General features: G+C 34.6%; 1 protein-coding gene across 1 annotated transcript; it reads right to left on the bottom strand.

Moving 5' to 3' along the window:
• Positions 1–22106: 22106 nt before the first annotated feature.
• On the bottom strand, positions 22107–69112 carry LOC123545198 (cadherin-23-like). Its single transcript, XM_045331541.2, has 19 exons — positions 68739–69112; positions 55416–55496; positions 49589–49762; positions 49146–49221; positions 45681–45847; positions 43213–43383; positions 42816–42934; positions 35351–35510; positions 33932–34090; positions 32976–33104; positions 31922–32041; positions 30255–30437; positions 29696–29892; positions 28855–29104; positions 27150–27470; positions 26627–26807; positions 24868–24992; positions 23314–23343; positions 22107–22488 (listed from the first exon to the last, which is right to left on the bottom strand). Exons 1-19 carry the CDS (start codon positions 68791–68793, stop codon positions 22457–22459), a joined length of 2730 nt encoding a protein of 909 aa, XP_045187476.2. The 5' UTR covers positions 68794–69112; the 3' UTR covers positions 22107–22456.
• Between the last annotated feature and the right edge of the window lie 2977 nt (positions 69113–72089).

Below are 72089 nucleotides of genomic sequence, written 5' to 3'. Positions count from 1 at the left end.
TTTATGCAAGTACGGGACGGTACGGGTTTTAATATTATTCAATTGCGGAGCACGAAAAGCTTACGCGCAAATTATCAAGAACTTCAAAATTGTCAATAGAAGAGGTTCTAGCACGTACAGTTCTGATGTTTTACTACAATTTGATGTCCAACACAATGTAATGTTATGCTACAGACATCGCCGCAGTGTACAACACTGGACAATCGTATTTGTATGGTTTTAATTTTCTTTATTCGTACTCGGTCATTTTCGACCCAGTAATATAGTTTACTTGGTGCTAGAGATGTCTTTGCTGTTCATGGAAGATTTTCATAGAGCTCAATTTGTGGTGTATATTGATAAACTGCAAAGATATGATTTGCTTAATGTTGATTTGGCAATTGACGTGAAGTTCTGTGGAATAAGTGGCGGTTGTTTAACAAACTCGAACCATGCCCTGTTCTTTCAAGTAAAGCATGTTTATTTGCCAATTTATTCTAAGGCAACCAGCCGCCACATCCCAGCGTACATATACAATGATTTTATTATTACTAAGAAAAGCAAACAGGGTGTTTAAGCAAGAACTTGGAATACTTAACGTACTGGAATTTGAAAGGAATGAAACATTCTATTTTTAAATGCTAACATTTTACAGATAGATGGTGTTCATTTCAACAACCTGGGATTTGAAAATTTTCCATAATGTGAGAGAAATGATTTTGAAGTGCATTGCAGATATGTAATTCACACATGTACTGGAAGATACTGTATTCTAATTGGTGGCACATTTGTATCTATATTATCATATAACAGTAAGTATAGACATACATGTAGTAAGTATATTAGCCGTCATATATGATAGAACCAAACCCATATGGGGTTCATTTCAGTTAGATAAACAAGACTTCCTGCAGGCTTATGAACATGGCAGATCTTGTATATCGCAAATTTTCTGTCCATTTGTGGTAAAAGACTTAAATGTAGTTAAATGAACTAATAGAATTATGAAGTCTAAACACATTGTATTTGTTTATATAGTTTAAATGTAGTTAAATGGTCTACTAGAATTATAAAATCTAGACACATTGTCTGTATTTGTTTATATTCTGTTCTATTATATAAATAATGGTTACAGACAAGTAATCTGCAGTCAAATACACCACAAGTTGTCAAATGGGCAACAAAATATGATCGTTTTTGACAGCTGTCTACATTTATGTAATCAAATGGGCTGCATGGAGTCAAATGGGTTACTAAGTCTATGTTTCTCAGATATTTTGTCCGTATTGATGTAGTCAAATGGACTACAGTGTAGTCAGATGGACTGGACTTCTTTGTATAGTCAAATTGACTATATGTAGTCATATGGACTACATTATTTAGTCGATGGATTATTTTTACTGTATGGTTACACACAGGATGACTGCCATACACTTGTAAAATGTTACAAGAAGAGATTGTTGTAAATACAGTATTTTTTGTGGAAGTTGATCTTTACATGCTCTCGTATATGGTTTTCTATTTCATATGCCACCAAGACAGCGAAGGCTGCTGCAGCTGGGGAAGCTGCTAAAACCGAACGAAGAACAAACCAAATTGAGCAGGTTTCAGAAGCTAACACATCCAATTTATCAGAAAAAGACTTGAACACAATTATATCAAATGTTGTTCCTGCTGTCACGCAAGGTATGTCGTAGGTTTTAAAAGACTTGAAGGTACTACCGCCTGACTATTCAGAACCGAAACTTCGGAAAAGAACAGATACCTTTGGAATCCACACAAAGCACTTCAACATCTGCTCCAACACCGACTTTGCCAGCTTCAGTTTTTAATCAAAATTCTGCCACATTTTTGCATCTACTTTTTCTTGGTATTGATGAAAAAATCAAAGCTAGGGTTGTATCAGATCAGTTTGTGGAGTTAGATTCCATATAAAATAAAGGCGATTATCAATACCATTTAGTCGAAAATGGCAGTGGGGAACTCTCGTTCAAAAAAGTTTTAAATCGTCGACCAGTATAAAAACGCTGGATCAAAGGTTTAATACATTTCATATTTTTACAAGTGTTTACACAGACAGACACCCAACATCTGCTGCTACTTTAATGAAACATTGCGACACAGTTCGTAAACTTGCAAAGCAATCGGGGGATTCCGCTGCCATTTTTACGACTGACAATTTAGTGTCTTAAAAGAAGCAAGATTGGCTTCGATTTCATATGGGGAAATCAATACCCAGTTATACACGCAGGCAGTGGTCATGGGGTTAATTAAACCAAAACAAAAACAGTCCTTTCTTGGCGCAAGATCCCACCAAAACAAACCGTGCTTTGATTTTAACTACGGGTCTAGTGCAAGAAAATCGTGCATCTTCAGCACAGATGTCAGAAGTGCCCCGGTCCTCATGGACGAATTGTGTGTTTTTAAAAAGCTGCAATCAAATTTCAAGTCAAAGAACTGATAACGAAACCGTATGCAAGGTGCCTGCAGTCTTAAATAAGGCTACTTTTCATATTGTTACACCAATTAATTCTGATAACCTACGATACTGGCTCCAAGGTACGACTTGAAATTAACTGAATATTTGATGAATGGCTTCACAAAGGGCTTTAAAATACCTTTTACAGGTATTCATTCTTATAAATTTCCTGGGAATTTCAAATCTGCGACTGAAAATTTAGAGGGCATAAAATCACTGTTGAAATTGATGCGGGTCGTGTTCCGGGTCCTTTGAATGAACCACCTTTTAGCAGCTTTATGACCTCAACTCTGCGTTTAGTACCAAATCAGGAACCCAGTGAATTTCGTGGAATACATTATTTATCATTTTCAGAAGGTCAACTGTTAAGGCTGGAATCCCATCAGACTTGTGTTTTGTTCAATATCAAAATATTGATGATGCAGTAGAACTTGTGAAAACTATTGGACCTGGCACGCTTCTGTCAAAATTTATGTCCAAAATGCATTTAAAATCATTCCAATTCAGTTGAAGGCTTTGTAAACATCTCAGGACCTAAGTATTATATGCCTAGTCAAAAGATTAGTTCTACAATGTTTGAAATATATCTTTTGTTTTAAGACACGCATTTTAAAAGCATTGCAAGGTTATCATAATTTAGTTCCTAAAACAGACATACGTTTGCCAGTTGCATAACTTAATACGGTCAATAGACGTAGTTTGCAATTCGCAATTTCTGCGTATATTGCTAACAGCCATTTATTTATTGACCTTTCATGTTTTCCTTCGAGTTGGAGAATTTACTTCTTCCTCTCCTGACTCGTATATTATAGTAGTAGAACATGTATATATACATTCAATCGAACTAAATAGCTTTGACTTGGTCCTGAAAAGCTATAAATATAGTCGAGGCAAGACCCATAAACTGCATATTTCATGTTGTCACTATGAATTAGGTATGTGCCCTTTGCATGCATTGTACTCGTATTGTACCTTAAGTAGCGCTCCACCTGGCCCACTATTTTCGTTTTTGATAATCATCCAGTGACAAGATATTTCTTTTGTACCAAGCTTCAAATGTCACTCACTCGGTTAGGTTATAGTAATGACTTTTACAAAGGTCATGGTTTCCACATTGGTGCGGCATTGCAAAGAGGTTTATGGGGAATTTCAGAAAATCGACCTTTTGGCAGGTGGTTTTCAAACGCTTATAAAAAAGTATATTCGCATTCCTATGGGAGAAAAATTAGATGGGGTCAAAGCTCCAATAATATAGGTACATCATGGTCACAAATTTGATGGGGTCAAGGGTCTCTCACCTTGTGATTATCATGTTAACAAGTATTCTTCAGTTATCCTCTTAACACAAATATCAGTATTGGATTTTAGAAGTCATACACCTTTGTTTGGGGTGGATTATTTTTATCAAGTTAACATCTAGTTTTCTAATATTTGTAATTCTTATTGCTAATGGTGCGATGGGGTCATGGGTCTCTCGCACTAATGTTATCATGTTACATGTACACAAAGTTTATTAGTAGGCAGTTTGCATGTTTTCATGAGTTACTGATATTTTGCTTGTGTGATGGTGCCAAGGGACGCTCACCTTTATTTTGTCATGTTAAATATACTTGTACCATTTATATTTTCTGCATGTTAGAGGATGTAACACTTCAAAAGGTATTCTTCAGTTATCCTCTTAATACAAATATCAGTATTGGATTTTAGAAATCATACACCTTTGTTTGGGGTGGATTATTTTTATCAAGTTAATATCTAGTTTTCTTATGTTTTTAATTCTTATTGCTAATGGTGCGATGGGGTAATGGGCCTCTCGCACTAATGTTATCATTTTACATGTACATAAAGTTTATTAGTAGGCAATTTTGCATGTTTTTTTTTTTATGAGTTTCTAATATTTTGCTTGTGTGATGGTGCCAAGTGATGCTTACCTCTATTTTGTCATGTCAAATATACATGTACCATTTTCTACAATTTCTGCATGTTAGAGAGTGTTATACTTTAACAAGTATTCTTCTGTTATCCTCTTAAGACAAATATCAGTATTGGATTTTAGAAATCATACACCTTTGTTTGGGATGGATGATTTTTATCAAGTAGATATTTAGTTTTCTTATGATTATAATTCTCATTGCTAATGGTGCGATGGGGTCATGGGTCTCTCGCACTTATTTTATCATGTTACATAAAGTTTAATAGTAGGCAATTGTGCATGTTTTTATGAGATACTGATACTTTGCTTGAGTGATGATGCCAAGGGTTGCTCACCTCTATTTTGTCATGTTAAATATACCATTTTCTACAATTTCTGCAAGTTAGAGGGTGTAACACAACACATGACTAAGCTGTTGATAAATAAATGATACACTCACTTTCTTCGGATGGGGTTATTGCTAATAACTTAATAAATGAAATCCATTTATTATGTTTTTGCAATATGTGGCATAAAGGTTAGATCCCCACCTTTGATGATGCATATCAACTGTTAATATTTGTCTTTTCTTGATAAAATTAGTCACCTATCACATATTATGTATGATGCTGTAACAGAACCATTTATTGTTAATTGTGTTTTCAAATTCGTCATTTAGATATTAAATGACAGATTTCAATCAAAGATACGTGTTGGGTTTTGTTTTGATTTACTACATCATCAAACAGAGCTCATAAAGTGAGTGTAAGATATATACCTTGGTTATATTGAGCTAATGCTACGGAGCTTGCATAAATATAGATTTATTGAAAAATAAATATATTTATGCAAGTACGGGACGGTACGGGTTTTAATATTATTCAATTGCGGAGCACGAAAAGCTTACGCGCAAATTATCAAGAACTTCAAACCCTCCCTCCCATCCCTGGTATGCTCAGTATACCTATAGTTGTAGATAGTTCAACATGTGCCAGTCATTTTTGTTGTCTTGATAGATATGTCATTACAGTTTCATTGTAAAAATGATGTTCAACATATGGTAGTCATTGTTATAATAGATATTTCTCATACTTCTTTATTGTTAGCATGACATTCAACATACATTTATAAATGCTGTATTGATACTTCACATGTAAATATAAATATATTGATATCATTACTTTTAACTAAAAGGCTGACATTCAGGGTGCTATTATTATTATGCTGGTTATTGTGCCATTACTTTTTGACTATAAGACTGACATTCAACATAATATTATACTGATCATTGTTAATTAATGGATATGTATTTCAGTTTTTTCCTAGATATAAGACTATCATTCATTGCTTATTGGCATAAAGGTTAGATCCCCACCTTTGATGATGCATATCAACTGTTAATATGTGTCTTTTCTTGATAAAATTAGTCACCTATCACATATTATGTATGATGCTGTAACAGAACCATTTATTGTTAATTGTGTTTTCAAATTCGTCATTTAGATATTAAATGACAGATTTCAATCAAAGATACGTGTTGGGTTTTGTTTTGATTTACTACATCATCAAACAGAGCTCATAAAGTGAGTGTAAGATATATACCTTGGTTATATGGAGCTAATGCTACGGAGCTTGCATAAAATATAATTACTGACAACAATATTGAAACCATCAAATTAAAGAATAACATAATTAAGAAACAGATATTAGTATAAATAAACTGTTACATGCATAAATTCAACATGAAAAAGGAACATTGAATGTGTAATGAATGTTTCAGATGATTTCTAGGTTGACAAAAGTAAAGAAAGAATGTTAGAATTAATACTTTAAAGTTTTACCAAATCAGTGATATCATAATATTGATAACAATGGTTCAAGTTTCTAAATACAGCAGAATACAGTGGTAACGTAATTTATAGTGCCATTATGGAAAAAATCGCATTGCTTGCTTTTTAGGAGTATTTAATAACTTGATAACTAAATATTCCTCTACTATTTTCTGAGAAAATAACGATACTATAAACAAGATTACTGGAATGGTAACGTAACATGTGTTATGTATGTTACAAACAGATCCCTCCTTCGATTAAGTATAAACACTATATTATACGCCCGTTTGAAAAACGGGACGTATTATGGGAACGCCCCTGGCGGGCCGGCGGGCGGGCGTCGTCCACAGACTTTGTCCGGACCATATCTTCTACATGCATGAAGGGATTTTGATGAAACTTGGCACAGTTGTTCACCATCATGAGACGGAGTGTCATGCGCAAAAACCAGGTCCCTAGGTTTAAGGTCAAGGTCACACTTAGAGGTCAAAGGTTAAATTCAAGAATGACTTTGTCCGGAGCATATCTTCTTCATGCATGGAGGGATTTTGATGAAAGTTGGCACAGTTGTTCATCATCATGAGACGGAGTGTCATGCGCAAGAACCAGGTCCCTAGCTCTAAGGTCAAGGTCACACTTAGAGGTCAAAGGATACAAGAAAGAAAACTTTGTCCGGAGCATATCTTCTTCATGCATGGAGGGATTTTGATATAACTTGGCACAAATGTTCATCACCACGAGGCGGAGTGTCATGCGCAAGAACCAGGTCCCTAGGTCTAAGGTCAAGGTCACACTTAGAGGTCAAAGGATACAAGAATGAAAACCTTGTCCGGAGCATTTCTTCTTCATGCATGGAGGGATTTTGATATAACTTGGCACAAATGTTCATCACCACGAGGCGGAGTGTCATGCGCAAGAACCAGGTCCCTAGGTCTAAGGTCAAGGTCACACTTAGAGGTCAAAGGGTACAAGAATGAAAACCTTGTCCGGAGCATTTCTTCTTCATGCATAGAGGGATTTTGATGTAACTTTGCACATATGTTCACCACCACAAGGCGGAGTGTCGGGCGCAAGAACCAGTTCCCTAGGTCAAAGGTCAAGGTCACAGAGGCCAAAGGTCAGATACAATAATGACTTTGTCCGAAGCATTTCTTCTTCATGCATGGAGGGATTTTGATGTAACTTGGCACAATTATACACCATCATGAGACGAAGTGTCATGCGCAATTCCCTTCTTTAGAATTACTTCCCTTTGTTGTTACTATAAATAGCTTATATTGTAACTTTTTCATTACTAGTCTGAGGGAAAAAATCGAGACCACTTTTCTGTAGTACAACATGCATGCTACATCCAATTATGAGGTGTATTTTGACCAATCTCTACCTGGTAAAGATTTTTATGTGGACTTACAATTTTTTTTTGGATTTTTTTTGTTTTTTTTTTGTTTTTTTGATTATCTTCCCTTAGTTGTTACTATAAATAACTTATATTGTATATTGTTACTTTTTTATAACTGACCGTAGGGAAAAAACAAGACCACTTTTATGTGGTACAACATAGATGTTACTTTCAAATTTTAGGTGTATTTTAAGGTATCTCTACCTGGTAAGGAGTTTTTTTTGGACTTAGAAAAACAAATGACTTACAATGATTACTAAACAACCACAAAATTAAATTTCCATTTGCAAATACAGGTGCTAGAGTAAAGAAATTTGCTGTGACGGGCGAATATTGTGACATTCTGGCACTCTTGTTTTCATATGATATAGCTTAAATAACACAGGTTTATTGATTACAGTTTATTTCATCATGTTGTTCAATTTTAGTTATATCTTGTTTCTAGAAATGTCTGTTTAGTATAGATTAATTTTATTCAAATTAGCTGAAATACCAAATGTAGAAAAAATGTTTACCTTCAGAGTAACAAAATACCATTCTGAAAAACGCTGAGAGACATTAAGACCAGATCAGAGTAACAAAATACTATTCTAGAAAACGCTGAGAGACATTAAGACCAGACCAAAACTGTCTGATATATATTTTCTAAATAATTGATGTGATAAAACAAGATTATTGAAATGGTAACGTAAATTATGTAAAGTATGTTACATACCGATTCCTCCTTCAAAAAGGTGTTTAAACTAAATTTGCAAACAATATAGCTCAAATAATTGTTATTTTTAATGGATAACAATTAATTAATGTGGTGAACTACACATTTGTTTTTATATCAGACTGAAATTGTCGTTACCACACCGAAATAAAATGAACACTTTTTTCTTTATTTTTTTTATTTTAATAGATCAGCAATTTTTTAGCACGTAATACTTTACAAATTCTAAATTATCCATCTTAAATTTTTATTTCTTAATACCTCACAATATACCTTTTAAATAATCCATTTTTGTCTGTCCCTAGTCTATCTTTTTATCAGACTGTAGCCTTATATATACAACAAATTCCCGCCAAAATTACTAGCACGAGAAAAACATGATTTTTTAAATAAGGAGCATACTAATAATGATTAATTTTCCCGCCAAAATTACTAGCATGAAAAAAAGATTATTTTGTTATGAGGAGCATATATATACAACAATCGTGAAATTCACAAAAATATAGTTTTATTAATTGTTGGTGGTATCTTGTTTCCTGAGACTTTAGTTGTGGTTATGGTTAATATTATGCAAATTAGCTAAACATACACCTATTTTGGATTAAAACAATTACCACCAGTGTTACAAAAAGTATTCAAGAAAACACTGAGAGACTTTTAGAACTGATCAAATCTGTTTGGTACATTTAAATTGATTAAAAAGTTAGAAAATATTATTTTCTTATAAAATGTCGTCATTTTGTAACATTCTCATAAATATTCATGAATATGCAAATTACTTAATAAAATAAAAATGCTGCTATTTAAAGTCCAATGTCTTAGCTCCATTTTAATACCATTTTTATTGATTTATCACCAAAACTGACTTGGTACTACCAAACAGTTTGGTACATACGAAAAAAAGTCTAGGGATGGGTGTGCATGGTAGACCTTACTGGTCCCCGCCTATAAAAACAGACATGTTCAATGCGAAATGGAAGGATTGGAAAGATATATAGAGGATATTACATGAGTGTCTTTTCATATTGAATTTATTAAACGAGTTGAATAAAATGATAAAGTGCGAGGCTCCGCCGAGTTTAATAAATTCAATGTGGAAAGTCACAAATGTAATATTCTTTTTATCACATGTTATCTTTTCCCGTTGAAACATAAAACAATCTACTTTCTTTTACTATATAAACAAGTCAGTTTGACCAACGTCTCCTACACTATAAATGACGTCGACGTCAAATCTTTATTACACTAGTGTATTTTCATTTTTATGTAATGGCTTTATTACACTCCCGCGACGTCAAATATGTGATAAATATATGAAAACTAACACTTGACAATGAAAAGAATCGGCACACGATGGAAGTCTTTAAATTAAATAAATAAAATGACTTCACATGCCTTTCCAACATTTTTTAATTATAAAAATACAAACTTGTTTCACCAATCGGCTCATCAGTGTACAAACAAATGTAACGTGACGTTACTATGGTAATGACGCGACGTCAATATAATAGGACGTAATTTTGACGTTATTTGTCTCAAAGGGGCGTAATAAATATTGTTATTTGATTATTTAAAATTTAACTGTCACTGTAGTCTGTTAAGTTTTGGTTTAAAGCATTTTATAAAATAATTTTCTTTCGCAAACCTAGCTGAAGTACCATCTACATTCATTTTAAAAATGGGAACATTTGAAACATTGGATCTTTGTTACTGCAAACATTTATATGAGTATGCCCACTTCTTAACAAACAGCATATTAAAATAACATATATCTATTGTATTTTTGGCATTATATATGGCTTGGAATTACCCAAAGAGGAAATGAGAAAGTGCCAACGAAGTAAAATTAGACCAGCCTATTTTATTTTCTGTTTTACGGGAGATTATCTTTTAAAAGTAGAGTCGGATCGATGGCGGGGACAAACAATACAAATGAAAACGACAATTTCAGCAGTCGGTCAAATTAATAGATTGCATGTATATTTTTTGTTTATATTTTTTTACAGCACAGAAAACAAAAACGGCAAAGCTTAAACTGCATTCACACTAACAAATAAACTTTTCTGAACTGTGTATGCATGACACCATTTTGTTTGATTGAATAAGAGACTAAACGTGCAAGGAAGTGTAATATAAACATATATATAACACCTAATCAGGCTCAAAACATAATAAGTAAGGATAGGTTTCTCAAAAGCACAGGGTAACAAAAACACAGCCTCAGAGCCACGCGTTTGCAAAGTAGGCCCTAAACAAAAAGAAGCTGTAATGGAAAAATATTATAGACGGGTTGCTTCAAACATCTATCAAGTACACAATTAATTTACATCAAATACAAATTGAGGAAGAGGAAGCGGTAAATGGTGAGGGTGTGAGGGGGTTGGGGTAGGGGGGGGGGGGGGGGGGGGGAGGGGAGGGGAGGGGAGGAATTTGAAGGGGAAAGAAAAACAAGGATGAATAATCAAAGGGAATGCTACGTTCTTTAATAACAGTCGCACTACAACGTAAACCATAAAAGCGCAGACACTCATGCACCAAAGTCAAACACACAACCACACCCAACTAAACATCCAGTAAGACACATGAAAACAGCAGGGCACCGCTTTAGACCCACAATCACACAAACGCACCCATATAAGCAGGAAAAATACAACTGTGTACCGCCCTAGGACTTCGGTAGCCAGAATAAAGGGGAGCCACGGAAATTAACTCAACGTAAAGGGGAAGTGTATGCAAAAAGTGGCACAATTTTCAAGGGGGAAAGGAGGGGGCAATAGAGGGGGTATGGAAGAGGAAACAACGCTTACAAAAACAAAAAATACGCAACAGACAATACAAGACAGACAGAAAACCAGTTGAAAATAGGGGCACCGCCTTGGAACGGTCAGTAACCTATATAAAGGAAACTGGGGGTTTAAACGCATTTAGGGCATGCCTACCTCGCACTTATCCTATTTTGAACAAGTTAAACAACACAAATTTAAATAAAATCCCCGCATAGAAAGGCTCTAACATTTGCGCAAAAATACCAGATTAATTAAGTGAAACATAAAGTTAAGGTAAATCTAAGGTATAATTACACCTATGTACTTCTTTCCCCTTCAATGACACCTTTCACGCTCCTAGCAACGGCTTAGTGAGTGAGTTGGGTTTTACGGCGAATCGACACAAACTGGTCATATATCGCCAAGTAGCAACGGCTTAAGCGGAACTCTATTGCACATATTTTGGATGGACACCATGATCCCAAAAGACCAGAAAATATAACAACACTGAATCCAAGTACGCGGAGACTTTTTTCAGCCTTGTTAAGCTGTAACTCTGTTGGGTAAATATGTTTTACCATTTCTGAAAAATATTAGTTGTCTATATTTACAATATCATCAAGATACCTTGAGGTTCCATTAAAAGCTTAAATAATTTCAAATCGTGATTCAGTGGATAAACTAAACATGAAATCTCGTTCATAACAGTATAACAAAACATGCGACAGAATAATAAAGAAGACTGTGTACAGCTAATAGTAGTAAGGCAAAACTAAAATAATTAGTGTTGCGTACATACGCTACCATGAAGGAAAAGATATTTAAAGGACACTACTACAAAGTTATATTAGTACATTTAATCCGGGGGACAGTGCGCCGGGTTCATTTCTACAACGCTGCTAGCCTAGAAATAATCTTTCAACATTCCTGCGACTTCCTGAAGCAGACAACACTTTCGCATGTGTAAAATTACGAAAATCAAACCGAATATATCATCTGACATCTCTGTTAGACACATCGGCCTGTACAGTACATAGGAAATGACTTACCGGTGCTAAATGTGAAGTGGTTACATTTGTTTGCTTAAATTTGTTTTGATGATTACAATAAGAAAATTGATTTGATGACTTTCAGTTCAGCGCAGTTCAAAGTGTTATCGTGTTGTTGGTAAACAGCAGTTTTATAGCAGCATTTTGAGAGGGTGTTGGGTAGAAAACATGTTATAATAATTGACATGAGATAGTGTTCATATATAAAAAGTATACAGTACTGCAATGATATCGTGTATATATTGAAGGAGAAATCAAATCAGTATAATGTAAACTATTGTTAATTTAAAAGGTAAAGTTTCTTGTTTAACGTGGGTAGTCGACGAAAGTCCCCACCTGGAATGGATGGAACAACTTATTTCAAGCCGAGCCCACGGCAGGTGTCATATTTACCTCCCCAGCATCCAGTCTAGGCCGATACTGCTGGAAACAGTACCAATTTAAGCATATCACCCAGCACTGAACACTAGTCGGGATACCAGCCGCGAAATCGGACCCGGACCGTTGGTGTTGTAGTCCAACCTGCTAACCACTGCGCCACTGACTCCCTATAATTATTTTTGATTTAACAGCAATATGAATGACGAGAAGGGACCTACTTATAGACCTTTATAACTTAAACTGAAACATAAACGTAAACAGAAACTTACTTCGTAATTGCTTTGAAAATCAGGGACTTTCCCAACAGTATCTAGAATACGAAAAACAGAGTAATAATCACAAGTGCTTGCGAATTTATGTATAAGCTATTCATGCGCTGAGCGCGAAACCAATGTAACTGTATATGAATAAAGAACAAGATACAATATTTTCACGCTCAGACCTCGTATTGTATTTTTGCCGTATCACCAAACAATATCGATATTTGATTTTAGTGCAAAAATTCTATTTTATTTTCGACTTTCTCTGGAGTCGCGTTTTTCTGTCATAAAAAAAATCAAAAGTTTAAGGTAGATTTCTCGGAAGCAGAAACTGCAATGGAAAGATATAGCAAAATTTTAGCGCATTACTTTGTGCTGGCAGGGTTATTTCAATTTGACATGACAAACAAAACGATCAGTATTAGTTACAATTTGAAATAAATGATAACTGAAAATTATATGTATTCTTTTCTATATTCATTTTCTTTATTTTCACACAATTATCATTTTGTTTAAACGTGTCAACAAATATTGCAGAAATCACATTTTCATAGAAATTGTGAATGACTTTAGCAGAGAGGACAGTTTCACAGATTTTTAGATTTTTTTAGATTTTTTTTGGGGGGGGGGGGCGGGGATTAGAAGTTCGGGGTCACTTCGTTCGATTTGCACTTGCCCGCATTTCAATTTGTGCGTCCTACTTTGTGGTTTGTGGGTTTATGTGAGATTTACCCTAGTTCGTTTTATTTTACCTTTTGTTTCTTAATGATGTTTGTAGCATCAATACCTCCCTGATTACTAACACCCTCAACACAAGGTAACATAAAACGTTTACTTAGTCGTGCATTGTCAACAATTAAAATATGACCGTACAGTCTCATGTTGTTGGGGCAACAGTATGCTTTGGACCTATATCTAGAATCTGGTTGTGACCGAAAACAGTGTATATATTGAAAATAACAGATTTGTTAAAATATCGGTTAAACATTAAAGGTTTCTCATGTCCGTAAGTTAAAAGTGTTTATTTGTGCCAAATGATAAATTAATTGCAAAATATTTCATGCAGGGACTAAGTCTTTGTGCAACTTTCGGTCAAAAATGTATGTTCTCCAAAGTTGTTATATATCAGCACTGTGTTTGTCTAATTATGTGTGTTACAATGTTTACAATAGAGCAAAGATCAAAAGAAAAATTGCTGTAGTGTGTGATAATATCGGACAAATTTTTATTAGATTTTAGAAGTGAAGGAAAAAACGTATGTACCTGTACATATGATTATACTTTGTCATTACGTATCGTGTTTGATAAATCTATGCAAGTAGAACTGTTTCCAAAGTAGGTTATGTTGTTCTGAAATATGGTTAAGCTTAAACAGTTGTTATCTCTAATCCTACTAAGGATGTTCGTTCCTGCTGTGTCGCATTTCAAGTTAGAAAATGGGACGCTAATAGAGGAATAAATGCAAATGGATATTTTCGTAATTCGCAATGCTCAAGTAACCTACGTTACCTCTTTGCCATTGTGATGTGGCGGAGATATTGTCATTTTAATCTTAAATTGTAAGTATTAGCCCATAGCTTTAAAGAACCTGACACAAAGTGTCAACATGTTTTTCTTATATTCAAACAAAGAGCTGCAGGTGTCTGACATTGACTCTATCGCTATTTGTTTTAGTTAGAATGTCCGTAAAACTTTTAAAGCTTTCTGGTCAATCTCATAGCACCGGATAGTGAAATTTCCGCCACATCACTTCTACAAAAAGTCAAACTGAGCCTGCTCTTGTAGATTCCAAATCATAATCTGGGGACTTAGTGTCACAAACTGACATACGGGCCTCATTGTATCTGTAGTGTAAATGCAGGTATTGCATCATCTTTTTGTAAATTTTTGAGTTACTGAGGTAAATGTCAGGTTTTTAGCATAAAATACCTCTAATGTTTTTCTGTATTTCATAACTTAAATGTCTATGTAAATTTTTATTAAATTCGGTTCAGTAATAAGAAAGTTGATATTTTATAAACTTCAGTAATTCATGTTTTTATCCCCAAAACCACTATAACGGGCCTTAAATTGTCAATTTCAATCCGCGCCAAAGTAGTCAGATTTCCCGGCTATATCGTGATTCCCGTGGAAAAACAAATAGTCAGAGTTCACGCATAAGCCGTGAATCCTATGAAATTTAGTATTTGGCGGGACATTACCTTACAAATAGACTGGGCTAGATATGCCTAGCGCACACCACATTTCGACATTAGACGAATCTATGTCAAATTGATTTTTCTTGGTAGAAATTTATGCTCGATCGAGGTAAGAAGTTTATTTGTTAGATTTTTGTATGATTTTTGAATTACGATTTTATTTGGTAAATTTTTGTTCATTATTCAGAATTTTGTAACACGTTTACTTTTCGGCATGTGATTTTGGCTAGTTTCGGTATGTTAGGATTATTTATTTAATTTTTAAGACTTTTGTAAATTATTTCGAAGGAGAAAACAAAATGTTTCGTTTCTATAAGCTGTAAGATTTGGACTGAAATTTGTGTAACATGATAATTGTAAAGTACTCTTTGTCAACAACATGTCAATCATTTCGTTGTTAATTATGGAACGCCGATACTGCATTGCATTGTAATGTTAAATCTATGTGGCAAGTCTAGTACCATATATGTAATATGTTATTGTAATTTGAAAATTAATGTGTGCTAGTCTATATACATACAATATCCGATTTGTTGTATGGCATTTGGTGCTATATCGATACGAGCTATTGTATAACGTTTGATTTGCATTGAATTTTGTTAATTTGTAGTTGTAAATAATAGCTGCAGTTTATCATTTCCGTATCTATAATGTTTCATCAAATTTCATATCTTTTCCGTACTTCAACTTTATACTTTTAAGTAATTAATTTTAGTAATAATGGAAGTAATAAGTGACGTATTTTAATCACGTGACGTTTTGCTATGGTGCTTACCATATGTTATATATTTTAGCTTCTTCCGCCAGACGATTTTTACCTGGTGATGATGTCACAACCCGGAAGTACAAAACCGAGGTTCACTTGTCTTCACGCGCCTGGATGTGATTTTCCCAGCGCAGAGCATTCGTCCCATGGTTGTGCCATAAACCGCAAAGACGATGAGTTTTGTTATCCTCTGAAGTCAGCTCAGGGATGCAATCACCTACCATCCTAGGGAGCCAAAACGGAGTCAACGTATTCACGGTTTAAAGGGACTTTACTTGAAGATATGTTATATTTTTTGTGCTACTTAAAGTTCGAAATTAACTGAAACAACTGTGCCACGTCACGTTACAACGGAACTATCAGTCTTAGAACTTTGTATCATGAGATACTGAACTCTGATTTTCTTTTTTTCTTTCTTATAATCAGTTTTGTTTTCTATTTATCATTTATTCATTGTTAATGATCATTTTATGTAAATAAATTTGTAAATATTGTAAAGGGTGTTGATTTGTTCTGATAGTTATTGTCGCCGGTACGTCCATCCTGTCACACTTAGTGCTTCTAAAGACGAGGAGTATGTTTAACCTTCGTGCAATTAAATAAATTTTATAATGGTAATTATCAAGAAGGAAAGAAACAATACATGGCCGACGTACATTGGTTTACACGAAAAACGAAAAAACATAAGAAGAATGCATTGCGGAATAAATTTCAATACATTGATTATAAAGCTCATCTATTGGAACATGAATGTGTTGAGAAAATCCCCAATTATGTCCGAAGTAAGCATTCTGTTTACGAAGTCCGTTTAAGTTAAAAAGGTCTTTTATTCGTCTAGCTGACGACCGCAGAGTTTCCTAAACTTGCTACATTAATTTCCTTAACAAATTCGACCGTTACCAGATTTGTTGGAATAATCAGTCGAAGACGCCAAGTGTTTACCTTTAGAATGTCATTTGCCTATGTCAAACAGATTACAACATGAGGTTTGTGTGCATTGGTATTGATGAGTCAGGTACTTGACATTGATGATATAGATGGATCTTAAGTTCGCTTGAAATTGAATAACCAAAGCAAAACAAACATCTGTACTTTATTCGCGCCCATTATTGCTTCGTTATTGTTTTTTAAATACTTAACTATGTAAATATTGATACATTAAAAGGTGCACCACAACTAGCTCCGCCATGAAATCTTCTTTATTTGCCATGTAATAATTTCTGACTGCAGTATTTATTTTAACCGTTCGAAAAGCAATCAAAATTATAATTATCTTTCCTCAACGTTTTGCCTCAAATTCGATACATAAACAATTATATTTTCTTGACATAATTTTTTTTTCATGCAATGTTGTATGGTCAACTAGCAGGCAACTTATCCAGTCTATTGACGTTGTAAACTAACGGAGACGGGCATCAAATATTGATGTTAAGCTATTGGGGTCGTTTTGTTAGAATGTCATTAAATCCGTTATTGCATCTTATTTAATGTATTAAACTTTGTATTGAAGTTAAATGTATAATGTCACTTTTTATACTTTAATAAAATTTATGTAGGTTTTTAACATGCATATAGTTAAAACGTCAATCGTCGGCCAAATATCGAATTTGGCAGAACCTTTGATTAAGGCAGAAGCCTCTTGATTGACTTTGAACAAGTGTTATGTTGTGTTTCCTCCCTTTAAAACAGAAAAAACTTTGAAAAGTTCTGTATAAAAATGTATCAATTTTTAAACAAATGTCAAGGTCACAATTCGGTAATAACTTCTCGGAACTAATTTCAATTATCAATTTATTTGACCAGTAAGGACGCCAGAGATTGTTATTCTTTTCTTTGTTAGCACCACAAATTTGCTGACCAAAGCCTGTATTCTAGTTCTAATTTAATACTTGAAAAAAACAAAGTCGAAAATATCAGCAAAGTTATTCTTCTTTTTTATTACCATAAGTAAAATGATGCTTTTCTTATCGCATGTCTTATTTTGAGAATTTCTGCAATAAATTCAGCATTTAAATTTCAAACGTTATAGCCTGAATAACATTCGTCTGTTGATCTCAAGGTACTAACTTTCAATGGTTTTACTTTTCAGAATTTTTCTTTCGATTAAAAAAATCAAAGGAGAATTTCTGACTAATAATCAACTTAACTAGTCATTCCATTTTGATGCTTGTTTGAAGATTCAAATTGTATATAGCCTGATGAAGAAGTAGGCGAGTCATTCATTTCCATTTCTAATAGCGTCTTCTTGATATTGTATTAAAATGATCAATAGTCTGAAATAGTCATACCTTTTAAGCGTGTATCATTGTCGTTTACTTGTCACCTTTCGACCCGCTTCAAATTTTGTATGTAGCTTTTTCTGCTAAAAACGTGGATGAATATGCAGCAGGGAAAGTCACGTTCTAAAAACGCAGCCTCCCCGAAACCCAAACCCAGCACGCGGACGCGCACATGACCAACACAAACACACACACACACACACACACGCGCGCACACACACGCACAAGGACAAAACAAACAAAGGCCCACTTCCTTTATTCGTTCGTGTGTCCTCATGTGTTTGCTATGTACGTGTGTGTGTGTGTGTGTGTGTGTGTGTGCGTGCGTGCGTGCGTGTGTGTGTGTATGGTTCACGTCTGCGTGCTGTGGGTTTCGTTTTGTGTAGGCTTTGTTTTTGGAACATGACATTCCCTGTTTGATATATCTCCTTATATTGTATGGTGCACTTAACCTCACTCTTACTCTCTTCTTCATGAGAATCTTGTTAATCACGTGTTACGACTAGATGCCTTTCTCATCTATTGTTCTTTATACACATTCAGATTGCCTTCCAGGTTTCTTTTATTTTCAATTTGCATCTATTCATTTGCTTCAATGTTTCTTTCAGACAATAACACAACGTTGGATTGTTAGATTGTGTCAGACTCTCCTTTCATTCACTATTAGTGTAGGTGTCCACCATAATTTTGGCCGTCGGTCTTACCTGGGCTATGCTCTACTGTGTTGTGTTTTTAAAGCTTCTTTGCTCCGTTAGCGTGTTTGTGGGAGCGATTTCCAACTGTGTTGTTTTCCTCTGCTTATCTGGTTAGTCTGTGTCTGTATCTGTTTTTGAGGCATGGCTTTCCCTGTTGAATAATCAGCCATGCTTTTTCGACTTTCCCCAAACACTCCACCCTTTTCTCTACCCATTTTTTGTATATTGCATATAGTTTAAATGTACTTGTAGTTTGATTTTTAAAGCAACCCGTCTGCTATATTTTCCGTTACAGTTTCTTTTTGTTGCGGGCCCACTTTGCGATGAATGGCTCTATGGCTGTTTTTGGAGTGCTCTGGAATCCACCCTAAACGAGGATAACCCCATTTTATTTAAGAAGAATATCGAAGTATAGTATTTGAAAAACGAAAAAAAATTATTATTATGCTAAATCTACAGTTAGACCGAAAGGGTTTTCCCATTCACTACCCCTACTTTTTATCTTTTTAAATAACGTGTGTATAACAAATCATTTTTCGTATCACATATCATGGGCACCGGCACAAATATTAATAACAGACGTAAAATTTCCGCAATTTTACCAATGCTCCAAATATGGACTTAAGCCAATTTGAACTATTTGTTTTTACCGATGGTCTAAACAGGTTTTATTTTACCATTGACGATGCACGCTTCTTTCAGTACAGAGGCTATAACCTGCACTAAAATAGAGAAAAGTGGAAACTTCACATAAACCCAGACGTAGTCACTTGACTTACGCACAAGGTGGACAGTTTGGAATTCTTAACTTTTTTATCCTCGTTATTAATATTATATATGTTTTTGATCTGGTATTAAATTTTCATTTTTTTGACGTGTTTTATTTTTTGTACAATTCAAACCATTAACTGAATTATAATGCTTATTTGAACAAGAATATGTATTCTGTCATAATTCTGCTTTGTGCTGTATCGAGGACAAATGACTATTATAACCCGGAGTTAGGCTGTTAATACACCTTTATTTACATTTAAACTATCATTTAACTTAGTGTAAAGGAACTTTTCAAACACAATGAATGTTTATTATATTTCGGTGACAAAAGGATTCGACATCACTATATCATCATTCTGAAGTTATTCGCATGAGAAAATACTAAAACATGGAGTAAGGATGAATATTCAAAAGGGAAACCCACATTCCTTAAACGCAGTAACCCTATAACGTAAACAACAGCAGCGCAGACATCCACGTACAGAAGACAACCAGACACAAACACAACTAACATACGCACAAGTAAGAAAAAACCGCACTGGTGGGCACCATGAAAAGTCATGTGTATATGATAAAAAGAGCAGACCAACAATCGAGTTACCATTTACAAATGCAGTCACTTGCGATTTTATACTAAAACATCCGAAGTTAACAGTAATCAATTTCAAATATTTGTTCAGTGAGCCCACTTCAGCATGATTTTCGACAGGAGATTAAAGAAAAAAATACTCTGAAGTTACAGAAACAAATTAATACACACACAAATCAGACAAAATCTTGAGTATTACTTTTTGCAGTCATCTATTTTGATCGATTACGTTCCTCACATGTTCAAAAAGTAAAAAGTATGGTTTGTAAGAAATATGGTGCTAGGTGCTGCACATTTCATTACCTCTCATGAACAGACTCAATCAAACCGAGTGTGGCGGCTGTAAAATGTCTCCCCGTACTTGGATTCAGTGTTGTTATATTTTCTGGTTCTTTAGGACCATTCAACATATGTGTAATAGAGTTCCGCTTAAGTCGGTGCTAGGCGCGTGAGAGAACAGACTCAATCAAACCAAGTCTGCTATTGTTCTTCTTGGTTGCATTTTTTGCTTCCAAAGGATCATTTTACAGATTTTATTTACTAACAGGGTGCCAATAGTATATTAAAATTGTTTCCCACTACTTTGATGTCCTATTGAGATTCATTCAAGCGTGTCAACTCAATTTAATAAAGAAGGCATAACAATATTTATTACATGACTCCTTTACTAATGTATATAGAAATCATCAGTTCATAGTTTGTACAAGTAACATAGCTCAACGCTAAATTTTGCTTAGCTAAAGTCAAATCTCGAAGAAAACAATTACGAATAATAAAACACTTACTGAATTGCTTTCCGGTCAATAATCCTAACTATTTGCCCTCGTTCATTCAATAAGTTTATACTACAAAGACAAACTGACTTGTTATACTAGTTAAAGAAAGTAGTTAAAGAAATTTTTGATGTTTCGGCAGGAAAAGCTAACATGTGATAAAATGAATATTACATATGGGACTTTCTAGATTGAATTGATTAAACTCGTTGAAAAAATATAGATTAAATGCTCGGCAGCGCCTCGTATTTTATCATTTCATTGAACTCGTTTAATAAATTCAATATGAAAAAGACACTCATGTAATATCCTCTATTTACTTGAACTCGTCATGTACTAAAGCAATCATGTAATAATATCATTGCATCTAAGTTAATGCACTGGCGGAAACGGGTTAGCATCGATCAAGTAGCGCTGATGAGTTACAACGTTATACTTCTTAATGACTGTCGTATGTTGCGTTTTCATGTCAGCAATATGGTTTTAAGTGACACTGTTTTAACTGACTTCTGAAATGTTCGCTATATTGCATCACGAAAGATATAGCACGAAAGGTATACCACGAAAGGTACGGGAACACAGCACAGTGTCTTTACATACTGTATTTGAAGCGACTTCTGCATTCTACGTATTAACGGAAGAGCATGTGTTTGGTAAAAACACCAAGGTCAAGCAAGAAGTATGACGCGCTAGTCACGAGTTTCGCATTCACCTTGACCCAAACAAAATATTATAGTATGATACAAAAAAACCCTTTGTTGTACAAGATATTGATCTTGACCTCGGCCAACAGCACATAAATACACTTTTTCAATAAATATGTATAATGAAAAATATCATCACACTTGACATTGACTTTTGTATTAACATAAAGAACGACTCAAAAAACGACCGTAAATATGCGGAAAAATATTTGCTTTATGATTTACATCAACAAGTTAAGCAAACTAAATAATTCCATTTTTACAAATAAACATTTGTATATTTATATTGCAATCGGCATTCGCAAATATCTTATGAATAATGTTTACATATTGCGTCAACGATTTAATGCCATGTAACTAGTTTGAATATATAATAACTGAATAAGAGGAAATAAAAGATACGAAATTCTTTTTTTCCTACATTTCACAAGTTATGAAAAATATTTTAACCCTTATTTTAACCAACATGTCAAACAATCCTCTGTGATCTAATTCATCGAGTCCATTATATATATAAATCACTTGTGTCAATACTACGAGTTGAGTTTGAAAATCAATTGAATTGAAAGATAAACTCCTTTTAATGTATTCTATGCATAGAAGTCAATGGTATTAGAAACACAATGCAATCAAAAGAGACAGATGAAATCAATGTTTATGAAAATATCATTTAGAAGGCCAGAAAAGCATTATTTTTATCTGCTCGAATAGAATTCGAAAGTTCCTTTTAATAACAATACCAGTGAACTCGTTGTACAACACTGTTTTACATTCGGCAAGTGTATATAGGATTGCTTGCACAAAGAGACTCTACAGTGGCATTTGGTAAAACTCTTCTAAGACAAAATAGTGAATCAGTCAATGGGCAAACAATAAACAATAACTTGTAGAAGTTTCGTCGCCAACCTCAAACCACAGTTCTTCTCCAGCCTTGCAGCTCTAAAATTAGAAGCAACAACTAATTCATTTACAATTACAGACTTAAAACAAGAATGTCCGTTCTTCTTTCCCACACTTTCTAAACAAACTTTTCCCGAATATAGTAAAATGTATTACCTATGGAAAAGTAATCATGTTATGTAACACATGGAAAGTTTAGGTTCAAAATGAGGAAGAAATGATTGAAAATGAATTGAGTGATGGAGGCATTCAGATCAAAGTGCCCAAAATTAAAGACTTACTAAAGCTTTACATCAGCTGGGTACTAACTTCTTAAACATAACGATCTCAATATAGGGAAGGTCAATTTTGCAAAGATAAAAACAAATACCCTAAGAAAAGTAAATATAAATATATGTAAGATATGCAATCTATCCTAACATGACACTTTAAATGCATCAGTTGACTGTCATCTGTACTTATAGCAATATGGTCATGCTGTTCGTAAGGATATTATCTGTCCATCAGGAAGTCGTTCTCTTGGCTTCTAAATGCAGTCTAGAGGAACTATTTGAACAAACGTAAGGGTAGTTCACGAAAGAATGCTTCTGATCAATTTTAGTGAAGACGTATCAAGCGTTTAATGAAAAGTTCGTTTCAAGAAATATGTTGACGCCGGACGGACGGACTACTGATGTAGGAGCACTCACATTTACTAACAATTCATGGTTCATGATATCAAGCGAGAGCAACGGAAGGGTATTAAATGCATTAAATATCTTTCTCTCTCACCCAAAATCAAATCTAAAATGGGACAAATGTTGTCAGTCCGGTAAAGTAACTGTTCAATTTCTTATGCTGCCCTGACTGACAAACTGTTCTTACCTACAGGTCCTGGATGCCGTCTAGAGCTAACTGAAACAAAAAAGAATGATTCTGTTTTTATTTAAGAACAAGGATGAATATCCAACAGGGAAAGCCACGTTCTATAAACGCAGCCTCCCCAAACGTAAACTCAGCAAGCAGACGCGCACACGACCAACACACACACACGCACGCACGCACACACACACACGCACAAACACACACACACGCACGCACGCACACACGCACACACACACACACAAAGACAAAACAAACAAATAAAAGAACACAGTAGGGCACCGCCTTTAAACGTTCAGTGGCAAAACCATCAATACTTGTAACGGTGCGTTAAGGTTTTCATTATACATATCAAACGGCGTCTGAGACGTAAAGCAATTATTTAACATAAGCTCAGGTTTTGATAAAGCACGTGTACCGAAGTTTCGGACCTAACGTTTGATTCAACGATACCTTGAATTTTTGCACTTTTAGCAACAAACAGAAGTTATACGCCTTTCTACACTTCCTACATGACTTCAGGTATGGTAGTGGGATCTTTATTGAAAATGTTTTGAAACGTTTTATTTTATGGGCGAAATGCGATATTCCCTTTGTTTTTGGCACATGACAATTTCGAAAAAAATGTTTTTTTCAAAAGTTACTGGAATGTTTACATAAACATTCTTTTCATACTTACCAGGATGTTCTGAAAGCCACAATGGTGTCCAAACATCGAAAGTTTTCAAAAGTTAATAGCCTTAAATACATTCCATCAAAATCGTTTTTTGGCAACAAGTTGTTATTACGACACTTTCGGAATTGTCTTATTTGGAAAGAAAAACCAAGAAAAACCACTTCTTGCGAAACAATTGGATCAAATATTTATATAGTATTTAGCATACATCTACAACCTTGACAGGATATGATATTTCTAAAAGTATGTAAACTGTTTTTATTTATTTAAGATTGTCGATTCTAGCCATGTGTATATTTACATAATCAACTAACATATTTTCCTTGTCTTTAATGCGGCATGTCCATATATCAATTTAAACACACAGAACAAATTCTGTACAAAATCCAATATAGATATGGTTATGATTTAAAGAAGAACCTAATATCAGCTATTTATATCATATTTCAATCAGTAGTTATCAGGCTTTCACCGTATCGTTCGCTGTTCAAATATAATTCAATAGTTGACGAGCCCATTTTTATTTTTACAACCGATCTCGCATTTAACTCAATAGGACTCTCGGAATCGCTTCAGTTTTACTTTTAATTTACATTAGTTCCTTGTATAAAAATATATTTAAATCATAGATGAGCGCGTTGGCAAGACATTTCGTTTTAGTTGAGGTTGTTAACATATTTTTCCAATATTTGCCGTCAGTTGAGATTGTTTTCTCCTTATTAGGTAAACATCCGTAATAGGGAAAAGAATTTTAGAATAGAAAGTAATTTATACGTTTCACGTTTTCGTTTATCAAACATTATTAACTAAGTTACAACGTTCACTAAATGTCCAGTCACAACATTTAATTGGTGTAAAAGTCAATTTAAAACACACATTACCAAATGTCGGACTATTTGAACGTCTGTTACGCATATCCGGCGTTCTGTCTTCTGTGTATGAATCTATTGAATAGTTCCTTCTCCTCGGCTTCCGGTGACGTAATCCTTTCTTATTTTTCCTGCAACTGCAAAATTTCAAGCTTCCGCATTAAATTATCAGAAAAAAAGAAGCCCTAACGTATTCATTTTGCAAGTTCTTATCGAAATGATTAATTATGATATAATGGCTCCAGAATGGGAAGATATTCAAAGTTTACCAAACAGCCGTATGCGTAAAACTAGACCCACCGCGCCATCCATTGTTCCCTCTTGAATTTGACAATTTTAATCGAGGGTCACCTAGGGAACATATCTGAAATTATTTCAAAATCGTACAGGACTTGTCACTTGAAGTTTTATTAATCTAACCCTAACCCTAACCTCTGGTGGTCACGCACTTTTACAAATAACAATAATATGATTTTAGTAGATAGTCATTCAAGAACCATTTCTGTGAAATAATCGGACTAATGCGAAGGGCAACAAATCGGACCGACAGACGTTTCTGACAAGAATCCGTCTTTACACATACAGGGAAACTAGCAGTCATGCTTTCAGGATTCTGAAAAATGAGAACAGTCTTGAAGGAGGGCCACATCTGAATCATATCGAAAGTGGGCAAGCCATGTCTTGGAAGAGGACACCCAAGAAATATTTCGGTGAAATTATTTTCAAACTGGACCAGACATTTAAGTGGAGATGATGTAAACTTATTTTTAAATCCGGTCAGCTGACAGTTTCTACTATATACATATAAGAAAATGTGGACATATCTTCTAGCGGCCATATTCTTTGATGAATCTTAATAATCATACCTGGTACTGAGACGTCCAATGGTCATTCGCGTAACATTATTTTAAAAATAAGGTTAGCAATTTCCGACAAGAGGAGTTTATAGTATCCGCTTAGCCACCTATATAAATGGTGAAGCGTTCTGGGTTGAGGAGAACTCGTTTGAAGATTTTTCTTATTTTAGCTATTGTGAACCCTTTAACCGGTTAAACAAGTTTAAAAGAGGACCGTCAAGGTAGATGTAGATAAAATATCCTCAATTTACAATTTGGATTCAGAGAATATTTAATTTGAAAAAATATTGATGAACGACGGACAGGCAGAAGAACGACGGACAGGCAGACGAACGACAGACCGTGAGTAATCCTATTAAGCACACCTAAAATGAATGCCTTCAACACTTCCTTGCAGGTCAAGGCATGACTGCCAATTTGCCTGTTTGTAATGATAAATAATAAAACCTATAAAAAGATCTCTTGGAAGCATAGAATACAAGCAAAAATGAATAATAGCAGACTCGGTTTGATTGAATCTGTTCATGAGAAGTAATAAAATATGCAACCCCTCTCACACATCCCCTACCACCGGCTTAAGCGGAACTCTGTTACGCATCTATTGAATGGACACAATAATCCTAAAGAACCAGAAAATATAACAACACTGAATCCAAGAACGGGGAGAGTTTTTACAGCCGCCACACGGCACCTAAAGATTGCTCTTGTGATTGTTAATAAAAGTCATATTTGCTAGGCATTGACAAGCTGGTACCATTTTCATATCACATGGTTTTGGCCATTGTCACGTGATATTACCAAATATTCTTGCGCGGATGTTGATGAGAATGAAGTGAATGATACATACAAAGTTCTGTCTAACAATGCGTAAAACATTTATCCAGACATGTGGGGACGACTTAAATGTTACTTACCAAGTCCTGCGAAACTGTGCACAACCATTTTCACCATGACACGTGAAAATTACATAAGTTAGAACACCAAGGCTGACTAGCAGTACGACAATACAAGCTGAAAGCCAAGCAATATTCCTCGAGTCTTCCAAGAAGCTACGATATCTGTCTGTAGTTGTTGTCGTACTTGTTGTGGTCGTGTCTGAATATAATATTCAGAGGGCATAAAATTGGAATGGAAACTACATGTAGTCAATATTATGGTGCAAATATTTATTTTAAAGAAGCCATTTAATTAGGGGGTTAAATGTTTTTCAAACGACATATAAAGCTATACAAAGAAGAAGCCATTACAGGTCGTTCCAGAAGCCTTCTCTGCGTACATACTGCCGACACAATGGCAGGAAAGAATTATAAGAAAAATAAAGCACGACTAAAGACATACTTGAACGATACCAGTCGTCCTATCTCATTACGTATTCTATCATGCACATGTATCTAGTTAGATATATCCGTATTTTTTATTGGTTCAATTATACAGTACCTGAAATAACGATGACAACAGTTGCCGTGTCCGACTGTGCTCCTACATCTGACGCCGTCGCCGTCAACGTAACTGACGTAGCGTATCCTAACGCACTGCCCCGTGGTGTCTGCAGTACCGTTATTTCACCAGTATTACTAACTGCAAAATGTTCTGCTGATAAACTGCTCTGGTCTAAAGTGTATGTTATGACCCCGTAAGCACCAGTGTCGGCGTCCGTGGCAGTAATTGTACCAACTGACGTCCCGACAACAGCGTAGTAACTAATATAAAAGCTGTATGTTGCCGGCGAGAATATTGGTGAATTGTCGTTTTCGTCAGCTGTGTTCAGGAAACAAAAACGGATAAATTTTACACTGATCATTTATAAGACATATATGATGAATAGAATGTTCATAGATATAACGGTAAGTATCTGGGACAATGCATGTACAAGCCCAAGTTACTATGAAATTAAACAGATATAGGGAATTACCTTTGGAAGAAAAGTACAAAAATGTATACACAGTTGTAAAAGCATCGAAGCAAATATACATAAAGCAATACCTACGCTAGCATACAGGGATGTACTAGAAAATGTCTGTAGGGAAGCAAATATGTTAGCAAATAAATATAGGGAAATATCTATGCTGGAAAATGTAAACAGGGAAGCGAATATGTCAGCAAATAAATACAGGGAATAATTTATGCTGGAAAATGTATACAGGGAAGAGAATATGTTAGTAAATAAAGATAGGGAATTATTTATGCTGGAAAATGTATACAGGGAAGCTAATATGTTAGCAAATAAATATAGGGAAATATCTATGCTGGAAAATATGTACAGGGAAGCGAATATGTTAGTAAATAAATATATAGGGAAATATCTATGCTGGAAAATGTATACAGGAAAGCGAATATGTTAGTAAATAAATATAGGGAAATATCTATGCTGGAAAATGTATACAGGGAATCGAATATGTTAGCAAATAAATGTACGGAAATATCTATGCTGGAAAATGTATACAGGGAATCGAATATGTAAGCAAATAAATGTACGGAAATATCTATGCTGGAAAATGTATACAGGGAAGCAAATATGTTAGCAAATAAATGTAGGGAAATATCTATGCTGGAATATATATATATATATATATGAAAAGAACTGTGCTAGAAAATCTATACGGGGGAGCATATATGCTAGCAAATGTATATTAGGAAGTATCTATGCTAGCAAATGCATATAGGGGACTATCTGTGCTATTAAATATATCTAATATATGGCAGTGTCCGTATTAGCAAATGTATATACGGAAGTAAAGAAATCACCTATGCCAGCAAACGTATACTGGGAAGTATCTATGCTGTAAGTAGGCAAATGACTATGGTAGTAAAAATATATATAGAAGTATCTATATAAGCAAATGCACAAAGGGGAGCACCTATGCTAGCATATGTATATAAAGGGAAGCATCTATGCTAGCAAATGTATACGGGAAAGCATCTATGTTACAAAAATGTATGTAAGGAAGTATTTGCAACAGAAATATGTAATACAGTATATACGAACATTGTACATGGAAGCACCTATAGTAAGTAGCAAATGTAATACTGTATAGGGAACTGTCAATGCTTGAAAATGTATGTAGACAAATAAGTATGGAAGCAAATGTGTTAAGACAAAACGCGTGTGCGTGAATATGTACAGAAACAAGGTGAAACTTACCTATTGTAATAGTAAGTGTGCATGTATCAGTAAGTCCTCCGCTGTCTGTAACCGTCACTGTGCACGTGACTGTTGTCGGCGGTGCGGAAGAGGCGTCCAGGTCATAATCTGACTGAAAACTCACTTGCCCGGACGAAGAGTCCATTAAAAAGTAACCTGTGTCTGATCCACAGTCAAAGGTTAAGGTCGCTGTATCTCCGGAATCCGGATCCGTTACACCAAATGATGGTGTTCCGATAACTGTTCCTGCCTGATTATGAAAGAATAACTTTCATATTGATTTACAACATTTTGCATAACTTAAAAAAGTACCGCTGGAAATACGACATTGTTCCATTTGATTTTGAAAATACCAATTCATCGTAAAATATTTCAAGTGTCGCGTCTGTTCCAGTATCGCAGGGGTCAAGTATTGTGATTATGGAATTGTTTCATTTCTGAGTAATTTTACAAAATGGAGCACAATTCAGCGTAGTGCAATTTTTGTTCAACATTGTTTTCGTAGAAAATAGCAAAGAAAATGCAAATGTACATGTATCCTGTTCAAGGAGAGCGCTAGCAATACATGAAATACAGGTAATATGAGGTTATTGTTTAGTATAATACTGGATTCTATTGGACTTGTACACAGCAGTAATAACCTATTTTTAGACGAGGCGAAGCGTTCCCTGCTTGATATTTTTCTTTGTTTTTTATTACTGCTGTGAACGGGTCCAGTGGAATTCAGTTTGTATCAAACACTGTTAATCACCTCATACTATTGTATTGTCACGTAATTATCACGTGATAGAATAAAAAATCCAATTGGTTAAAAAATATATAGGTGTGAAATGAGACATACTGTTCCCTCTGTTGTTGATATGGTATAACTTGACTGACTGAAGGATGGCGCCTCGTTTTCATTTACTATTTCAACCGTTAGACTTTCAGTATCCGATGTAACAGGATCAGCAACTGTGACATCGAAGACAAATGTTGTTGTTCCTAGAGAAGCCAGAGTCTCGAAATTAAGCGCACCTGTAGAAGTTACTTCACCACCTGTAGCAAACAAGAAATATGCAACTACATGTAATTATTAAGCAGCTTGGAAGCCAGAATAAACGGAAATATTTTAGCTGTATAAAATTATGCTGAAACCAATAGTCTATAAAACGATCAATTAGTAAATAATAAAACCAGCGACGTCAGATTTGACGCCATCTAATAAAAAAATCAATATTATATGATAATCGATTGACAGAAATTATATCAGTTGAATAAACCGATTCAAATCATGTCAACGAAAGATTGTGTTTATATTAGCGCACTAACAGATTGTTTCATTGTTAGACTGCATTCGGTCAAGATTCGATCTGACGAAAATATAAGATGTTTCTTTAATTAAAGTTTTCAAAACTCACTTGTGGAATCTACGCTGAAGTAGGTAAGTCCGGAAGTTGGCGATGACGTCATTGAAATTGTGTGTGTCTGAGAGGTGTCCAAGTCGCTATAGGAAACGGTGTATACAGTTGTCCCGATCGCCGCATTCTCGATTACTGTTATAGTCAAAGGAAGATTTGAAATACTGACAGGGTCATTGATATCTGAAATTATATAGACATAAAGACACGGTAAATTGATCTAATCTAACAATGTATGCATCAAACATCCAGTTTTCCATTTGTTTTGAGTAGAACAACTGGCAATCTAAACCTCATTCAACAAAACACATACATTCATACATAGCCAGTCTAACACATACACATACAAAGCCATCTAACAAATATACATACATAGCCAGTCTAACACATACATTCATACATAGCCAGACTAACACATATACATACATAGCCAGTCTAACATATATATTCATACATAGCCAGTCTAACACATATGCATACATAGCCAGTCTAACACATATATTCATACATAGTCAGTCTAACACATACACAGCCAGTCTAACACATACATTCATACATAGCCAGTCTAACACATATACATACATAGCCAGTCTAACACATACATTCATACATAGTCAGTCTAACACATACACATACATAGCCAGTCTAACACATACATTCATACATAGCCAGTCTAACATATATATTCATACATAGCCAGTCTAACACATATACATACATAGCCAGTCTAACACATAAATTCATACATAGTCAGTCTAACACATACACAGCCAGTCTAACACATACATTCATACATAGCCAGTCTAACACATATACATACATAGCCAGTCTAATACATACATTCATACATAGTCAGTCTAACACATACACATACATAGCCAGTCTAACACATACACTCATATATAGCCAGTCTAACACATACACATACATAGCCAGTCTGACACATACACATATATATCCAGTCTGATACATATAAATTCATACATAGCCAGTCTAACATTGATACATAGCCAGTCTAACACATACATTCATACATAACCAGTCTAGCACATACATCCATACATAGCCAGTCTAACACATACATTCATACATAGCCAGCCTAACACATACATTCATACATAGCCGGTCTAACACATACATTCATACATAGCCAATCTGACACATACACATACATAACCAGTCTAACACATACATTCATACATAGCCAGTCTAACAAATACACATACATAGCCAGTCTTACACATACATTCATACATAGCCAGCCTAACACATACATTCATACATAGCCGGTCTAACACATACATTCATACATAGCCAATCTGACACATACAGATACATAACCAGTCTAACACATACATTCATACATAGCCAGTCTAACACATACACATACATAGCCAGTCTTACACATACACATACATGGCCAGTCTAACACATACATAAATAAAAGATAAGTAGAATGATAGACACAGACTGAGCGAACAGACAAACATACGATGGAAGACAGCAACCCCCTTGGAACGGTCAGTGGCATAACCACAACACGGCTAGTCTGCTTAACAGAGGATGAACTAACAGCACACTATTCGTTTGTTTTAATAAAACTATATAGAGAGTATTTGTTGGGATCTTTTGCTGTCAGGGAACATTAGAAATACAAGTAGATATACCTGATATAGTTATTGTCAGAATGTTAGGGCCAACTGTATTTCTTCCATCACTAACAGTTATAGACAAATCGTAACCAACCGTTGAATGATCTATGTAGTCTGATATCTGTATTTGTCCAGCTGGAAATAAGAATTTATTGTCAACGTGGTGTTGTTTTTTTTTCATGATAAAATACACTAGAGCCAGTTCTATTATGTTTTATTGAATTTTTAACATATCTATATCTAGTTATAGAAAATGCAGTTGATAATTCCACTTCTGCGGTTACAATTAATTCTTATCAAAAACGTACTTCATTAAAAACAAGGGGTGTACTATAATAGCTTTTTACAAGAACAAAGAAGTTTGTACTGAAATGTAACGGTATTTTGAATATTTCCACAACGCTGTGTCATCACGATGATGCGCGTTACGTCATCATGTGATGCTACTGAAATTAGTGGAATCTGACGACAAAAAAATCAAAACAACAAGGATGAATATCCAACAGGGAAAACGCAGCCTATGCAATTTTGTTAAATTCATTTTGCAATCTTCATCTGCAATTCACCCTATATCTTAAACGACCTCTGTAGCACTGTTAGCGAGGGGTATCGAACTTAGACCTTCGGTTGTTAGAGAAGAACTATCTGTTAACAAATGAAAACATATTGTACTGACATTATTCAATAGATACAATATTGAATATTTGTTGAAAATTTGAGAGATTATCAAATATATTTATTAAATGTATGAAGAACAAGACAGGAAACGTAAATCTTAAATGTTTTCGATGTAATTGCATCTGGATAAAATGCCTCTGCACATCCTATTACTGAACAGTGTCATCATGTCATTGCCATGAGGCATCATGTCATTATACATAGGCATTATGTCCTTGCAAGAAACTACGAATGTTACAATTCAATGTTTCGGATGGACATAGAATAATATGAGTAATGCAATTGTGTAGGTTAAGGGAAATCAGTATAATTTAGAATTAAATATTACAAAAGAACGCGGAGTATTAGGCCTATAGTTTCAGGTCGTTTTTATTCATAAAGAAAAACTTACAATCAAATATTTGGAATGGGCACGGAGTAGGATCACACGTCATGGAAAATGTAAGATCGTCTGTGTCATTGACAAGAACAGTAAATGCATTGGTCCCGGGGGTGTCTTCTGTTGAAACACTTGTAGAATCTGAAGTAAACAGAATCAGTTTTCTGGTGACATTTCCCGCTATGTAAACATGAAATGATATCAATATGTTTGCCTTTACCTTGCAATAAATTATGCGGTGATTCAGTAATACATATGTAGGAAGTCTTGTTTTATGAAAGAGCTGTACCCTTTGTAAGAGGTATACTATATTGAGGATGCACCAGGATGAAACCAAGAAATATCTTTGGGTTTTCTTCCTTATCGTTTAATACCTACAGAAAAACTGTTTAAAATGCAGAGACGAAACGACAGCAGCATATGACAGCAATTTTCTGATACAAAAACAATGAAACAAAATTCCTTCTGTCTTTTGATATATTGAATGTCTGTAGAGACAAATGTTCAAAAATTAGCATCAATTGATATATTGATTGTAACGTATTATAATGACAATATCATTGTATTCACACCAAAAATTATATTTCTACACTTTTGTCTGGCCTAAAAACATGTTTTGTGTCGTCAGCCCAAGACACAATGGTCATACAGCATATGACTGTTTACTGAAAACGTGCAGAAAAATGTTTTATATGTCAAAATTATTTTAGTCGGGATTAGGAACACACGACACGGTAACAGCGCGTAACAATTACACATCCAAGCGATCAATGAATTGCGTCACAACGATGGATTTTATTACATCGACACCACAAGTTTCCAAGTTTATTATTAAATTCTGAGTATGTACAAAGCATAAACATGAGATTCACATTCTAATAAATAACAATAATAATAAAGACACATGATCACTCGAGGACAACTCTTATTCAAAAAAGTGAAGGAATCATAATCACAAATACACTTACTTTGTAGGTTAAGGAAAACTGGTGGAACATTTTGAATAATGTTCACTGTAAATGTGCCGGTGTCTGAGTACTGTCCGTCTGTACAGTCTATTGTTAATGCATATGAACTAACTGTGGAAAAGTCGAATCCAGGATTGGCGTTGCTGTAAATAACATTCCCTGCGAAAATAGAGCAACAGAATTACGTAGTATACATTAAAGTTAGTCGTCCGTATCGAATGAAAAACAAAAAATAAATATTTTACAACACGCATGATTTGATGTTAAATACATGTCTAACATTGAGCAATAAACAAGAAGCAAATGCCAGGTATTTTCATCAAATACAGATTAAGGGCCATAATTTTCAACGCACATACCGGGTACATTTGGTTTGAAATCATTTTTGAAAAGAATGTATTATAGTTATCTAAAATCAAGATGTCAGGTTTTTGAATCGTTGGTCATATTCAAGAAAACTACAATAATTAATATTTACATAAAATGGCCATTCTCCAGTATATATAATTTTACTAAATTGTGTTTTCTTACTCAAATAATCCCTTGACATTGTCTAAAATGTCTGCGAATTATATGTATAATGGTACAAAACATAAGGTACATGCGAGAAAGTCTACCTTATAGTAGCCAAAGAACATATTGCATTACAAGTTAATATGTCTGAATGACTTGAAACACACACAAATAAAATATGTTTACTGACTTTTTATAAATACAAAACTGTCAACTTCGATACCGGATACTTATATCTTTAAATATTTTTTAAAGTAGTGTTAATTTACATTTATATTGTCTGCAAGTGAAAAAAATACATATTTCTGTAGGTTTTATTATATTTCATGCTTGCAACAAAGTTTTGTATATATAGATATATAGGGCAAATATAATTACTCTTGAGCTGATCTTGCAGTATAACACAGTTATAACGGATATTATATCCACTCTTTCTGTATATATTTTATACTAAACAGGACTCTTAAACATCATAGAAATTGTAACATTGCAACAAGTACACATGTACAGGGGCCTCCGTGGACGAGTGGGTAATATCAGTGACTTTAAATTACTTGCCCCTCCCCGATGTGGGTTCGAGTCTCACTCGGGGTGTTGAACTCACGTGAGGATGCCATATATTTTTGTGGTATTGGAAATCGTCCAAATTATCAAAAACCTCAGAATATTTAGCAGTTATGGAAATATTATTAATTCAATTTTATACATACAATACTACCAGTATTGGCAGCATATTTTCGGGGGAAAAGTGTACTTTTTCTTATAATCTTAAAAATACAATCTGACATGTACACGGAAATATTGCACTTCAGTACGCATCTTTTTATGTAACCGCTAAATGTAAATTGGTACAAAGTACATGGTTTAAACTTCGTATTTCAAACAGATTATATGTGCTTGACATACCTGCTACTGAGAAGGAGGTAGAAGATGGTGAAGAACTTGCTAGCGAACACGTGACGGTGCTGCCCTCTGGATCTGTCACAGTCAACGTGTGTAGTGATGTTAAAGCTGTCTCGTCCTCGCTCACAGACTCTGCTGCTGGTAGACTGGTAATAACTGGTGGCTGAAATAACACAACAATACGTAGTTAATCATAAGAGCTGAATAACAGAAAAAAAGATTGTTACACACAGAATTTGAAATATCAAACCGTAGCTGAAATAAAAGAAAACAAGGCCGTCGACACAAGATTTGAATTATCGCACCGTAGCTGAAATACCAGAAATCAAGGCTGTTACATACCAGATCTGATATATCACACCGTAGCTGGAATAACAGAAATCAAGGCTGTTACATACCAGATTTGAATTATCGCACCGTAGCTGAAATAACAGAAATCAAGACTGTTACATACCAGATTTGAAATTTCATACGGTAGCTGACATTACAGAAAACAAGGCCGTTACATACCAGATTTGAAATATCACACGGTAGCTGAAATAACAGAAATCAGGGCTGTTACATACCAGATTTGAAATATCACACGGTAGCTGGAATAACAGAAATCAAGGCTGTTACACACCAGATTTGAAATATCACACCGTAGCTGAAATAACAGAAATCAAGGCTGTTACACACCAGATTTGAAATATCACACGGTAGCTGAAATAACAGAAATCAAGGCCAGATCTGAAATATCGCACCGTAGCTGAAATAACAGAAATCAAGACTGTTACACACCAGATTTGAAATATCACACGGTATATGAAATAACAGAAATCAAGACTGTTACACACCAGATCTGAAAAATCGCACCGTAGCTGAAATAAAAGAAATCAAGACAGTAACATACCAGATTTGAAATATCACACGGTAGTTGAAATAACAGAAATCAAGACAGTTACATACCAGATTTGAAATATCACACGGTAGTTGAAATAACAGAAATCAATGCTGTTACACACTAGATTTGAAATATCACACGGTAGCTGAAATAACAGAAATCAAGACTGTTACACACCGGATCTGAAATATCGCATCGTGGCTGAAATAACAGAAATCAAAGCTGTAAAGTACCAGATTTGAAATATCACACGGAAGCTGAAATAACAGAAATCAAGGCTGTTACATACCAGATTTGAAATATCACACGGTAGCTGAAATAACAGAGATCAATTCTGTTACATACCAGATCTGAAATATCACACGGTAGCTGAAATAACAGGAATCAAGACTTACACACCAGATCTGATATATCACACTGTAGCTGAAATAGCAGAAATCAAGTCTGTTACATACCAGATTTGAAATATCACACTGTAGCTGAAATAACAGGAATCAAGACTTACGCACCAGATCTGAAATATCACACGGTAGCTGAAATAACAGAGATCAAGTCTGTTACATACCAGATTGGAAATATCACACGGTAGCTGAAATAATAGAAATCAAGACTGTTACATACCAGATTGGAAATACCACACCGTAGCTGGAATAACAGAAATCAAGGCTGTTACATACCAGATTGGAAATATCACACTGTAGCTGGAATAACAGAAATCAAGGCTGTTACATACCAGATTTGAAATATCATACTGTAGCTGAAATAACAGAAATCAAGGCTGTTACACACCGGATCTGAAATATCACATGGTAGATGAAATAACAGAAATCAAGGCTGTTACACACCAGATCTGAAATATCACACCGTAGCTAAATAACAGAAATCAAGGCTGTAACATACCAGATTTGAAATATCGCACCGTAGCTGAAATAACAGAAATCAAGACTGTTACATACCAGATTTGAAATTTCATACGGTAGCTGACATTACAGAAAACAAGGCCGTTACATACCAGATTTGAAATATCACACGGTAGCTGAAATAACAGAAATCAGGGCTGTTACATACCAGATTTGAAATATCACACGGTAGCTGGAATAACAGAAATCAAGGCTGTTACACACCAGATTTGAAATATCACACCGTAGCTGAAATAACAGAAATCAAGGCTGTTACATACCAGATTTGAAATATCACACGGTAGCTGAAATAACAGAAATCAAGACCAGATCTGAAATATCGCACCGTAGCTGAAATAACAGAAATCAAGACTGTTACACACCAGATTTGAAATATCACACGGTATATGAAATAACAGAAATCAAGACTGTTACACACCAGATCTGAAAATTGCACCGTAGCTGAAATAAAAGAAATCAAGACAGTTACATACCATATTTGAAATATCACACGGTAGTTGAAATAACAGAAATCAAGACAGTTACATACCAGATTTGAAATATCACACGGTAGTTGAAATAACAGAAATCAATGCTGTTACACACTAGATTTGAAATATCACACGGTAGCTGAAATAACAGAAATCAAGACTGTTACACACCGGATCTGAAATATCGCATCGTGGCTGAAATAACAGAAATCAAAGCTGTAAAGTACCAGATTTGAAATATCACACGGTAGCTGAAATAACAGAAATCAAGGCTGTTACATACCAGATTTGAAATATCACACGGTAGCTGAAATAACAGAGATCAATTCTGTTACATACCAGATCTGAAATATCACACGGTAGCTGAAATAACAGAAATCAAGACTGTTACATACCAGATTTGAAATATCACACGGTAGCTGAAATAACAGGAATCAAGACTTACACACCAGATCTGATATATCACACTGTAGCTGAAATAACAGAAATCAAGTCTGTTACATACCAGATTTGAAATATCACACTGTAGCTGAAATAACAGGATCAAGACTTACGCACCAGATCTGAAATATCACACGGTAGCTGAAATAACAGAGATCAAGTCTGTTACATACCAGATTTGAAATATCACACGGTAGCTGAAATAATAGAAATCAAGGCTGTTACATACCAGATTGGAAATACCACACCGTAGCTGGAATAACAGAAATCAAGGCTGTTACATACCAGATTGGAAATATCACACGGTAGCTGGAATAACAGAAATCAAGGCTGTTACATACCAGATTTGAAATATCACACCGTAGCTGAAATAACAGAAATCAAGGCTGTTACATACCAGATCGGAAATATCACACCTTAGCTGGAATAACAGAAATCAAGGCTGTTACATACCAGATCGGAAATATCACACGGTAGCTGGAATAACAGAAATCAAGGCTGTTACATACCAGATTGGAAATATCACACCGTAGCTGGAATAACAGAAATCAAGGCTGATACATACAAGATTGGAAATATCACACCGTAGCTGGAATAACAGAAATCAAGGCTAATAATACCAGATTGGAAATATCACACCGTAGCTGAAATAACAGAAATCAAGGCTGTTACATAACAGATTTGAAATATCACACCGTAGCTGGAATTACAGAAATCAAGGCTGATACATACAAGATTGGAAATATCACACCGTAGCTGGAATAACAGAAATCAAGGCTAATAATACCAGATTGGAAATATCACACCGTAGCTGAAATAACAGAAATCAAGGCTGATACATACCAGATTGGAAATATCACACCGTAGCTGGAATAACAGAAATCAAGGCTGATACATACAAGATTGGAAATATCACACCGTAGCTGGAAAACAGAAATCAAGGCTAATAATACCAGATTGGAAATATCACACCGTAGCTGAAATAACAGAAATCAAGACTGTTACATACCAGATTTGAAATATCACACGGAAGCTGAAATAACAGAAATCAAGGCTGTTACACACCAGATTTGTAATATCACACCGTAGTTGAAAAAACAGAAATCACGGCTGTTACATACCAGATTTGAAATATCACACTGTAGCTGAAATAACAGAAATCAAGGCTGTTACACACCGGATCTGAAATATCACATGGTAGATGAAATAACAGAAATCAAGGCTGTTACACACCAGATCTGAAATATCACACCGTAGCTAAATAACAGAAATCAAGACTGTAACATACCAGATTTGAAATATCGCACCGTAGCTGAAATAACAGAAATCAAGACGGTTACACAACAGATCTGAAATATCACACCGTAGCTGAAATAACAGAAATCAAGACAGTTACACACCAGGTCTGAAATATCACGCGGTAGCTGAAATAACAAAAATCAAGACAGCTATATCGCACCGTAGCTGAAATAACAGAAATCAAGACAGTTATATCACACCGTAGCTAAAACAACAAAAATCAAGACAGTTACATACCAGATCTTAAATATCGTACCGTAGCTGAAATAACAGAAATCAAGGCTGTTACATACCAGATCTGAAATATCGCACCGTAGCTAAAATAACAGAAATCAAGACTGTTACACACCAGATCTGAAATATCGCACCGAAGCTAAAATAACAGAATTGAAGGCTGTTACATACAACATTTGAAATATCACACCGTAGCTGAGATAACAAAAATCAAGACATTTTTATCACACCGTAGCTGAAATAACAGAAATCAAGACAGTTACACACCAGATCTTAAATATCGCACCATAATGAAATAACAGAAACCAAAACTGTTACACACCAGATCTGAAATATCACACCGTAGCAGAAATAACAGAAATTAAGTCTGTTACACATCATATCTGAAATATCGCACCGTAGCTGAAATAACAGGAAGCCAGTTATATATGCTAAAAGCTAAGCCATCAGATACTTTAAGTTTTCTACAATATTTCACGCTGCTATAAATGAAGCTAGGCTATTCATAACGTGAGGCAGAATTTTAACAAGATGCTGTTTTGCTTAATACCCGAGGCTGAAACAACAGGAAACCTTGTTGGCAGAAAGATGAATTAACAAGAATCTGGCGCTTGCAAATGACTAGTCAGCTTGTTACTACTTATAGGTTGCAATTAAACAAAATACTTGATGATGTTACCCTTAGTTACAAAGATTGTCTTATTGTAATTTTAGCTAATAGTTGTGTTCAGTTACGGACACCATCTGTCAATACATTTCTAGAAACAGACACAGAATCTAAAATGTATCTTTGGTTAGAAACACTAACACTAACTAGGTTATATACAGTGAAACACCGCTCGCTCGAGCATCGATGACTCGAGCACCCTGGCTCGCTCGAGCAATTCATGTGGTCCCGGCCGATTTCCTTCTATTTTCTATGTGAAATTACCATGGCTGGGTCGAGCATCGATAACTCGATCGCTCGAGCATGACACCTGGTCCCTGTGTATTAATTTACTCTTTGTTGCTTCTGGGTAACTCGAGCAGAGGTGTCAAAATTTTTCGCAGCTTCAGCGATCAGAATGTATCGATTAATTTCAAATTTTCGCACGCCGTGAGAATTGCGTGGTCTATTCCCCGACTATCTTAAACATTTAAGATAGTCGGGGAATATTTGATCTGATAATGAGATAATTATTGATGAAAGGTTGTCCCGATGACAATTGGTAAAATAAAACTTCAAGTTTCTTCGTTGGTTAATGTTTGGGCCGCTCGAAACCATGAATAACTCGAGCATTTTGCTCATCCCCTTGCGACCTCGAGCGAGCGGTGTTTCACTGTACTTTCTGCTTCACGCTACCTAAATGTATCTTTGGTATAAATCTAATAATCGTGTTCAGTTTCGGACACTGTCCATTAATGTAGACCTACTTTCAGCTACGGACACTGTCGATCAATGTAGGCCTACTTTCAGCTACGGAAACTGTCAGTCAATGTAGGCCTACTTTCAGCTACGGACGCTGTCTATCAATGAGGGCCTTCTTTCAGTTACGGACGCTGTCTATCAATGTAGGCCTACTTTCAGTTACGGACGCTGTCTATCAATGTAGGCCTACTTTCAGTTAGGGTCGCTGTCTATCAATGTAGGCCTACTTTCAGTTACGGACGCTGTCTATCAATGTAGGCCTACTTTCAGTTAGGGTCGCTGTCTATCAATGTAGGCCTACTTTCAGTTACGGACGCTGTCTATCAATGTAGGCCTACTTTCAGTTACGGACGCTGTCTATCAATGTAGGCCTACTTTCAGTTACGGACGCTGTCTATCAATGTAGGCCTACTTTCAGTTACAGACGCTGTCTATCAATGTAGGCCTACTTTCAGTTACGGACACTACTTTCAGCTACGGACACTGTCTATCAATGTAGGCCTACTTTCAGTTACGGTCGCTGTCTATCAATGTAGGCCTACTTTCATTTACGGACACTGTCTATCAATGTAGGCCTATTTTCAGTTACGGACGCTGTCTATCAATGTAGACCTACTTTCAGTTACGGTCGCTGTCTATCAGTGTAGACCTACTTTCAGTTACGGACATTGTCTATCAATGTAGACCTACTTTCAGCTACGGACGCTGTCTATCAATGTAGGCCTACTTTCAGTTACGGTCGCTGTCTATCAATGTAGGCCTTCTTTCAGTTACGGTCGCTGTCTATCAATGTAGGCCTTCTTTCAGCTACGGTCGCTGTCTATCAATGTAGGCCTACTTTCAGCTACGGTCGCTGTCTATCAATGTAGGCCTACTTTCAGTTGCGGACACTGTCTATCAATGTAGGCCTACTTTCAGTTACGGACACTGTCTGTCAATGTAGGCCTACTTTCAGTTACGGACACTGTGTATCAATGTAGTCCTACTTTCAGTTACGGACACTGTGTATCAATGTAGGCCTAGTTTCAGTTACGGTCGCTTTCTATCAATGTAGGCCTACTTTCAGTTACGGAAACTGTCTATCAATGTAGGCCTACATTCAGTTACGGACACTGTTCATCAGTGAAGGTCTACATTCACTTACCGATACGTTTTAGCTACGATCATTGCTTACAGTTACATTCAGTAAGAGAAATTGTCTGTCAACATGCCATCAGATATAGACACCGGGTCTAAATTTCAGCTTTAGCTATAGACACTGTCTAACGGTTGTTTTCAGATACAGACACTTTCTATTAATGAACATCAGTTACAAACAGTTTCTAAAGTGTAATGTTAGCTATGAATATTGTCTAACAAGATGTTTCCGTTATGAAAAATGCTTAATAGTATATTTTTTATTACAGACACTGTCCTTTACATCATTTTAGCTGAGGACACTTTCTTAAAATTATACTTAGTTACGGATACTATCTATACAGACTACACTATTTATCCGATAAATGTACTGTCGGTCACGCACAGCATGTAAATGTTACAGTTGTATTCATTCAGAGGCAATATTCTGTTATGGGCACTGTCTGTCGATGCATCTTCAGTAATAGAAACTGTTTAAAATAGGATTTTAACTATGAACACTGTCTAACAAATGTATGTAGATATAGCAACTGCCTTCTGATGTACTTTCTAAAGTAGATTGTAGTTTTAGCTGCGGATGCGAAAGAGTTGTATACAATTACAAACACTGCCTGTAAGAATGTTTTAGCCAGTTAAGTACACTGCCTATGCCAGGAAAGTAACAAGGAGTATGTACCTGATTAATGATAGAGACGGTCAGTGTTGCTGTTGCCGTGTTGTCACACTGGTCGGATACCTTAAACTCTAGTCTGTCAACAGTGGAGGTGGTGAACGTATTGGCCGTGGATACCTCATCTACGGAACAGGACATCAGAAATATTATCAACATATACCTAATTGTATACGATTTTGTGAAAGACATAAACGCGGTGCTGAAGTTACTGAAAAGTCGGTTTGTCCGGAATCGTAGAATAATAATTACAGATCTTAGTATGCGACCGGTACAAATTGAAGTCAGAATAAAATTACATAGTAAGATTTCTTAGTACCGGTATCGGTATCAATATCAAACGAAGTATCTGCTGTATAATTTCTTGAATTACAATATGACCGGTGACACGGTGGAAACTTACACGTTGACGGATCAAAACTGTAGTCCGAGTTCGCTGTCATAGACAAGCTCAATGTACTCACATCGTCCGTGTCAATATCGTCAATGCTAACATCAAATATTGAAGTACCGGAAGCAGTTGAAGCAATGATGGAGACCGTGTCAGGTAAGTTTGTAAATTGTGGATTATTATCTGAAATGTACTTGTATTGAATGAAGTGAGAAATTAACTTCTAAAATATAATTATACATATTATCTTTACGCTGCGCATAGTTTATTCACTTTGGCGTGTAGTCGCCATGTCTGACTCACTTTAGCAAACAGGACCCAGTTGTTTGAAACGTTAACTGGCGATTAAGCTAACAGTTGATTAACTTTTAGAGTTATATTTCAACAATTTAGAAAACATAGAAAAACAAATGTATGAGTTAAGGATTATGAACACCAAAAAGTCTTTACAATGAAATTAAAACGTTGTGCTAGTACTTCCCACCGAGTATAGTGTCTTTAATCGAAATTTAACAGGCGCTTAGTTTAACAGCCCGTTAAAGTTTCGAATAACTGGGCCCAGGTCTATAAGCAGCAACACTTATATACAATACTATTATTGATTAACTTTCAATGTTTTCATGTTTTGCCCACAGTTTAGCTTCTTTTTGCTTATAACTAAAGATGTCAAAACGCTAACTGGCCCATTACCGACATAAAAGCGTGACACCCCGGTTTAAGAAGTAATATACAATATTTGTGTACCACACCTTCAGCAAATGACATGTACAATTATACATTGAATATATCTTTCCGTTAAAAAAATATTTATGGAAATGGTACATTTCAATCTGTCGCAAAAAGGGGCTTAAAGAGGAAGCCTGTATTAAACTAACGGTTATTTTTGTGAAGCGGGTCCCTGTTACATTTATAACACTTAGTTTCTCTAAGTCTCTCAAATCGCGCTTAATAAATAATAGAAGGACACTCGATTGCTTATTCGAATTAGGAATAAGAGGATCTGTTTCCTTAATACCCAATCGGGGGAATCTTTTAAAAGAAACAAGGAGTTTCCTTTTCACGATTAAACTTTGTCAGACATGAAATGTCGTAGAAAGAATATGAACCCGGTTTCAAAGTGTTTAAAACGTTTACGAACGTTTTAAACATGAAAGTGATATTTTTTAGTATTGAGGCTGCATGCGTAAAAGTAGGGCTATACAGCAAGGAAAGGAAAAACAGATTTTTTACACGGACAACAAACATTCAGTTAGCACAGACACTTGGGGTCAGGACCCCAACCCCCTCTCACCCGCCGCCCCTGCCAACTATTTTTAGTATTGCAACACTTACTAAGTGTAGGTAACGATCACAAAACGGGTTTTGTTACAACTTCAGCATGTTTTAAAATGCACTTTATACTACCAATGCTCTTAAGTAAAGATGTAATAGACAGTAGGAAACAATAGACGATTTAGCTTTTAATTAGCACCTTCCTATGAATCCTTGGTATCAATTGACGATTCTGTAACCATTCCGTCAAATGACACTGGTCCTGACAACTGACATTTGGGTTCCAACCACAAATCAATAATTTTCATAAATTGATCAATTCTCCTTGTATGGAACACTTCCCTGCGAACTGATCCCTGCTTTTACTGTGCATATCGTAGGCGGGTACCAAAATTGCACTTTTATCATAGGAAGTGATGATCTGGTTAAATATAGTCTTAAGCGTTTTAATTTTGGTACCCATTTTATGACACGCACGGTACAAAGCGGGGCTGTCAGCGCAAGCAAATGTTCCAAGTGCCAGTTTTACAGATGCCAAAATTTAATTTTCAAGAGCATTGGTGGTAAAAAAGTGCATTTTTAAAACATGCTGAAATTGTAACAAAACCCGTTTTATGATCGTCACCTACGCTCAGTACGTGTTATAATGTTAAAAAAGTACCGGCTAACAGCTGACAAGGAGGTTTGTATGTGAGGTGGTTGGGGGGGGGGGGGGGGGGGGGGGGGCGGGCGGGGTTCCTGACCCCAAGTGTCTGTGTCAGTTAGAGGTAATAAAAGGTATAAAGGACACCCACCCAACAGAAATCAAGCACGAAAATATATGTCTCTTTAAAGTTCGCACGGAAGCCATACACCTAAACACACCCAAGATGTCCCATACCTGGATATAAACTACAATTTCATATCAGTACATCTCTCTTTTCTTTATAAAGACTTTTTTTTTAATTTCAATTATTTCCAATCCTCCGTATTTTTCTTGTTTCTTACTAACATTTCGATCTTTGGTTCTCTTTTTTTGCTGTTATCAATATCTAAACCGGAAATTAAGGAACATTTAAAAAAGTTAGATCCGAAAACTGAATACAGAAGTACAAAATGAGGTTCCTGTAAAGGGATTAAGGTATGAAGAATAAGCCCAAAGTTCATTTTATACCTCGATCAATAAATAACATAAACAAAAAGTCCCATTTTCTACAAGTTATATTTACTCGGTAGAGCGTCCATCCTTATTCCATAGGAACGATCGTCTTCGTCAGCTGCACCGCCCCAGTTTTGCGTGTCGCCGACAGTATTTAAACTCAATTGCAACAGCCAATTATTGTCTTCTTCTTTTCCACCTCCTTTGTAAGTGATGATATCGCCACCCTGCGACCACCTAAATATATTCCCATAACTAAAACAGGGGCAGCATAGGACCCTGACACATGTATACAGTATTTGTGAACTCACTCTAAGTAGACAAATCTTACGTACTGATGATGTACCTATTCAGCGAAATAATGACATTAATATTAATTAAAATGTATTTGGTATTTTCACATTAAAAACATTAAAGAAACCTTTCTCTGGTAAGAAACTATACAATGGGTGAAATTTAATCAAAAATAAAATACAGATATACAGAGATAATTGTTGTATTTTGTTTGTTCTATGCGTAAGATCAAATTCTATAACAGGTCTTTGACGAATTATTGCGAAACCAATATTGAAATATAATAATAATAGTAATAATAATTTATGATAATAATAATTTCATGAGAATAACATTTTTCGCTAGAGCCAGTCTAACGTATGGTCCTCTTATATAATAATGTATAAGTTCTTCCTAAACATGTAACTTACTTAGGATGAATGTATACATTATGATCTTAGAGGAAGTGAAGGGCATAAATTGAAATAACGTTTTATGAATAAATAAATCCTTAGTGACTTAAACAGTATATAGTACAATCTAAAGCTGTTTAAAATCTAATCCAGAAAATATCTTAAGATAGCATGTACAAGTGGTTAAAGAATAATCCGCGCACAACCCCCATCCCCCCCCACACACACACCCCTAAAATCGTGTATGTGAGGAAAGTATGAGAAAGCGTTTGATTACATTTAAAAAGGAATACTATTGTTTTTATGTCTTCATGAAATAGTAATAACAGAACCAGACCAAAGAAAACAAACAAACAAAAGAAACAAAAAAACAAAAATAACAGAAAAACAACAAGAACAACAACAAACACATCATATCATGTGAACACTACAAGGTTATAAGACTTTGTGATATGACATAAGGAGAGAATAGATAAGAGAGAACAAAGAAAAAAAAGAAAAACAAAACAGAAAGAAGGAAAAATGACTCATGGATGGGAAGAATACACCAATGACTGATGTTATTGGATGGTGGTGGTCTGAGAAAGAGAATGCACAAATCAAGCAATGAGGAAGCGATCAGCCGTAAAGCGGTTTTTTTACCCCTTTTGCCGGATACCAGTGTTTGAAGCCTTACATGGTACGCCCAGTCGGTGGTTCAAACATCACCTACTATTTAAAACAAAATTTCTACACAGTACCCCATGCGGTTACGTGTTGAAGTTTAGACAATCTGTTGTAGGCAGAAGTATCAGCCAAAAGGACACAGCCATAATGAAATAGAGGAAGAATCTATTAATTATAATATACAGATAAAGATTCTTTTGGAACATATTTAGAGAGTAGTTTAAGTAATGTTATTTTTCGCGAAACATTGGTGCACAGTTGATGTATCTCTTTATTCCAAGTTAAATTGCTATCAATATAGATTCCTAACATTTTTTTGAGTTTCTTCATGTGGTAATATTTTATCATCATACGAAATATCAATTTATGGTGTTACTGTGTTGTCTTTTATTTGTTTTCTTGTACAGTACCTAAACTCACGACTGATGATTTTTCCACATTAACCAACATATTGTTTTCACTGCACCATTTATTGAATTTATATGCACTATTTTGTAAATTTGTTTCACCATCTGTATGGTCTTTGTTACGGGTGCGTATCGTTGTGTCATCAGCAAACATATCTGTATCACAATTATTCATAAAGAGTGGTAAGTCATTTGTAAAATGTAAGAAAAGTACAGGTCCTGATACAGAGCCTTGAGGAACCCCCTGCTTGAACTAAATTTTCATTTGACATTTCGTTATTAACAACTACATATTGAAACCGATCATTTAAATAAGACTTAAGAGGGCGTGGACTGTAGCATGCATTTCCACTACCGTCCATGAACAGGCTCAATCAAACCGAGGCCGCAACATTTTCGTTTTTGTTGTGTTGAGCGACCTGTGGAAATTCCACTTTTTCCATTTGAAAAGAAACAACGAATTTTGACTTACATGATAATGATTCGATTTTTCAAGTAAAATTTCATTATCAACTATATCAAACGCCTTTCTTAAATAAAAACAGATATCACTAACTATATCTCCGTTATTTATATATGTCAGCCAATTATCTTTGAGTTTATCTGGCACAGTTTGGTAGGAATGGATTTATCTTAAGCCTGACCAAGTTATATTTGTTGAGATAAACGTTTAGTGACATGTCTCAAATATCTTTGAAATAGTAGATAGTATGGAAATAGGTCTGTATTTATTTGGATCAGCTATATTACCAGTCTTATAAAAGGAAAGACTTTAGCTGTCTTGAGGCATTTCGGGAATTCATTGTTGAGTATGGCTACATTGATTAGATCTGTTACGGTCGGAGCTATGACGTTTGATGCTTATTTAAATACTTTTGGGCTAAGACCATCAAAATTTTATAATAGTAACCTCTTTTCTTTTGTGCAAAGGTAATATCCTCGTTTAGCAAATCTGATTTATTTTTCCTTTTAACACTTTTATAAATAATGAGTGCATGATTTTCTTGTAAGGACAGTTATAAATGTTTTGTTCCATATTTCAAAGTTGTGATTTGGATTATCTAGTATTAATTGTATCTCTGATAGTTCTTTAGATAACTCTTCCAGAAAGTCAGATTCGCGAAAATATATATATGATCTATATTTAATTACAGTATGTTGATTTCCTTTCACTTCGTTTTTACCTGTGCCTCTTGTAAAGCAAATGGGATAGTGACCACTAATGGAGATATCAGCGATAAAAGCCTCAGTTATATGTGTTGTAACTATAGATATAATTAAGCAATGAAAATGTATGAGCTGTTACCCTCGTTGGATTCTTTATAAACTGGTGTAAGTTATGTAGCCGAAAAATGTGAGCTCATTTTTATCATTTGAATGTTGAACGCCTGTTCCATAATTCCTATTCATGTCAGCCATTATGTACATCTCATAGCCTGTATGCCTGTATGTTAAAAAGTTCTGACCAGATGGTGGCTTATACACTGAACACAGTAAGTGGGGTTTGGAGTACTTCAGTCTTATTTCGATCCAGTTAGATTCAATTTCTTTGGTTTCGAGATCAGACCTTCGTCTATACTGAATATGATTAGCAATGTAAAATAAAACTACTGAAAGGTTTGTACTTTTGGTATTGTAACATTTAATGTGTCTCTCTTCTGAACTTGTACATGTATTTTATATATATATATATATATATATATATATATATATATATATATATATATATATATATATATATGTTGCAATGCCCCGGTTGGCCATGAGAATACTTACCAGCCCCATTTGTCACCAGACTTTACTGTTATTCGATCTGCTTGGGCAACGTTCTCCTCTTGCTCACCGTCTGCCGCTTAAATAAAAATATAGTATTCTCTTATAATTGTAACATGTACGCATGGAATTGCCGAATTTATGTCAATGGTTATAAAGTTGAGTTTAGTTGAGTTTGAATGTTTTATAATGTAGTTGAAACCTCCAAATCTAAGCAGTCTTGAAATATGTATATGACAAAGTTGAATTTTGAACCCGTCTCCAAGCCTTAGGCATGCTCTGCGTTGGACATGGTCTGTAACAGATACTTTGAAGATTGTCATAATAGTATAAGAAAACGGATTTACAATTTTCTAGTTATTTTTCAATATCAAAACACCTATTGACGGTCTTTGAGTTCTGGATTTATAAATTCCTAGTTTTTCTTTTAATATTAAAACACATACTGACAGTCTTAGTGTTCTGGCCAACAAGTTCATAAGTAGAGCCGGAGGTGAGTCTCCACACCTGGAAGAAGATTGTTCGAGACCCAGATACGCCATCAAAATTTGCTTGCCATCTGTCTACGATTCCACAACAGTCAACAATGTAGTCCGAGTCGCTCATTAGATATCCGAAATCTTAAATAAAAAGCAGTAATAGTTTCAGAGTTAATTAAACACCCGCACTCTAAAAAAATAAAGGTTTAAGAGCCAGTAATCAAACATCGTTGAAACTGTAATCACTTACTTTTATTTAGTCAGAATAATCATTTTTATGGTGGCTTAGTAAGGATATTTCGTTGTGTCGAGAGAACGTTTGTTCGGCTAATGTAACACATGTCGTTGTTTTGTCCTTGCACGCTCGCCAAGAGGCCATAAGGAACGTTTCGCGCACGAAACGAACATCGGCATCCTAGTTATTATGAGCTTTCCTGTAATGTGTCGTATACAAATCGGTGTTTGAAATTGTAGTATTAGGGTGATTCTGTTGCTATTACGACAAGGCCAATTATGGTATTTCCTCTACCAAGTAACTTTTGTTATACTTCTGAATCATAGGAATGAATTAATATACTAATTAATGTTCACTGTTGTATCATCTTGAGGACTTTACTGAAATAAATATACAAACTCAAATCTCTAACCCTGCCATGGATACCTATACATTTTACATGTAGGACTCACTTAAATCACTTGTGGCCACTAAATTGTTTTCGTATTTTTACAAAGCAACCGTTCGGGCATCAAAATATATTCATATTGTCAGATGTTAAACTTTTGATATCTGACTTGACAGAGTCACATCTTTGTGAGTGAAATTCACAAAAGATTCAGAAAAAAACGTAATACTCGTAATACATTACATGTTCCTACCGCATGCTGCGTAAAATTGCGTAGTAAGAACGTTTGACAACAAAAACTAATAATGACTGAAAAATGCGAAAATGAGTTAATTTAGGGGATTGTGTAATCACTAAAGCGCAACTTTTGAAATAAAAGTTTATACCACCCTTTTACTTATTTTATACAACAGAGATAAAATTCTCGGTGGAAATCTCTGAAAATGTGGTAGTTTAGAAAATGTTGAAATAACTTTACCAAATTTCTTTTGTCTTACAGTAAATTCAATATCGAAGACTTCCCAAGAGCCTAAAACTCATAAAAATGCTGAGTGAAAGATAATTACATTCTTTGTTTTAATTTACCAACATTCATACAAAAAAGTAACATGTAAGAAGTTACTAAAGATAATAGTGTAATTATAACAGCTGGGATATTGTATTTGGCTCGAGTGGACTTTGTCAGGCCTGATCAAACAAGGCGCGTAAGGAATGAGTACAACATCTGAAACACTTTCAAAATGATGAAATGGAAAATATTAGTGTCAGTATGAAGAAAGAATAAAACTTTATTACAGATAACTTGATCTCAACAGACTTTGTAAGTCTACTGATATATTTATATATATATAAATAAAATAAATAAAATGACTTCACATGCCTTTCCAACAGTATTTAATTATAAAAATACAAACTAGTTTCGCCTATTGGCTCATCAGTGTACATACAATGTAACGTGACGTTACTGGGTAATGAGCGACGTCAATATAAAGGCGTTATTATGACGTATTTTCTCAACGTCAGAATTACGTCCCTTTATATTGACGTCGCGTCATTACCATAGTAACGTCACGTTACATTGTATGTACACTGATGAGCCAATAGCGAAACTATTTGTATTTTTATATTAATACTGTGGAAGGCATGTAAGTCATTTTATTTATTTGATTTATAGACTTCCATTTGTAACATCTTTCAAATTGATAAATGATTATATATAGTATCATATGAATATAAATAAAACTGATATTATAGATATATATTAAATATTTGTAAGTCCTTAAACAAAAAAATTTGTTAAATTTATAAATATTGATAAGAATCGAATTAATTATACCGCATGTTAATCTTCAATGAACTATTCAAAATAAAAAAAAAACCCAAAGAAAATATGAGAGACGACATAAAATATATGTAGTGCATAAATTTGCGATATTGTTTTTAGATTTTAGTGTTGTAAATATATAGAATAAGTACTGCAATCCTGGATGGATGGTGATTTGAAAAAATATTCCCCCTTAAAAACTATAACACCTCGGTCAATGGGTTAAAATTGTTCATATTTCTCTCCAAGGAATAGAATTGCTGTATTATTGTAATAAAACATGTTCTATCATCTACATCGAAGAAAAATGTATCTAATCTGACTATTTGTGACATTCAGGTTATATTGTGACAATATGGAAAAAAGCGGCATACCCTTATTACTACAGAAGGGGCCATGCGATCTGATTACGAGTGTGACACTATTCAACCAAGTGAAAAAAAACAAACTATAATGTATAAAGCAAAACACGGCGATTTACCGGACAATCATAATACTCTTTCCACATGAAGTTTAAGAAACTACTCAATATAACTTAAGAAACGATAATAATTATGTTACAGTTGCAAGAAGAACAGAAATATTTTCCAAATGCTATTTCTGCTTGGAACAATCTAGAAATTAATATTCGAGAATCGTCCGCTTTAAACGCTTTTAAGACAAGTCTCAAAGAAAAATTTAAACCTCCACAAGTTCCTTTGTTTTACTTATCTGGTGTAAGGACATTGTCTGTTTATCACGCCAGAATTAGAAATAGATGTAATAGTTTAAATGGTGATCTTTTTAAAAAGAGATTCAGCTCAGTGTGAATGTGGCTATGACATTGTAGATGCTGAGCATTTCTTTTTTAAATGCAATCGTTTCCGAGATCAAAGACACCTATTATTTACATCCACACGCCCCTATCATCCCCTAAATACTAACGCATTATTATTTGGTAAAGACAATTTAACAATGGAGGAAAAGTCACTGATATTCAACGAAGTGCAAAAGTTGATAAAATATACAGAAAGGTTTAAATAATATATAGTATTAACAACAGATCAAAAAACATCTTACTAATATCTGACTAAATTAATCCACCATTGTTAAAAATTATATAAAAGTTTAACATCTCGTGACAGTCGCAGACAGACATGCCATCACATCAAAAGTCTTTTTCTTTGTATTTTTCTTTTGTGTGTGTGTGTGTGTTTTTTTTTAATCGTGAAAAAGTGTTTTTATCTTCATTAATTTATTTTCTCTAATAAACACTTGTATATCCGATAACTGTAATTTATTATTGCTTGCGTTTATATGATGTTATTTTTTTGTGTTCGTTTTTTTTTATCTACAGCTTAAGGGAAGGACAGTCTCTAATGTTGTCAAACTTGTTGTCCGACCCTTTTGCCCTTTGATTATGTATGTTTGAATGGTAATTGTAATAACTTCATATCAAAGAGAATAAAATATGATTAAATCAACCAAGTGACACAATTTTTTACTATCGCTTTTTTATGGATTTTTCTGCTGACGCTAGGCCAAACATATATTGAAAGATGTCATAATTATAAGTATTTAGTATTTCTTAGTTTTCTGACAACTTACACAATTCCTAGGTGATCGGTTAGCACTACTGGATGCACATACCATTAAACATGGTTTAAAACCCTGTAAAATAATATCCATTAAAATAGGAAAACCCGTTAATTAACCCCATTAAATCTTGCATCACTTTATTTAACAGGTTTCACAATATTAATGGGTTACATGTTAAAATACCATTAAAACACCCATTTTTAACCATAAATCATGCCATTAAAAATTTAGTTTAGTAGGTAAAATAGTTAATGGCATTAAAAATAGTGAAATTCTGTATTTTTTAAGTTTAACAGGATTATTCATGGCCCTTAAATTTGATTTAATACCCATTAAATGTTCAGGTTGTGTACGATTTCATATAAGAGTAAACCTAATGACCCTTAACAGCAATGTAATGCCCATTAAATCCTGAATTCCGTAAAATGTGATCCGTATATATTTTGTTTTTGGTTTTTGGCTTGCTCTCCTACTGAATGTTTATAATTCCAGTCTCATATTGTTCTAAAATGGATTTTAATCACAATAAATACATACTACGTAAACATCGTCTATAATATATCATGATATCATGATGTTATATTTAGTTGCATTGAAGTTATTTCCCCTTGATGCAGTTACGCCATTTTTTAAAATGTTTGACAAGTTGTGTTCCTACAAAAATCGGATTTATTTCAATGAAAGTCGGATGGAAACGTATTAATTTATTTGATAACATCAATCTACAATATTTTGATAAGGGTAAATACGTATTGATGCATGCCACTTTTTCTGTTCTTTGTTTTTCTTGTCCAAATAATCAGCATTTGAATAAGAAAATGGGTGGGGTAAGGAATTTACATTATAAAATGTGTTCAGACTAGATTTTCAAATTCCTGAGTAGAAACTAAGGTTTATAGAGAAGTGAAAAGTACACATAATTGTGAAGATTTACAGTCTGATTTAAATTCATTTGGGGCATGGGCAGATCAATCGCTTCTATATTTCAATGAATCAAAGAGTGTGGTACGCCTAATTGGAGATAGGAGAAGCTACTTATGATGCAATCCCTCAAACATTTGCTCTTAGCTGTACAGTGCATGCATGTCAGCACAAAATACTGAAGTAGAGCTAAATTGTGATTGCCCATTTTGCGCTGACATTGTCACCAACAGTTGCTTTTTTGAATACATCTGATGCCTAATGCCTGTACCAATAAAAACTTGGTCAGAATGTTTGTCAATATTATAATGTTGAATAGTTAAAACTACCCACATGGTCACTTGATCTATTAAACCGGTACCTGTAAACCCTTCTCAGTACAACTCAATACAATACAATATCCATTTATTTTCTCATTTCATATGAACATATGACAGAATAAGGATACAATATAACAAATGTTTAAACGAGGCTGTTACATGTGTTTACATTACAAAATAATAAGAGAAAAAAGAAGAAACAAATATTCTTCTAGCATTTTACAAAACAATACATATGTATAGATACTATTACATGTGTAGTAATACGTAGTTTAAATCAATACGGCAAATATTAATATGAAGTTGATTATCTTAAGATGTCTAATTCTGAAGGCAAATTTTCATGGCCCTTAATATGATATACAATTAAAATATTATAAACCCATTAAAATTGAATCTGACATATTTAATGAGACCATTAATCAATCTTTAATAATTAACGGCCATCAACAGAGTATTAAAATAATTAATGGCCCCATTAGTTCTTACTAATTAATGGGGAATTAAGGGGTAATTTTTAATACCACATCAATTTCATGCCAATTAAAAATTTTCATGGAGTTTTAAGGAGCCTGTTAACTTATTTTAATGGTTTATTTTAAGCAGATTTTCATGGCCATCAAAGTCAATTTTAATGTAGGGCATTAAAACTATGGTCATGAAAATCCCATTAAATAGTAAGAAGTAATGGGTGAATTTTAATGGTGACCTGTTAAAACTCTGTTAAAAACCTTTGAAAAAAATAAGGCCAATTTCATGACCTATTTAATGGCATGTACATCCAGTAGTGTAGTCTTTTGGTGTAGTCTTAAGGACAAGACAACCTTAAATTTATGACTTGTAATGGGAAAATAACATTTACCAGAATTTTTGAGTGAAGAGTAGAATTCTACAAAAAATTCTAGCATATCTCCATGGAAACTGAAATTTACGTAAAATATGTAGCAAGAGTATAAAAAGTAGTTTATATCAAGTTTTAGAAAGTTATAACACATGTATTTGGTATTTTATGTGAAATTGTTCGGTACCTGAATTGGAGTCAAGCTCTTTGTTTTTACTGTCAGGGTTGTTTTCGCCAAAGAAGGTATCTCCACATAGTGTCGCACACTCTGTAAGAAATAAATATTTGTTAGTTAGTAGTAATAATGTCGTTAATATAGATATATTTTGAAGCTATTGGTTTGTTTCTGTCGTCGAAGAAATAGTTTGTTTCCCTGAAAGATTGAAATATATTTCACCGTAATTGTTTAGAGCGTATTCTGTTCGTGACATTTTTTTCTTAAGGTATATTTTGTAAACAATTTCTAGTTATTAATTTTTTCATATTATCTCGCATTTAAATGTAGTTATTTTACCATTGAAAATGTTTTTTTCAAATGATGTTTGTCGATTGACATTGTCTATAATTGGTAGTTTTAACAAAATAAGTTATCACGATTTAATACAACTGTGATAAAAAGAATATTGAATTTGTGTTTTTCCACACTACACTGTGATAAAAAGAATATTGAATTTGTGTTTTTCCACACTACTCGCATTTTATGGTATTATTCAACTAGTTCAATTATTCAATATGAAATACGTCGAATTAAAACATGGGACATTAATATTGAACACAGAAAAAGTAAACTGAATAAGAAATTTCAGATAAGATAAGAAATTTGTTTATTAACGTGACCTTTTTGAGCATATAAACATAATAACATAAATACTTAACAATTAAACACACCCGGTCCAATGGGCCTATAAGTCACCAATCAATGTAATACAAAGAACATGCGTAATGTCACATGGAATAAGCATTTTTCTGAAACTTTAAAGAGCGATAATCAATAATTTCAATATCACTCCTACTACAACGTAGTAATAAGCATTTATCACCGTATCATGAATGTAAATGCAAATACACAGACATACATATAGATACCGAAAAGTAAGTAAATTTTCTACTCATATTATTTGGTTTTCATTTATCTGTTGTTATATATTGCTTTTCTCCTCCTTAAGTAGCTTTTAACAATAAATTTTTAAACTTTACGAGGATAATTGTTTACGAGATGTACCAGTTTATCACTGTCATTCAGTACGGTGAAACTGCACGGCTACTAAACGCTAGCGCCACCACCACATTGTGGTGATAAGGAAAAGAGCTATCGACATATCGTGGTGCAGCTATCGCCCGTTTCTACCTGAGAACATGTGAGTAAAATTTATATTTTTTCTTATATTTTTATTGATATAACTTAGACACACTGTAAGAACATATCTGCACATGCAAAAGGTGTAGAAATGATAAATAATCATATACGCACACACCATGAATAATAGAATAGAAGAAATATACCAGTATTTTTAAAAGTGGTGGCGCTATAACGGTAGTGCTGGCGCTATACAGTAGTGGTGGCGCTGTTACGGCGTTCAATAATACGAACTACTGACGCATCCGGAACAAAACAAACACCAATATTCTCTAACTGGTAATTTTCCTGCAAGGAATTATGTTATAAAAGAAAGCAAAACACGATCATAGTTTATTTACCCTTATGAAACATTCTCTGTCAAAAAAAAAAAAAAAACAAAAAAAAAAAACAAAAAACAAAAAAAACAGAAAAAACGCCTTCGGTAGCTTAGTGGTAGAACGTCTGCTTCAAGTGCGGGGAGTCGTGGGTTCGAGCCCCAGCCGCGTCATACCAAAGACGTGAAAAAGGTACTAGTAGCTTCCTCGCTTGGCGCTCAACATTAGGAGGATAGTGCTAGGACTGGTAAGCCCGGTGTCAGTATAATGTGACTGGGTGGGATATCATGCCACGTGTCTACGGCGTGATATTCTAATGAGACAGCACTATAAAGTTGGGCATTGTGCTCACTGATACAAGAAGACACCGTCGTTTATATGACAGAAACATTGTTGAAAAAAATGTTAAACCCGAACACACACACACACACATACACACACCCACCCACCCACACACACACACACACACACACACACACACACACACACACAAGAAAAAAAGAGAACAAAATACTCACCGACCCTTGGGACTTTTGTAGTCAAAGTAAATATTTTCCTTTGTTTAAAATGTTAAAGTAGAATTATTTTTAAGCTTTAAATAATTTCTACTTGAATGCAAACGTAAGTGTGCTTTTAATTCAGTCAAGAAAAATAGTAGCAATACATTTATTTCAAACAAAGATTTGTGTCCTGGATAAATTAGTTTTAACGTGTGAAAAAGAAAAATAGTCCACACCAAAATTCTCTCTCAAATATAAAATGATTTTATAGACACTTTAATCTTTTCATTTTACTGTTAGAAGACGTTAGGGATGTTACATATATCTCATTTCAATTCATGCACGACCAAAGCGAGTCTGCTGTCATGTTTGTCGGTTTCAGTCCATGCTTCCAAAGCATCTTTTTACAAAATTTATCACATTGTAAAGATAAATGATAATCTCAAGTGGCACCGCTAGACCGCTCAGGTAAATTGAAAGATCCACGTATTTACATTGTAACAGACAGAAATTTTACAATTAATTTAAGTCCTCGATTTCAACAACTATGAAAAGCCCCGCTGTGGGATTTTCATACGTTAAAATTGAATATATTAGCCACAACAACGCCAATACTTCCGTATAGCGCCACCACTTGAATGATAGCGCCACCACTTTCGAAAATAATGGTGTTTTTTCTTTTTACTGTGTTTTTCGTAATTCTTTGGTGTGTGTGAATACGAATAATTCTTTTCTACACCATTTGCATGCCAGGTATGTTCTTACCGTGTGTCTATTCATCGGAATGGTGCTGGAATACTGACCGATATGAAAATGTGTCACTGTAAGATTCGGGAGAAAGGCTCCTGGCACCACAATCTGCATCATATTTTAATGAAATTACAGCCAACCTGCAGTTAAAGTGTTGTTACACGGAACTACATTCTTCGAAAAAAGTTCAGTCAATACAAATATAAAATAAAATATAAATTTTACTCACTTGTTTACAAATAGAAACGGGCGATAGGTGCGGAAATGTCGATATCTCTTTTCCTTATCACCACAATTTGATGGTGGTGCTAGCGTTTAGTAGCCGTAAACTGTCTCTCCATAATTATGTTACTGAAATAATTGTTTAGCTTTTCACTTACTGTCTGTAGATTAACGGCGCTTTTGTTTTCGTAGTGATCATTTAGGTCTAATTTGATTAAAACATCTTTTCACTCACTGCACCAGTTACTACGACCGTTCGTATAGTCAAGTTTAACCAGAAATATCTTTAAAAATGATGGTCGGCGAATTGTAATAAGGAAAGAAGTTTATGAATTTTTCGTCTAACATTCATCTTTCATATAACATTTTTCAAATTGCAAAACTAAACAGCGCACTTTAACAATTTAAATGGTTCTCTTTTAATTTTTCGCAGACGTTTCGTAGGATTGCAATTTTGTTTCGTTTATCCTTAGACGAATAATTACAGCAGTAGTTTGATGAAGATTCATGAAGCGGTTCATGAGAAGAGGTCATTAAACGTGTTTATATTTTTAGCTAAATTGGTCCCTATCCCCATTTGTAACAAAATAGCAGGAGACATTACGATATTGTTACACATCGAGTTTGATAAAAATCCATTACAATTTAGTGGTTAATGCGATGAAAGGCATTATGATATCTACTTTTAGCTATAGTGGTCCCTAATAGGGCCCAAGTTCCTATATAAATAAATTTGAAGAAGAGGACCTTATAATAATGCTCCAGACCAAGTATGACAAAGATCCACCAAGCTGTTCATGAGACGCTGTATAAAGGCATTTCTAGTTTTGGCTCTAGCAGCCCCTAAAAGGGGTCAAATGTCCCAGCTGAACAACGTTGGCTGCGGGCCTAATAAAGATGCTACAAATCAAGTTTGATTAGAATACATGAGAAAAAATCAATTAAAGGATTTATTTATTTATCATTTTTATTTATAAATAAATTTATAGATATATTTATATCTAAAATAGGCCAATTGATCCCGCTTTAGCAAATGCATATTCGCTATTCATGAATCTTTGGACAATGACGTCACACCTAAAAAAGTGATGGTCAAGCAAAACATACAATTGTAATTATTTCAATATTTCTGTTTCATAAGCAAAGTTTGACCGTAGTCATATCACATAGATAAACTGTATGCAGCGTATCTTTATTTCAGTGTAATGAGATTCAGTCATTATATAGCATATATATAATGAAACAGATTTCAACTGAGTTCAATATTTGCATACCATACTAAAGAAAAATATTCATATATAATAAATCAGTTAAATAATTTATAACAAATATATCAAAGCAAACAAGTACTCATTTTAATATGCAATCTGAATAAGTCACAAACGCAAGAAACCTTTTCATATACAGACGACAATTGTAACAAGGAAAGTCTTTTAAAAAGCACTTCTCTACATAAAAGACTCTTATCACACCCTAATTCATGTGATACGCAGACCGTATTCAGCTCTTTCTTTAATTTGATATATGTTGGTATTTGAACAGGTTTTTATCATATTTATTAAACTTACTTATCATTTTGATATATATCAATATTCTTGCTAAATATACTGAGCCAAAGTTTAAAACTGTGAACAGCGTCGTTTAGGATAAACGCTTTGTCTACATTTCACTCAGCGTAGCACAATCAACAGAGTGAAAGAAATTGACACTCTCGTCCACTCAGGCAGAGTGTTGCATAAATCTTCCATTTTGATAAATTATCTATAATGCGTTATCAAGTAGTTTGATTTGCAAACTGAAGTCACGTGGCATAGGTAACGAAAACGAATTTAGACGGCGTTCGCCGAAAAACACTGTAAGTTAAACGGTGGTCATCAAAGCTTATAAGTCCATTCCAGAATCGGATCATGTTCAACCATCGACGGTAGTTGCTGGGAAGCCATCCAATATCTCCATTCATAGCAATCAGGGGAACAAACCTGTGTACACCAAGAAAATAACGTAGCCTTGTGTTGAATGTTATCTATAGTCTGGAATTTCCGGTATCCCCAAACTCCAGAGCAGTAGTCCAAAATGGGGGTAACCCCAGATACGTATAATTTTTCAAATGTTTTCAGACCAGTATCCTTTAAATTACAAATTTTCGAAATAATCTTTCCCAGTGCTCTACCCATGCCCTTAGCAAGAATCTCAGCGTTTATGGAGAAATCACCTTTATAATGAAATGTAACACCCAAGTTCTTGTATGTCTCAACAACTTCTAGAACGTTTCCACCAACAGTAAATATCTGATCAGTTTGTGACGTGCGACCTTTTCTGAAGTGCATGCACTTGGATTTGTGAGTATTTATGAGGATACGCCACCGCTTACACCAGTTGTGTAGGACGTTTAACATGCTTTGTAAATCTTCCACGGTTTTAGCAAACATGACTATGTCATCTGCATAGAGCAGCATAGAAACTTTTCTTTCCTCTAAGTCAAAACTGAGGTCAAGGTCACTGACCTATTTCACTAGGTCGTTGATGAAGATGGAAAAGATTGTTGGCGAAATATTGTCTCCCTGTTTTACCCCTGTCATGTAATCAAACCAGTTAGTAACTTTATTGTTTATTGTAACGCATGGAACGGTATGCTGATAGATGCTCTTAACAGTACTATACATTTTTCCGACAATACCATTTAAAAGAAGCTTGTATAACATCATGTCCCTGTCAATAAAGTCAAAACACTTACGGAGGTCAATATACGCTGTGAACACGGAAGGGTTTTTACGAACTATACTGTTTAGAACAAAAACGTGATCTTCGCAGGACCTATTTTTTCTAAAACCGTTCTGCTCATCGGCCAATACATCATTCTCCTTTAAGAACTGTTTAAGCACTGACAGCACTGTATAATTTACTAACACATGATAATAGACTAACACCCCTATAGTTCATTGGTATACGTTTGTCTGAATTTGGATCCTTCAAAATGGGAAAAATGATAACCTTTCTCTATATCGACGGAATAATGAATGTATCGAACAGTAACTGAAATAATTGCTGTAAAATGGCGATAATTGGCGGAATTTTAAGTATCGCATACGGGATCTCATCATACCCACTAGCTGACCGAGATTTGGCATGCATAATCACATTAGCGACTTCTTCCATACTTATATTACAGTTTAAAATATCGTTTTCTAAATATAACGGATCGTCCATTCTGATTTCTAATAAGAGCTTATGTACCTTTGCACGAGCATAGTGTTCACTGTCAATTCATGGTGACTTCTCCATTATAAAGATTCTGAAAATCTCGCCGCCATTTTTCGAGTACTTTTCTTTCATTTCGTACCGTAAATCAATTATCATTGATAATTTTCATAGGTATCGATATAGCGTTTCTTGGGCCCAACTTCCGTATCTTATCCCAAAACTCTTGCGGGTTTATGGTAGATATCGTCTTTATCTCTATGGCCTGTGACTGTCTATGTGCCTGTTTGGTTCAGTATTTTATCAAAACGATTTCTCGATTGTAAATATTCCTGCCGCAATGCAGTTCTAACATTTCTATTGTCATTGCACTCTAGAAACGCTCTTTTTTTATCCTCATATCATTCCATAGGTCGGTTAATGCCTCGTTCCAGAAAGGTATTTCCGAACCGTACCGTTTTGCCGATCTACTAGATATGTTATACATGTACTTTGGTAATTTCCGTTCCATTTCAGATATGATAGTTTCGCACAAATTGCTATATATATTGTCAATATTTTCCCGAGATTCTCGACACCTTTCTGTCTGTGCTATTATATCTATTAATGCAAATCTCGTTATCTCGCTGTCCATAAAGTCGTTAGGTATATTTCTAGTCTTAAATCTGGGTCGCTTGATCTCTTGATCTCCAGACAACGCTTGACCTACATTCACACAGTACGATACGGTAAACTCTGTAGTTATCGCTGAATGATCGGGTAATCTCGACCTTTCTCCTAATAGATCATGCAAATTATGTTCATCCACAAGCGATTGTACAATTAATACATTTAATGACCTAATTGTTAAAAACGCCATACGTGAATATTGACGTTTTTAAGTGAATGTCCTAATATCTGTGGAAAACCGGCACGCCATGCTTATTGCTAAATGCTAAATGTTGAAAGTTAGTGCAAAATGCTATTTTCCAAATGCTAAATGTCTAATATTGATTGCCAAACGGCAATTGTTAAATGATAATGGGACCCCATTGGAAATAAGTGATTAGTTTTACTTTAATTGGTCATCCCCTGTGTGAAGTATTTTATGACGTACAATGGTTGCCGGTGAAAGCAAGGACTGACTTTAAGATACTTTCTTTTATGTATAGCTGTCACATTGGCAGAGCACCTTTGTATCTAACAGAATTGCTTACAGAGTATGTTCATGGTAGACAAGGTCTGAGATCGTCAGAAAATTCTGAATGTCGTTATATTGTTCCATACAGCAAGTGCAAAACATTTAATGATAGAAGTTTCTGTATTATTGGTCCAAAACTGTGGAATGACCTGCCGTTAGAACTACGCAGAAGTAATGGGTTTTATGTTGCACTTTATGTACAATAAACCTGTTTATTTTTCATGGACCTATGTTCCAGTTAGAAGGTCGCAACGAGAACAGTATCTTAGTATTTAGTCACGCGCTAGTTTTCCCCCTTTGCATTTTGGACACATTTTGTAATGAAAAAAGCCCGAATTTCGTTTTTGGATTTGCTACGTTTGCTTGGTCATTTCAATCCTCATCAGCAATGGAACAACACAGACTTTCACCGAATTGTTTATAACTTTATTGTGAATCAGAAATCTTGGCTGCTTCTGTTCATTTGTTTTTCATTTGTTTTTTCAAGTTCCTGCATAGTAGATCTGTTTCAGAATACGCCATAAGGGAAAGGGACAGTAGCAGAAAGTTGTATTCCCACAAACAACACACAAAGGTATGTAGTAACTGACCAATAATCTTATTATGTAATAAAGTCTACGATCGTTGTTTTGGAGGGTGTATCAAAATAATGACATGGATTTTGTGAGATTAGTGATGAAAACTATTTAAGAAATGAAATGAAATACCCATAGGATCAGACACTTTGTTCTGTTGAATGCAAGAAACTCAAACTGATAGATATACGTTAAGGTTAACGTTTGTCGCGGCTTTATAGCGTTTTCATAGAATATTGATTCTAATTTGAAAATGCACCGTGGCAGTCAAAGAATACCAAGGCCATATGCATCAGTTTTAAAGTAATAGTATTACTCGGAAGTAATACTTTAATTCAGAATGGTATCAAGTAAATTGAATAGTCATGTTTACGCTGGTATTCCGTGTAGAAAAGAAAGTAGTCTATTAGGCTTTGTTAATGTTCGCCACTTAGAAGAAATGTGGACCACCGATCATGGTTTATATTTGTTCGGGTAAATGTCATGAGCCTTACCAGTGTTAGCAGAAGCCTTGTCATAGTTTGTCGGCGTATAATTCTCAGTTGTGGGTCTGCACTTGTGTTTTCATAGATGCTTACAATTTCTCGGCCGAAATTGATTAGAAGATTCGGTCGAGGATTGAGGGCCAAGTCAATTGTAGAATATTGTTTAAATATGAGTTCTTATAACTAATTTAAATCAAATGGCATTCGAGCATAGTCGGGTGTACTTCTTCTTCTTCTTATCGTTCGCGACTACACTGTCAGACCAGTAGCCTCGATGAAACTTGTGGTTTGCGGCAGATCCTCAATGCTTCTATACAATTTCTATTGGATTAAGGTATCTATCGGCCAAGTCGCAGCTCGCTCCTGGCCATGCCTTTAAAATTCTCTGAAGTATATGCTCCGCAGTCTGATCTTCTTCACCACATGGACAAGTTGGTGATGATATCAGTCTGTATTTCTTGTACATGTGAGCATTGAGCTTGTTGTGCCTTGAGCGGAGCCTTACCATCATCACTTGTTCAGACCGATCAAGGAGATGAAAAGCATCTTCCTCCATCCTTGGTCTCGTTAGTGCCTTGATGATGGTGACTTTCTCCTTGTAACTCACAGACTCTGTTGGTTGTTCTGACTGAGCTCCTAGCTTAGCCAGGTTGTCTGCCTCTTCATTGCTTGCAACTCCACAATGGGATGGAATCCACTGAAGTGCTACTTTGCAGGTTATACTCAGGCTCTGCATTCTCCTGGCTAGCTCGGAGCTTTATTGTTGATCAGAGCTTCTATGACAGACAGTGCATCTGTGAGAAAGACGACTGAAGAGCTTTCTTCTGCCGAGTCTTCAACCATGGAGACGGCATTCATGAGTGCTTCAGTCTCTGCCTTGTAATTGCTTCAGTGTTTTCCTCAGGCTGTATGTAGTGTTTCTCTCTTGCCAGATGGGTATTGAATGAAAACTCCTGCTCCTCCATCTTTGACGGCGCATGTGGCTGATCCGTCTGTATAGACATAAGTCCATGATTCCGGAGGATAGTCTTAATTGATGATAGCAAGTGTGTAGCAATTGGTCTGCTGATGCGTCAAGTGTGGTGTGCTGTGTGTTGTGTGCTTGTCACCTTCCGCTTTCAGGCTCCACCGCTGGCTAGCCTCCTGGTGAAAAAGGAGCCGAGTGCATAAGTCTTCCCTGCAATTACATAGCCTCTCTGCAGACAAGCCCTTTTGCAGTGCCTCTGAGTTGGCGCCACACCGTAACTGAGCACCTTGCGGCCTCAGGCAGAACTGCAGGGGACTCAGAGGAGGTCTGCCCCCAGACATGTGGAATGCCAGGCCCACCGGTGTGTGGACACGCCCTGATGCCTATGAACAGACCCCCAGCTATGGGACAAATAGCTCCTGTGTTGCCAGGATAGGGTTTTAACTCGGAACTAGGGTTGAGGTAACCCCGAAAGAAACCTAGAGAGTTGAAGACAGAGGTGCTGGGCCATTGGCACTCTCTTAACGAACCACAGCACCATGCAATATCGCTATGACTACACAGCCATCCAGATTTACATTTTGATCTCGGATGTTTGCTTTTCTATTATCAGAATGTAAAAATGTTTATTACTGCTTTCTGTTATAAGAAAGGTACTTTTGTACTCTAATAATGTCTATGTACTATAAGTAATTTCCCCCCTTTGCAGCCATCGCTGGGGAAAATTGTTCCTCCGCTGGATTCAAATTTTATCTTATTTATTTAATGTATTTTGTTTGTTCCTTTGCAGTTTTCGCTAGGGCAAATGAAAATAGGTTATTTTCAATTCATGTTTAACTGTTTATAAAATATGTGCATTTTTGTGCTAACTGCCATGAAAAATCTTTAAATAAAGTCGCGGCCTTTTCACTTAACTGTGTTGTAGTTTTCATTTATACTGATTAAGTGATAATTTAGTTGTAGTGGGTATGACAGACGTATATGGTCGGACGCTAACTTATCTGCCAACGAAATGATGATATTATCAGTCCTTAATAACTTTAATTATTGTTTTCTTTAAAATGGCTGATGATTTTGCATCTTGTTTATGGCTGCTGTCATACCCTGTTATATACGATCCATTGGTAAAATAAATCACTTGATACATTCAAAAATAAATCTTAAGACACTATATTTCAGGGACTTCATGGCAATGTTTTATTTTCTTGATAATTGTTTTATATGCGATAACAGCAGGTAATGATTTTTAAATGTTTGAAAAGTTTTTACATTTCAACATTTATTTTGTAAAATTAAATGTGCTTGCTGGCACAGGCTCTATAGGTAGGACAGATTGTAGTAATTCTTAAAAAAATGATGACACTATCAATTAACCAAGGGTTTCAACCTCTATACGCAGCCCGTCTGGGCGTACCGTGTAAGGCCTTAAGCGCTGGTATTCGGCAATATGGGTAAAATGGCCTCAGGGAGCATAGGGCAGTCATGATTGTTTGTTTAAATAAAGTTACTATTATTATTATCATCATCATCATCATTATTATTATTATTATATTATGTACAACACCATTAAATATGTCATTGTATAGAGAAAGGCGTTTAATCAACTAATTCAGTTTCAGTTTTTATTCCAGTTTTAAGATCATATCATTTTTCTTGTCATAAACTATAAAATATGCTTGACTAAATCTTTCATGCATTCATCAGCATACCTGTATAAGTTATATTTAATATTTTATGATCTTATGCCTGAATAAATTTGAATTGATCAATTCATTTATTCATGAATAAATTCTAATTGTTATTTGCTAAATGCGAAATAATATACTAGTATAAGTGCTTGTTGCTAAGTGCTTATATAAATAAGAAGCTAAAATTATCAGTGAATGAATGCATCTTTAAAAAGTAACTGGTCTTCGTTTCATTACTTTGTCTCTGTTATAAACGTTTTTTTTTAAATTTATTCTAAACACTTTAAAATAAACAAGTATGGCCCCAAGTTCCCATCTCCTGTAGAACTTGTTATTGCTCAAACTTGTAGAAAATTACATGTTTTAAAATAATGAAAAAGTTCATTTATTACTATAAGAGATACAAATCATTAACACATAAAGTTGAAGAATTTGACAGTTAGCATTTATCTTTTCGTATTTAAGCATTAGCTATTTGACATTTGGCTTTTAGCATTGAGTACTAGGCATATAGCATTAGGAATGTAGCATTTAGAATTTAGCATTTGGCATTCATTATTGAATAATTGGCATTTAGCATTAAATGTTTCAAATTTAGCATTTTGCAATTAACATGGCATATCGGCCTTCGATGGAAGCATTAGCGATTTTACATTAACATTTGGCATTTAGCATTAACTCTATGGCGTAAAGTATTTAGTGTATAGCATTTAGGATTAAGTAATTAGCATTAAACATTAGGTAATTGGCAGTTAGCATTTAGTATTTGTAATTTTGCATTCGGCAATTAGCATGGCATATAAGCCTTCAATATCCTTCCGTCAGCCGGAGAATGGACCGCCGCGGCAATAAAGACATTTTCCCGTCGTCGTAACCAACAGCGATATAACTTAAGTAGGTAGTGAATAATGACTTCAAAACATAGATATTTATAATCGAGACAGTTTATCTAGACTAAAAGGGTGACAAACGCTTTTCGATTTTCATCGTAAAAAGTAGTAAAAGAGCAAAATCCACTCGAGCCGAATACTGCGTCCCAGATCAAGCTACTGTTATAATAACCCTATTGTATTTTTATTTGTTTTAATTTTTAAATATTGAAATCATTACTGTGATAATATTCAGGTCATAAGTTATTTAGAAAACGTTATGTGTTTTAATTATATACGAATTTCTTACTTCTAGTAATTTATTTGTAATGGTCACACATTTTAGTAGTGGAGATAATGATTGAAAATATATCTACCTAATGGGACCCCATTGGAAATAAGTAATTGATTTCACTTTGATGGGTCATCCCAGGTATTAAGATCATACCGTTTTTCTATTTAGTAAATCATAAAATATACTTGACGTAATATTTCATGTTCCACTTATAGATTAGAAATCTGGTTTAACATGTTTATTATTTTCTAATCAAAACATTTTTTTTCAATCTACATGGGTATTTTATACATGTACTTTTAATGCATTAGTTTTATTTATGTTTTATGATCTTATGCTTGAATAAATTTGAATTGAATTGAACTCAGCAGTTAGATTAGATCGTTTAATAATTAAAGTCTCATCCATTTACATTTTATACACATATTAAAGCATACAATAGCACATATAATACAAATTAATGGACCATACTATATATAATTAGAAGAGGCTATCTCATTCTTTCATACCATAAATTATGTGTATGTGTTTGCGAATGTGCATGTTTGCGTTCGTATTTACCTACATATTTGACTAATTCTGAACATAAGTTAAAAAGAAAAAAAAATGTCAGTGCAATTCCTATGCAAAACCTGCAGTAGACTGAGGGATCTACTTTCCAGATTTTATTTACTTCACAACAGCGGGTGTTAAGTGCTGCGTGGCGGCCGTATAAAGTCGCCCGACTTCATCTCAGTGTTGTTATATTTTCTGGTCCTTCGGGATCATTGATTTCAACACATTTAGATTTAAGATTGAATACTGCTTAAGCCGGTGCTATGGGGCGTAGGCAGTGTTGCATTTTCCATTACTGCTCATGAACAGACTCAATCAAACCGAGTCTGCAATTTTCACTGTTTGCCTTGTTCTCGGTGCTTCCGAGGGATCTACTTTTCAGATTTTATTTACTAACAATATTTTTTTAAACAAAAAGATATGTCAACATTATTTTTTGGGTTTAGATATATGTTATATCCTGCATTCCCATGTTTTTTCTTTCTTTTTTTGTTGTTGTTTTTTTTTTTTTTTTAAAATCTATATCTAACTGGTAATAGTTTCATAACTTACCTATGTATTTCCCTGTTACAGCGACTATAATGATAAACAAATCCTTACGCCACATACTTTATTTTTCTTGTTTTCCTTTCATTAAGCGATTTGGTCGTTAAATACAAAATTAATTATATCAATAAAAGTGAATTTATACCAGACATTTTTTTTCCAATTAATCAAAATAACTTCATTCAGTTTCTTTTTTAAATATTTTATGAGAAAAACATAGCACTAAAATGTGTTAATTGAATGTATTTTCGAAGTACACGGTACAGTTGCCAACAGCGATGTGCGAGTAACACGGATTGTCATCGTATAATATAGTTAGTTATCATTTACATTGAATTACCCTTTATTATGTTTGTGTTCTTTTCCGAAGCAAAGGCTATGATAAATATGAATGTTTGCATTAAATCGAAATAAAAGAAATATCGGTATACAATGGCAAGTAATTTGAAAAGATATTTGTATAATTTCTGACTTTCATTGAAGTGATGTCAACAATAATTAAAAAAAATTGATCTTAATAACCTACCATTAATGTCAGCACGTTCAAGTTCAAGTTTATTGCCAAATCGACAATTACTTTTGCCTGTGACCATTTACAAATATAATTATGACAGAGACACATTCAAATCATACAACACCAACACATATCATGCAAAGCAAACATGATATCAAATACAAACATGTATTCATACAATGTTTATAAAGAAACAGGCGTCAGTTCGCTTTACAAACGAATTTCTTAAATATTTTTAAAAGTGTGGGGAATCGCAGGATCAAAATAAAAGCGATATTTTTAAGAACATGAACTCATTTCTAACCCTAATGGCCAAACATATGACTGATGAAAGCGGCCTCGGTTCCTTGAAGTATTTCAGACAATCACAAGGAGATCGTGTTTGAAATCTATGTATTTTTAGAATACATCTATGGTGCCATAAGATAGGCTATATTTTTAATTAACATTTAAAAAACAACCAAGGTATTTTCAACATTATCCAGAATTAATCATAAATTTACTTTGGTTTAGAGATAATTTTGTCCTAACAAACTACATTTATTTGTAGTGTTCATTATAGAGTTAAATGTATTTTAAGGAGGCCAGAACATGCATTGTATATTTGTCCACCAAAAATATGTTTAAGATATTCCTTACTCCATATTTGTCCATTATAAAGTCTGTCTTGTATATATGCATGGTGTGTCAATGCCATGCTACATCGGCTATTTAAAAAAAAAACGTATGAAAAACGTTTTTGGTTAGAAGAAATAAAAGTTTTATCTTTCAATGGTGTCAGAAGTTAAGAAGAATTAGATAGAATGCACCAACTAGAAGGTGTCAGAAGTTAAGAAGAATTAGATAGAATGCACTAACTAGAAGGTTATCTTTGAACGGAAACCCAGCGGAGAACTGGAAATGATTCATGCAGTGGTTCGAAATTATGTATCAGCATCCTGTGCATCAGAAAAAGAAGCCAAAAATCACAAGCTTTCCTTTTCCTGCATGCTTTTGGTCAAGATGCATTAGAAATATAAAATTAGTTTCAGTGTTCTGAAACGGGCGATAGCTTCAAGCTCAGTAAAATCAAGGAAAAGTTTGACAGTATCAGTAACTTTACATGTAGGACATATCAAACAACATACATTCTTTACAAGTATCTGTGACGCAAGGCACATTTTCCAGCTATTAGAGTTTTCAACTTGAGAGTACCAGTCATTAAAAATATATAACGATTTGTATCTACTAATTTCCTTATATAGAATAACTATATACTTTTACTGATGTATATTTTGGAAAGAAGTTCCCTAATATATTTAATTACCACCTTAATAAGTCTAGTTCCATAATCAGAGAAAATCATAGAATAAAAAATCCCAATGTTTGAACCAGTGAAAATTTCAAATATAATCTACCATTAAACAGCGATAAACCACAAAAAAGAAATATAAAGAAACACGTTGACAGTCAACGTGAAGAGGATTGTTGACTAAAAACTGAGGGAAGGAAACTCTACTAAATGGCCATACAATACAACTTAGTTTTTAGTTTCGATTTTTGATACACTGTTCTAGATGCTATTTGTTGTTTTCTGTTTACAAAGAACGTTTCATGTTGACGTAGTGAAAATATAAACCTTACTGAAACGAGCATTCACAGTCTGTAGGTCTACATAACAACAACTGCAATAATAATAATAATAATAATAATAATAATAATGATGATGATAATTGGTATAAGTTATGAATCGTACATAGAAAATAAGAAAGTGATATTTCTTAATTACTTTTATTAATTGCTGCATAATACATGCATAATACATGCATACTTATTTTAGTTTTTAGAAAGTCAAATATTCTGCAAAATTAATTCATATGTCATGTTGATGACCCCCAGCAAATATCTCAGTTAATATTTTGACTACATTTCTGTCCATATCCCCTGTTCTGCTGGCTTTGTCACTTTGCTAGCATATGAAAGATATTTGTTTATTTCAAAGGAAGGTCAAAATTTTTTTCAGAGTGAATGTCAAATGCTATATTTTAGTGTGGCGTAGGGAAAATATACGATCTGACGTTCACGTGTAAATACATTTTGATTTGTTGTGTGCAAGTTTGATTTAAATCGATTGCAAAATGTGGTCTCTGTCGTTTTCAAAATCCAATGTAGCAAATTGTAGCCCTTTAAGGGGCCATAACAGTTACTTTGGAACCCACGAAGGGATCAAGGAACCGAGATATTATGCCAAAATAAGTTGTGTGCAAGTGTGCTTAAAATCAATGGTGGTCTTTATCGTGTTCACAAGCCATTGTGAACGTACGACGGACGAGTGGACGGACGACGGACAAAGGGTTATCACAAAAAGAAGTAAATATGTAATTTATTTTAAAAATATTTAATCTGGTATTGCAAAATGTAATTTTGAACCTGTACAACTATAAACACATTAAATACAATAAGGAGAACATAACATTTTACATTTAAAACAAATCGAAAACCGGTATGCATTATGAATGGAATGAGCAAAGTATGCCATGTTAATCGTTTAACTCTATTTTGCAATACCCACTAGATTACAAAAGGTGTGTCAAACTTCTGGCAAACTCTCATTTTGGCTGAAAAATTTAAACCATTTTCAAAGATCAAAAAGTGAGTGGCACACAAAAGGGACGTTATTCGTTTTTAAATCGCCCACATCCTGCTGTGGTGATGGTTCACATCTGCCGAAGAATGATGAACGACGCGGCCAAAGCCTTGAAAGGGACTGCACACTCATAGTGTTTCCCTTAAAAGGTGGATGAAGTCTGGTAGAAACAGAACAGTCCAGAGACCATGGCGGATATGATATATAGACAACAATG

Source organism: Mercenaria mercenaria, chromosome 1, assembly GCF_021730395.1.
Source record: "Mercenaria mercenaria strain notata chromosome 1, MADL_Memer_1, whole genome shotgun sequence".
Taxonomy (NCBI): Eukaryota; Metazoa; Mollusca; class Bivalvia; order Venerida; family Veneridae; genus Mercenaria; species Mercenaria mercenaria.
The sequence above is the reverse complement of the archived record's forward strand: the minus strand, read 5'-3'. Positions and strand labels throughout refer to the sequence as shown.

What these genes read in the sequence shown, in the direction of transcription:
- LOC123545198 (XM_045331541.2), bottom strand. Translation starts at nt 68,793, where the DNA reads ATGTGGCGTAAGGATTTGTTTATCATTATAGTCGCTGTAACAGGGAAA. An exon ending in CCGTCTCTATCATTAATCAG is followed by an intron (nt 35,511 to 42,815) that starts GTACATACTCCT and finishes GTGTTATTTCAG; the next exon opens with CCACCAGTTATTACCAGTCT. An exon ending in CACACTTACTATTACAATAG is followed by an intron (nt 27,471 to 28,854) that starts GTAAGTTTCACC and finishes TCCTGAACACAG; the next exon opens with CTGACGAAAACGACAATTCA.